The sequence below is a fragment of the Panthera tigris genome, chromosome D4 (genome assembly GCF_018350195.1).
Source record: "Panthera tigris isolate Pti1 chromosome D4, P.tigris_Pti1_mat1.1, whole genome shotgun sequence".
NCBI lineage: Eukaryota > Metazoa > Chordata > Mammalia > Carnivora > Felidae > Panthera > Panthera tigris.
This window is the reverse complement of record NC_056672.1, coordinates 87,983,808-88,053,331: the sequence shown is the minus strand read 5'-3', so window position 1 is coordinate 88,053,331 and position 69,524 is coordinate 87,983,808. Positions and strand designations below refer to the sequence as shown.

General features: G+C 55.4%; 2 protein-coding genes across 7 annotated transcripts in view; both read right to left on the bottom strand.

Moving 5' to 3' along the window:
• Positions 1 to 1,362, bottom strand: part of PRDM12 (PR/SET domain 12) — a 14,295-nt gene extending 12,933 nt beyond the window's left edge. The window contains exon 1 of the mRNA XM_042965017.1: positions 1,140 to 1,362. Within this exon, the coding sequence (XP_042820951.1) occupies positions 1,140 to 1,362 (223 nt within the window). The remainder of the gene's footprint in view (positions 1 to 1,139) is intronic.
• Positions 1,363 to 16,343: 14,981 nt separating this feature from the next.
• FUBP3 (far upstream element binding protein 3) lies at positions 16,344 to 67,233 on the bottom strand. 6 transcript variants are annotated; one of them, XM_042963476.1, is made up of 19 exons: positions 67,091 to 67,233; positions 54,719 to 54,824; positions 43,001 to 43,034; positions 40,618 to 40,667; positions 40,163 to 40,234; positions 38,844 to 38,901; positions 36,494 to 36,656; positions 35,230 to 35,328; positions 31,957 to 32,061; positions 30,793 to 30,895; positions 29,850 to 29,950; positions 27,634 to 27,775; positions 23,872 to 24,032; positions 23,010 to 23,083; positions 22,669 to 22,749; positions 22,418 to 22,494; positions 19,982 to 20,053; positions 18,615 to 18,742; positions 16,344 to 17,710 (listed from the first exon to the last, which is right to left on the bottom strand). In XM_042963476.1, exons 1-19 carry the CDS (start codon positions 67,172 to 67,174, stop codon positions 17,702 to 17,704), a joined length of 1,719 nt encoding a protein of 572 aa, XP_042819410.1. In that variant the 5' UTR covers positions 67,175 to 67,233; the 3' UTR covers positions 16,344 to 17,701. The 6 variants fall into 6 exon arrangements, with proteins under 6 accessions (XP_042819410.1, XP_042819412.1, XP_042819409.1 ...); XM_042963478.1 differs by lacking the exons at positions 16,344 to 17,710; positions 18,615 to 18,742; positions 19,982 to 20,053 and adding an exon at positions 20,267 to 20,888; XM_042963475.1 differs by lacking the exons at positions 16,344 to 17,710; positions 18,615 to 18,742; positions 19,982 to 20,053 and adding an exon at positions 21,095 to 21,902 and having other exon boundaries at positions 43,001 to 43,031.
• Between the last annotated feature and the right edge of the window lie 2,291 nt (positions 67,234 to 69,524).

The following is a 69,524-nucleotide window of genomic DNA, read 5'->3' as shown; positions in this document are numbered from 1 at the left end:
CGCCAGAAAGGGCGGCGCCCGGATCCAGGCGAGCCCTGAAGTCGCCCCTCTGGGCGGGAAAGAGCCGGGAGGCCCCCAGCCCCCCGCGGAGGGGTTCCCCCCCCCCCCCCCCCCGGCCGGGCCCGGCAGCCGGAGTGGGGGCGGCCAGGCGCACAGGGGCGGTTTCCATGTCTTACAAGGTTCCCCTCTAAGCTACCTGGGAAAATAGCCGGCGAGCGGGCCGGCTGAAAGGGGGGGTTAAACGGTGTCCAATGCGGCGCGGCCGGCAATTTGTCACGCTGTTAAAGTGATAGCATTCATTCGGCTCTATTCGAAAGAAATTGCTAATTCTAAATTCATTAGCCCGGGAAGAATGCTGTAGCAGTAAATTGTAGCTCAATGCGGAGGGGACTTGTTTAAAAGGGGCCGAGGAATTCCCCTTACAAAGAGGGGGGATTAGGTGGTTGACATAGCGTGAATGGAAGTGGAATTAGTCTGCACGGTAAATTAAGAGAGGAACAGAAATCGTCACGGGGGAAGAGAGAGGGCGACGCGCAGAGATGCCAGCGTCGGGGAAAGATATTGTTTGCAGGTTGATGAATGAGGAGTAAGACCTTGAGACATCTTAAAGAAAAGAAACTTTTCTCGCTCTCTCGCTCTCTCCCTCGCTCCCTCCGCGGCTTTCTCTCCCGGCCCGCCCGCCCCCCGCCCCCGCCCCAGCCCCCCCCCCCCCCTTTTAAAGTTCTCGGTTTAAGTGGGAACTTTCGCGGGTCAAGCCCAAGTTAACTAAATGAATTTTAAACCCCTTCTTTTTGAGTCAACTGCTATTACACGCCTAGTAAGGCTTTAAATGCCGGGAACCCGCCGGCTCAAAGGGGCGAGGGGCGGGCAGGGGTGGGGGGGGGTGGGGGGAGAGCCTGGGGGCGCCGGGCCCCGCAGCCTCGACGCGGCCGCTTCCCGCCCCGCCCCGCCCGGGCCTCGCCGCTCGCGCCCCGGTTCGGCTTCCGGGAAACTGAGGCCCACGGAGCACCTGCAGCGCCCAGGCTGGCGCGAGCGGCCGCGACGCCCCAGGTCCCGGCCGCGCCCCGCGCGTCGCCAGGCAGGGGAACCCGGGGCCGCCGGGAGGCGGGGACGCGGCCGGCCTCGACGGCGCGACTCACCGCCGGAGAAAGACTGCGCCAGGACCTCGGCGGTGAAGGCCGTCTTGGGGCTGGCGTGGTGGCTCTTGTCCTCGAAGAGCTGCTCGCCCAGCACGTTGCGCCAGCGGCCGTACAGGAAGCTGTGCAGGATGTCGGAGGTGATGACCTCGGCCAGCGCCAGCCCCGGCGCCTTCAGCCCGGTCTTGAGCACCAGGGCCTCCGCCGGGAGCACGGAGCCCATCATGGGCGGCCCGGGGCTCGCCGGCGCCGGGGACGGACGGCCGGGCGGACGCGGGGATGCGGCGGGTGAGAGGGGAGCGGAGGAGGAGAAGGAAGAGGAGCAGGGGGAGGACGAGGACGAGGAGGAGGAGGAGGGGGAGGAGGGGGAGGACGCAGGAGGGAGCGGGAGGCGAGGCGGGCTGCGAGGAAAGTGAACGAGGGGGAGCGAGGCGGAGAGGGAGAGGAATCAGCAGAGGTGGCAGAGGCTGCGCGGAGGGCCGGAGAGACGGGGGTGGAGGCGGAGGTGGGTGCGGGGGGTGCGGGGTGGGTGGGAGGCGGGTGGCTGCCGAGAAACGGCGGCGAGGGGCTCTCGGACGCGCGCTCGCCTCTCGCACACCCGGCCCGGACGGTCTTCCCCTTGGCAAAATCTCAGCGCCTTTATAGGAGCCGCAGTGACCCTCCTAATTGGTTATTAATGACCCCCTGACGTCGGACAGACTTGTTGTACCCGGCCGGGCGCGAGGAGCCCTCGCCGCGAGAGCTCAAGGGGCGGGGGCGCGCAGGCCGCTCCGAATTGTCCCTCTTCGCTCCTCCCGCCCCTCCCCGGCCCTTCCTCTCTCGCCGCCCCCCCCCTCCCCTCCTCTTCCTCCTCCTCTCCCCGTGGGAAGCGCGGGGCTGGGAGGGAGGCTCAGCCCGCGGCGAGGAGAGGAGGGGACGGAGCAGGGGAGGGGGCGCGGAGAGGCTCGCCCGGATTCCGGGGACCGGACTGGGCCGGAGGGGACGCCTGGCCTCGGGCCCCGCCGGCCCCGCGCTCACCCACTTGTCCCAGGCCGGCTCTGCGCTGCTCCTCCCGGCCCGGCCGGCCCGGCGCTCCCCTCCCCTCCGCTCCCCTCCCCTCCGCTCCCAGGCCCTCCCGGCCCGGCCCGGCCCGGCCCGGGCTCTCCGGAGCTCCGGGCCCCAGGCCGCAGGCCGCGCTGATCCCCCGCTGCAGACGGCGCTGCCGGAGCCCGGCGCTTCGCTTCAAACGGGCCGCTCCTCCCGCCCCGCTCGCCGCTCGCCGCTCGCCGCTCGCGGCCGAGTGTGAAACTCTTCCCCGCGCGGAACGGGCTGCGCGGCGGGGCTGCGGCCAACGCTGGGGCCGCCCTGCCCGAAACGGCGTCGTGGGCGACCGGTTCCCGCCTCTCGGGGGGCTAGCGGCGCGTGGTCCAGAATAGGCTTTTCTGATGAACACCGGGGGAGGGGGTGCTGACAGGGGTCCCCGGACAGTGAGTGGGAGCAGCCGGGCTCCAAAGCGAACGTTCTCCGAAACCGCTGGCAGCCCCAGGCCAGACTGCGGTGCGCGCGGGGCTTGAGGCTCCGGCCTCCCAGCTTCCCCGCTCGGCTGCCACCGAGGGAGGCTCGCAGCCTTCGGCACTCCTTCCTTCCGGCCTCCTAGTTCTCGTTCTTTCCCTTCTGGCCTCCCTCTTCTCTCCCTTCCTCCCGCCCCCATTCCACCAGGGTGCTTTCGGCGCTGAGGTTCCCAGGCACCCGCAGCGCCAGCACGGTGTCTCTCGGCCTCTTTCCGGAGACGAGGAGCTGCTGAGCCTCGGACGAGGCCACGGCTTCCTGCAGGCTCTGCCGACTTCTGGGGTTAGCCTCAAGCCCCGACCCCAGCCCTAGACGCGGGAGGGGCATCATAGGGACACCTCCTTCCCTCCCTGCAATTTCAGGTTCCGTTAAGGGAGCCGAGTTTCCTGGGGGCATGGTTTGGGCTCACGGATTAGCTGGAGGAAGGGGACTCTCCAGGCTTCCTCCGCAACACGGGGGACTTGCACGGAAGGTCGGAGGCCTGGCCTTCCCGTTCGGAGGTCACTGCCCTCCCCACCCCTTGGCAAAGAACTCCTTCCACCGTGGGGTCGTGGCCTTTGCTAGGCCATCCTCGCACCTGACCGCCGTGGACCCCCGGCCTCCGCCTGCCCAGTGCGGGCCAGTGGTCCCCGGCATCCCGGTGTCCGCATCGGCGCTTAGGCTAAAGAAGGCGGCAACCGCAGGCCTTCAGACCCAGGGCCCGGGTGCGCCTGGAGGCTGATGCCCAGAGGAGGCTGCTCCGGGCAGAAGGCGCGACCGTCGGGCCTGGCGCCAGCAGAGGGCAGCGCTGCAGAGGAGCAAGCGCAGCTCGCGGGTGAGGTCCCGGAACCTCGAGTCCCTTGCAGATGCCGCCGGAGGGCCACGCCGGCTCAGGCTTGAACCGGGGGTTCCGTGGGAGGGGGCCGACGGCGTCCGAGCCTGGGTGCCCTCACTCACGCCTGGACCTTAGCTTCTGGGAGGACGTGGTAGAGGGGGAAACGCGCCCGGGCGTAGGAGACCACGTCGGAGAGCGCCGCCGGGAGATGAAAGGAGGCTGAGGGCTTCTGTACGTCCTTGGGACGGCCTTTCTGTCTGGGCCTCAGTGTCCCTGTCTGCACAACGGGTTAAGCTGGGCTTTGCGAACCGAGGTTCCTTCCCACCTGGACCCATTCTGGGTCAGATCACTTTCCTCTGAAAGCCCGGAGGATTTTTGCCAATTTCCGGGCCACACCCCCCCCCCCCCCCCCGGGAGAAAAGCCCTCGCTCGGGTCTGTGCGTACCTCCAACCACGGGCGCAGCATTTGGGACCTGGACCCCAGCTCCGGGTCAGAAGGTGAAAGGACTGAGGGTTCGGACCGCGCCTAGGGAGCCCGATTCCTTTCCCCAGGACCCGAAAACCCGGGGAGCGGTGCTGGGGGCGGGGATGGCGCGGAAGCAGCGCCCGGGGCTGCCTTCCAGCTCGTGCGCCCGCCGGCCCCGCGCGCGCCTCCGCCGTGCGCTCTCAAATTTTGTGCTTCTGGTCCGACCCCGGACCCGCCTGAACCGCGCGCCCCAGGGAAAGGGCAGGGCCCATTGGAGTCGGGGCGCAAGGCCGCGCCCCGAAATGCGAGGGAAGAAAGACATTGCACGTTCCGGAGTTTCTCCGCGGATGAGCCGCGTGGTTTTTCGCGGGGCCCAGGCGAGGAGTGTGTCGGCGCCGCAGCCCCCTACCCTACCCTGGCCCGGCCCGAGCTCGCAGGCGCCGCCCTCCGCCCGCCTGCGGGCCGCTGTTCCGAGATCTCTTTAATATTCATGGGCGTTAATAGAGAGGCCCCCAGTATATCGGTCCATTGTGGGCGGCTCGTAGGGCTTGAATAGGCCCCGGCCCTCTTTCTTCGGCGCAGCTTCCCGAGGGGCCGGGCCAGGAGTGAATGGCCCCGCTTCCCGCCCCGCGCCTCCTCCCCCTCGCGGGGAGAACATCTTTATCCCCGCCGCCGCCGCCGCCGCCGCCGTCGCCGCCGTCGTCGCCCCGGCCCCCATTCACGCTCCCGGGCTCCGGGCGGAACGAATCAATCGGCCGCGGCTCTTCGGAGGTCATCCGCGTGGCCTGGGCTCCCCCTTCTCCCGGAGCCCACGGGAGTGGACAGAGGGATCGGCGGCAGGCCGACGGACCCACGGACTGAGGGACACTTGGGTGGGGGGGGGGGGAGCAAGGGCAGGGCAGCCCCGCGAGGGGTGGCCGGCCCGGCGCCGGTGAAGAGGGACCCAGGGTCCCGCGGCCGCCCGAGACCGGCTCGTATCTACCTGTTGCCCCGCACAGAGCGCGGAGCGTGGAGAGAACGGGGCCCACGGCCCAAGCCCCTCTCGAGGCACCGGCGCGCGCCCCTCGGGGCCCGGCGGCAGCATCCCCCAGAGACCCGGGACTCGGGGCGGGGGGGCGGCCCAGGGCTCCCCCCCGGCCCCGCGGCCCCGCGGCCCGGCCCGCAGGGCGCTTTCGTTCTCGCCTCTGCGCCCCTGCTCAGCCCGGGGGCGCCCCGGTCCAGACTGCGCGCTTCGGCGGGGCGTTCCGAGGGGAAGCCGGGTGCCCGGCTCCCGCGCCCTCACTCAGCCGCCCCGACTCGGGTGCAGGGGGGGCGCGAGTCGGCCAGGCGGGGCCGAGCGCCCGGGTCCCCGCCCCTCCCGCCCCGCGGGCCCTCCGAGGCGCAGAAAGGAGCCCATTGTCCGCCGGGAAATACATTTTTGGGGGCCGAGTGAAAGCCCGTCTTTCTTTTGAACTTTAGAAGAAAGTCTTCTGCCCTCGCCCCTCGGAGGGAGAGATTTGTCTCCCCTCCCGGGGGCCCCCGCGCGCCTCCTCCTCCCGAAACATCTGCCGGGGGAAAATCCACCCTGGAGGGCAGATCGCGCTCGCTCTAAGCCCCGCGAACTCATTAAAAAGATATTAGCGGCGGGGGCAGGTCCCGCGCAGGTATCGATCGGCCGGAATGAGCCCGAGGAAGAAAAGGCGAAGAATGCGGTCGCGCCGCGTCCCGACCCCCTACCCGGGTCCCCCGGCCCCCTGCGCCCCAGCCCCGCGGCGGCGGCGGCGGCGGCGGCGGCGGCGGGGCCCCCCGAGCGGCCCGCGCGGCCGGCTGCCTCGCGACGCGCCTCGCCCCCCTCCCCCCCTCCCGGGCTCCCCTGCCTCCCCGTGCCGGGCGCCCCCACCCCTCCGCGCCCGCACGCGGGGTCCCGGCTCCTCCCGCCGCTCCCCTCCACCGCGCTCCGCCCGCCCGCGCCGCCCTCCTTCTCCGGCGCGCTCTCCTCTTTGGCCAGCTCCGGCCCCCTCGCCGGCGTCTCACACCCTCTCGGCCTCCTCCTCCCATTTCTCGCCCGTGCCGAGTCTCAGTCTTTCGGGTCCCAGTCCCGCCGTGGCCCGGGGAAATTCCTTCCTCTCGTGGGGCCCGCGGGTCCCCCGGCCCCCGTTCCCGCGGGACGGTCCAGGGCTCCAGCGCCCCCGCCGACGCCTCCGAAGGCCCGACGGGCTGCGAGGTGGGGGTGGCGGCGCGGGCCCGTAGAAACGGTTTCGATGGACGTGACTCGGGCCTGGCCTGCCCGGGGCTGCCGGGCGGAGCGGCGGCCGCAGCGCCTTGAATAGGGACGGCGCCCCCGCCCCCCTCAATCTAATTAGCCTCCCGGGCCGGGGAGAGACAAAGGCGCGCCCCGGGGCGCCCACGTCGAGCGCGTCTGAGCGGAGTCGGCGGCGTCCCGGACGCCAGGTGACCGGCACGCGAGTCTCGCTGGGCGCCGAGGGCAGGGACCCCCCCCCCCCTCCCTTCCCTGCGCCTTCCAGAACCCTCCGCCCCCAAGGCCCGCGCCCGGGCTCCCAGCCCCGAGGATGCCAGCGCCCAAGTCCGAGTGACAATCCTGACAATCGGCGCAGCGGGACCCAGGGGAGCTACAACTCCAGGAGAGGCACGGCGGGCGGGTGTTGGACACAGGCTTATGGAGGGAGGCGGCGAGGGACGGAGACGGAGGGAGACTGAGGCCAAGAGAGGCCGAGATGGAAGGATCCAGATGAAGGTTAAAGTCTGCCACGTGGAGACACAGGGACAGGTAGAGATGAGAGGAGGTCGAGCAGGGATTCCCAAAGTGCCTGCGGCTTTTGAGAGCTAGAGAGATGGCCCAGAAGCAGGAAGAGGGAGGACTGGGGAGGCTAGGGACAGAGACGTGGGGCGGGGTGTGTGTGGGAGGATGGGGGGGGGGGGGCGGTGGGAAGCAGGCTGGCAGGATGGAGAGAGAAGGAGGCTGGCTGGGGAAGGTGGGTGTCTCCAGGCCCTCTGGCATGGCCCTTCAACTCTGATGGCTTTCCCCCTCCTGTGGGTCCTGGGACAGCCCGAAAGAACTACCCGGACCCCACACCATCTTCCTTTCCAGAGACCCTGCCCCCGGAGCAGAGGGGGTTGGGGCAGAGAATTATCCCCTTGGCTGCCATCCACACTGTATCTGGCCTCACGGAGATCCCGAAGGCTCTGGTCATTCTTTAGCCCAAGAAACATTTATTGAGTGGCCACCGTGTGCCTGGCTCTATGCAAAGCCTTGGAGCACCCACGTGACCAGGGCAGCCGCAGTCCTTGCTTTCTCAGACCAGCTTCCAAGGCTGGGTGGGGTGGGGGGCCACCGTGGTGGGGCTGGACGCGGTGGCGGCCTCTTTTAGGCCAGTCTGGTGGCCCCGATGCCTCTGTCCGCGTGGCTTGGATCTCATCTGTAAAGTGGGAACAATAACCCTGCCCGTGTCGTAAGGCCTGATGGGCCCAGTGAGTGAGCTCACGCGGAAGAGATGCCTGCGGCCGTCCTTCCTAACGACTGCTTCCAAAGACCACGCAACCTGTGGGTCCTCTGGGACCATCTGGATATGCCCCGAGGACCCGAGGATGTGAGTCCAATCCTGGCTCCAGCAGGTACTGGTCTGGAGCCCAGGCACCAATTCCCCCTCTCTGAACCTCAGTTTCTTCATCTGTGAAATGGGGATAATGATAGAACCTCCGGCGGGAGGGCTGTCCTGCCGAATAAAAGACATAATGCATGGAAAGGTCATAGGATCGAAAATGTGCTCCATATACAGAAAATATTAGCAACCTCATTACACTTAAAAGTAACACGTGGCCACGCTTGGAAATGTGGGAAATATGAAAGCGCTGGGTGGGTACCAACTACGGCCAAAGGGACACCGAAAAGCAAAACCAAAAGCATGTACTCGCACCGCTAAGACGCCCCCCCCCCCCCCCCCCCCGCTCACCGGCTCCAGCCTCTCCCCTCCTGTCTGTCCAGAGTCTGACTTGGGGCAATTAGAGACGATAGGCTCATCTGAAGACCAGTTAAATAAGTTGTAGCTACAACGAAGCGGAAATTTACTGCTTCAAATGCCCAGTAGGTCCCAAATTGTATTTATTCTGGAGGCTCCTGGACACTCCAGACTCTCAGATCGTCGTGTATTTATTTTAATTATGCGACTATCTTTGACGCACCCCCACCGTGTGGCAGGCTGGTCCCTGGAGACTTGAGTTGAAGGTAAATTAGTTCACCCAGCAATCTCCCGAGCACTTGCCCTGCGCTAGCCCGGTCTGAGCACAGAGAGGCCGTGGAGGACCCACCCACCTGGATCGATGCTCGGGATGCTGAGGTTTTCCTGAGCAAGCTGGCGGGTCCACAGATCCCAGGCACACGGTGAGCTGTTAGCCAGGGAACCCGAGTCTCATATCCTCGTCCTCCAGCTGGTGGGAATGTTCTCCTGCTCCTCACGACTCTCGTGAAGGGGGTGCTTAGAGCCACCGGCCCACCGTGCCCCATGCCGGCTCCATACGTCCTACCAGGAAGCGCGAAACTGTACCCTCACGTACCCAGATCGGCGGCTTTAAATGTGTGTCGAGCAGGGAAATGCTGTCTCCAGATGAACTCGTAAGAAGAAATCTGATTTAGAGAACAGATATAGGACTTCGAGTTTCAGCCCACCACGTCGAGAACTCAGACGTCACCCCACTGTAGTCCTTACAAATAAGAAAAAGCTGGGGGCGCCTGGGTGGCTCAGTCGGTGAAGCGTCCGACTTCGGCTCAGGTCATGATCTCTCGGTTTGTGAGTTCGAGCCCCGCATCGGGCTCTGTGCTGATGGCTCAGAACTTGGAGCCTGCTTTGGCTTCTGGGTCTCCTTCTCTCTCTGCCCCTCCTGTCTCTCACTGTCTCTCAAAAACAAGTAAGTGTTTAAAAAAAAAAAAAAAAAAAAGGAAAGGGAAATGCTGGACACACTGAAAACCAGCAATTTTCCCAGGACCCTTTGGAGAACTGAGGTTGAAAGGCAGCTGTTACCCAGCGATCTGGGGAGACGGGGAATCTGGCGAGTCACGGGCAGGATGTGTTCACCCGCAGCAGAGTTGCTGGGGCCACAAAGGTGCAGGAACACATCGTGGCGATTTTGACAGATCGCTGGACGCTGAGTGTGGATGCGGGGGGAGCCATGGTTTTTTACCTCCAGGAACCCCACCAGGTTCTCCAGGAGGAGATCTGAGCAGAGACCAGCTAGTGCCCCCGGCACGGGGAGGGGAGAGGCGTCCTGGTGAAATTCACCCAGAGCCTTATCCCAAACTGGGGAGGGGAAGTCTCCTCTCCCTCCGGCTCCCTCCAGACTTCCTGTCTCACCTAAGGGAAAACAAATGGACAATCAGACATCATCGGCAGGAGACAGAGCTTCCAAGAATTTGCGGGGAGTAGAGCAGCCGGAGAAGGGAGTGGGAGGCAGGCAAGGAAAAGCTCTTGGACTGGAGAAGCGGCCCTGAGAGCCAGGCTCACTAAGACACGGACCTACCACTGAGCAACTGTAGAGTGTCCCGGTCTCCTGGACCTCCCCTCCTCCACACCGGCAGGAGCTCCAGGATGTGCGTGGTGATCCCATCTGTGTGGGGGTGGTGATCCCAGCTAAACGAGTTGCAAGGTTCTATCTGAGGAGGAGTGTGCAGGGAAGCCCAAAGTCAAGACAGGAGGTGAGAGGAGACACTAAGAGAATTTGAAACCACAGACGCTGGCAACTCCAGCAAATATGACATAGTCTCACTCGTAGGCAGACTCACGTACTCCTTACTCTGCAAGCCTATTTACCTCGGTTCCTATTCTCTGCTACAGCGGGTTTGGCTCTCAACAGCAAAAAAATCACAAGGCATGCCAAAAGGCATAAACAAAACGAGAAGACAAAACAAACAACAGACACAATCTGGAGAAACAAAACAATGATCAGAACCAGACTCAGGTATGACCCCAGTTCCAGAATGATCGGACAAAGAACTGAAAATAACTATGATTAATATGTTGAGCACTCTAGTAGAAAAAGTGGGCAAAGGGGAGAACAGATACGCATGTAAGGAGAGAGATGGGAACTCTAAGAAAGAATCGAAAGGAAATGCTAGAAATTAAAAACACCAGAAGGGCGCCTGGGTGGCTCAGTCGGTTAAGCGTCTGACTTCGGTTCAGGTCATGATCTCACAGTTTGTGAGTTCGAGCCCTGCATGGGGCTCTCTGCTGTCCGCACAGCGCCTGCTTGGGATCCTCTGTCTCCCTCTCTCTGTTCCTCCTCCCCCCCGCTCTCTCTTGCACACGCATGCTCTCTCCCTCTCTCAAAAATACGTAAACATTAAAAAAAAAAAAAGCCACTGCAACAGAAATGAAAAATGCCTTTGGCGGGCTCATCAGTAAGCTGGCTGTGGCGGGGGAACGAATCAGGGAGCTTAAATATGTGTTGATAGAAACCTACCAAACGGAAGTGCAAAGAGCAAAGAAAAATGAAAGACACAACAAGATAGCCAAGAACCGTGGGACAATTAAAAGGTGTAACAGATGCGAAATCGCAGTCCCGGAAGGAGAAGAAAGAGCGATGGGGCAGAAGGAATATCTGATGTGATAATCCTGGCCACGGCGAGGTGGTCTGTCTGCTGGAGCCTTGCCTGGCATCTGAGTCTGGAACTCGGTAATGAACCTTGTGGTATGATTTTGCTGGAGCCCCGTATTCAAAGCGCAGTCCGGAGTTAGAACATCCCTCATCAGGAATGTGACCAGCGACGGCATAGCCAGATGGAAATGGGTCGTGAGCTAACAAGTAGCACAAGTCAACATGTTGTCGGTCTACAATGGGTTCAATTACGATTTAGATTATAGATCGGTTGTTCTCATGAATATACACGCAAAAATTCCAAAGAAAAATGTTAGCAATTCAATCCAATGATATACAAGAAACACTGATAACAGATTGTGACCAAGTGAGGTTTATTCTAGGAATGCAAGGCTGGTTTAATGTTGAACAATCACTGTAATTTGCTATATTAATATTAAAAAGGAGATGAATCATAGGATGATTTCTTTAGATGCAGAAAAAGCATTTGAAAAATCTGGCCCCCAGTCATGATAAAACAGAAACAGAAAGGAACTCCCTTATCTGATAAAAAGTGTGTATAACAAATGGAGAGCAAACATAATTAATGGCAAATTATTAAAAGTGTTCCCGCCGAGATTACGGATGAGACCAGCCAGGATGCCCTGTCCCTACTGCTTTTGCTGAACTATGTACTGGAGGCTTTGGACAGGGCAGTGAAACAATCGATTTTTTTTTTAAATTTTTTTTTAACATTTATTTATTTTTGAGACAGAGAGAGACACAGCATGAATGGGGGAGGGGCAGAGAGAGAGGGAGACACAGAATCGGAAGCAGGCTCCAGGCTCTGAGCCGTCAGCCCAGAGCCCGACGCGGGGCTCGAACCCGCGGACCGCGAGATCGTGACCTGAGCTGAAGTCGGACGCTCAACCGACTGAGCCACCCAGGCGCCCCAATCGATTTTTTTTAAATGGCACAAAGATTGGAAAGGAAAAATTAACACCGTTATTCGTGAATGACATGATTTAGAACAAAGAAAATCCAAACGAATCTACAAGCTATTAGACTTAATAAGGAATTCAAACAAAGTCATTGGAATCCAGGTCAATACATTTAAAAACGACTTTTCTAAAACCAGCGACAAAGAAATGAAAAGTGACATTTAAAAAGTACCAATTTCTAGGACCCTGATCACTTAGGGAGGTGGTTTTGTGGTAGAGTTTTTTTCTTACTGTCTAATTAATTACTAAGCAGTATCCTTTCAATTATGATAGTTGCCTGTCTACACGGATTAAAACACTGCAAAAAGAAAAAAAAAAAAAGTACCACTTATTTATTTGTTTATTTTTGAGAGAGAGTGTGAGCAGGGGAGGGACAGAGAGAGGGGGACAGAGGATTCCAAGCAGGCTCTGGTCTGACAGCAGAGAGCCCAACGTGGGGCGCGGAACTGTAAACCGTGAGATCACGACCTGAGCTGAAGTCACTCAACCGACCGAGCCGCCCAGGCGCCCCCCCCACCTTGTCATCCTTCTCCCATCTGACTCCCCCACAGTGAAATGAAGGTACACGGATTTCTGGAGTGTCGTGGGAACTCAACAGAGTGGCCACAGTGAGTACAGCTGGGACAGTTTGGGGCCCAGGTCCCTGCTTCCCAGGGGGTCCCGATTAGAGAATCTGAGGCAAGAGGGCCAGACACAAAGGATCAAACTCCTTCTCGGTGTGCTTGAAATAGGATTGCCTTGAACATCAGCTTTCAGGCCAGAATGGAGCCGTCTTGATCCACACCCCCGCGCGCTGGCCAGCCCACACGTCTGTGACACACGGCGATGTGTGTGTGTGTGTGTGTGTGTGTGTGTGTGTGTGTTTGGGTGGGTGGGTGGGGTCCCGGCTTCTCCCAGAGTTGCCTCACCTGCCCACGAAGGCCGCTCTTTCCTAACGGCCTGGCCGCCATGGCTTTGGGGGACCAACAAACTTGATCTGGGGGTCCTAGAATCCTGGGGGAGAGCGGGAGAGCCCAGAAGAAGCCAGAGAGGGGGTCAGTAGCGAGGCCGATGCCTTTTTCGGATCGCACAGTCAGCCCCTGGCACTCGCCGCGGAACGGGAAAAGCCACCGGAGCAGAGGTCCAGGACTCAGTCATTACCACGAGCTGCCATGTTTTGAGTGCTCATCACGAAGCAGATGTCAAGTGCTGTACATACTTGTCATCGAATCCTAACTCAGCCCCTGACCAGGTGGATAGTTCTCAACCCCACGCTGCAGTTGAGGGAGCTGGGGGCACGGAGTGCTGAATAATTCTGGCCACAGCGTTTCACCCACCGGTACGTAACCGTGTTTAATGCGTGTTTCCGTTCAAAGACACCTTATCTGGGGGCGCCCGGCTGGCTCTGTCGGTTAAGCGTCCGGCTCTGGATCTCGGCTCAGGTCACGATCTCACGGTCCGTGCGTCTGAGGCCCGCGTCGGGCTCTGTGCTGACCGTGCGGAACCTGCTTGGGATTCTCTCTCGTCTCCCTCTCTCTCTCTGTTCCTCCCCGGCTTGTGCGCTCTCTCAAAACGAAAATAAGCAAACTTCATAAAACAGTAAAGACCCTTATTTGGGGCGCCCGGCTGGCTCGGCCGGAGGAGCGCGTGACGCTTGAGCTTGGGGTCATGAGTTCAAGCCCCACGTTGGGGTGTAGAGATTAAATGAAATAAATAGGTATAAAAAAAATGAAGACCCCTTATTTCATATGTATTGTCGGTTCACTGACACCGACTGCCTGCTTGTACTTAGGGCTACTGGACGGCACCGTGCTCAGGGCCATTTTCAGCACAGGAAGCACAAACGTTGCAAAACCGTGGCACTGAATAGACCGCCAGACGGACACTTGCCTACAGCCCCAGAGCCGTGACGGGCAGGCAGCGCGTTGCCTCTGTTTCCCTCGGCGAGAGACCCGTGCGTCGCGCAACTCCGATTGTATTTTTTTGGCCGAGGACATCCACGGAAGCTGGAGATTATACACAACCGTTGGTGAGCAGGGGCATTCGTAAATGCGGAACGGAAGACAACGGGCGGCTGTGAGGGCCTCACAGGGCCTGGCCCACGGTCGGCGCTCAACGCTAACTTTCACGGCCACTCCCCCACCGTCTTGGCTGCCTTGCTTGGCGGTCCTGACGCTCCTGGGGGCTCTCGAATGCAGCCCTGGATGAGCACAGCATAGAACTTGGCACAGAACCGGCCCCTCCACTTGTCTGAACGAGGGCAGGTCATCTGGATGACCGCTCAAGTCACGCGGAGCCCTCGGCTGTGAAACGGGAAGAACCCCCCTGTCTACCCTCCAAGACGTGGAGACCTTCATCCGTCTCCTCTGGGAAGGGACCAGAACTCCCTTGCTAGATGCTGCTAGAAGTCCCTCGGGACAAAGGCCAGCAAGGAGCTGCGTTGTTACGGGGGTTCCTCGACTTCCCCTTCCACCCCACGCCAGGCACGGACCCAGGGCCAGCACCCCCTGCGGAACTGAGTGTCAAGCCACTTTCTGGCCATTAATCTCTAAGAGTCTGTTAGGACCATTTGCATTAGCCTGTCTAAAAAAAAAAAAAACCAAACAAACCCGGCTGGGTCCCCGGGGACCAGAAGTGGGGCTCGGAAAACTGTGCCACCGCAGCCGGCTGGGAGCTGAGGCTCCGTGGCGTCCAAACACCCTCGTGGGCCGGGTCCTGTCTCATGCCATCTGGGCCCCAGCCAACCCGACTGTGGGGGCCGCAGGGCACCACGGACGGTCACCCCTGAAAAGGGACACTGAAAAGACGGCACCCCCCCCCCCCCCGCCCACCCGCTGAGAGGGCAGGGACGTCGATGGAGCACGCTGCCGGGAGCACTCCCCACCCCCGGCCCAAACTCTTGGGTCGTTCGGTAACAGCCCAGCCCGGACCTTGAACACTGCCCTCGGGAGGCGGGCCGAGGCCAAGTCCGGGGGCGTGTGGTGGTGGGTGGGAGACGGGAGGGGGGGGGGGGCAAGGTTCTGGAGTCAGACTGGGCACCCGCCCCACCCCCGCCTCCCCAAACCCAGACCGTCCTTTCAGTGATGACCATGCAGCTTTCTTAATGGAACACAATCGCTGAACTTGGTACATTTCAAGCACTTTGGCCTTCCTTCCAGGACACCAGACAGCGGATGAGAACCATCTTCTGTGGGCGCCATGTTAATGAAGGGCCAAATTTCATATGCTTGCAAACTTTCCCCCCTGCCTCCTGCTGTACTATACCCCGCCTTCCCCCGCTTCAATAAAAGGTTGCATCAGAGACAGAGAGAGAGAGAGAGAGAGAGAGAGAGAGAGAGATTTCCATAATTTATAGTATGGGCATTTCACTGGGGACAAACGCTAATCTGTACTTACCGATACATTTAAGAAAATGCATCCTCCCGCAAGCCTGCACCATTTACGACTCTTGGCACGAACCGCAATGCTCAGTCTTCAATTAAGGGACACCTTAGGGTTCATTATCACACAATCGCTCCCTGTGAACCATGCCAAATGCTGTTTTGGCACAGAGCTTGGAAGATGAATTAGAAGGAAGTCTTCTCTGTAATGCCCTCTCCCCAATTCCCATTCCCATCATCAGCGTTTATGCCCTCCTCCTGCCCGCCCCTCCTTCTTTCCAAGTGGCTTTTACTATTCAATTTCTCAACGTCAAACTCGAGTCTCTAGAGGTGTAGTTAAAGATGCCACATCTTTTTGTCTTCCGGCTCTCAACAGGCCTCCGCACGGCTGCCGTCCACACCCCTTTTCGGCCTCGAGGAGCCACAGATGCTTTCCCCCCCACCCCTCCTCTTAGAGCTCGGGGTGAAGAGAAAAGGGACCCACACTGGAAACGCACGCACCCCCCACCACACCGAGGGTTCTACACGGGGTGCTAAACGCAGCACCGGGCGTCTACGCGAGGCAATGACTCACATGTAAAGCTAGCGGCCGTGGGAGGGCGTTTTCAAATATTAAAAGTCGGGAGCGGTGTCCAGAGCCCGTTGCTTTAACCGACCGGAAAGGAAAGGAGGGGAGGAGAAAGCGGAGTACAAGTCTCCTCTGTCTTCCTCAGTCCCCTCTAGAGCGGGGCCCGCACGGTCACGCCCTGTCCTGAAACGCAGGGCCCTCCGTGACTCGTGACTCGAACCTGTGGGTAAGGACCCTCCCGGCCCCCGCTTTTGTTTCCTTAACGGGAGCACGGAAAGAAGGCACGTTCGCTGGGGCTTTCCGGGTCTCCCAGCCCCCGGTATCCCTCGGCCGGGCAGCCTAGGACAGCGTGGAAGGCAGGCCAAGGGCACCGGGCCCAGAGCAGCCCTGACGTCCCCGGCCTGGCCGCCCCGCGTGCCCGGGAGGGGTGTGGGGAGGCGGGCGGGCGGAGGGAGGCTGTGTGCCGACTCGGTTTCGGGAAGCGTGCTGATCTGGCTGCAGAGCTGGTCACAACCTCCCTCCGATGAATCTTCCGGCTCCGCTTAGCCTGACAGCCGTGAGGAAACTCGCTATTGACGTCTCGGTGTCACAGCCACCTCCCCCCCCCCCCCCCCCCCCCGGCCAGATGGGACAGGTAAGAGGGGCTGGTGGTGATCGAGGCTCTCCCGTCAGACCGTCCGCTCCTGTGAAGCCTTTAAAATAAAATGAGCTGAACGAGCCGGGCCCCAGCTAAGTCGGGCCGATGTGCGCGCAGGACGAGCGGGCTACGAACTGCAAGAATCTTCGCTCGATTTTATGGCCGGGGGCAGGGGGCAGGGGGGCAGGGGGGCAGGGGGGCAGGGGGGCAGGGGGCAGAACGAGCGAGAGGAAAGCGAACAGACTAAAAATACTTCGCCCACAAGACGTCTTGTGGAAATTTTATTATATAGAGTGTAAAATGAATTGTCAGTCAAATAAAAAGAACACTTTTTTTTTTAAACAACATGCATAACATTTTCCAATTGCCTTTTTTTTAATAGTTAGACATTTCAAGCATTATAAGGAAAATAAGGAGAAATAAAACAGAGACTGTAACGTCGGTACATTTCAAACGGAATGTCCCTCAGATCAATGAAAAATGCAAGGAAAAACAGCTTCGATTCCGTTTTTCTTTCCTTTAAAAATACATGTTATCTGTACAAGATACACTACAGTAAACGTCGGAGATCATATTATCCCTTTTATTAAATCAAAATCATTTAATTCATATTGTGGTTAATACTAGATTTATTTATTCATCTAGTTAATTTGACAAATATTAAGAAAATATCTCAAAGAAAAAAGGAAGGAAACACCTTGGAATTAAAAAATAGTTACTACATTTTTATGCGGTTTAATGTTCCACAGTGTTTGTTAAAAGTTATATCGGATTTCTTTTTAATATTAAAAATAACAGTATTTATATTTCTGAGAGAAGAGAGAAAGGTTTTTCGTTTTGTTTTTAAAACCAGCTTGGAGGTCTTAGATACACAGCTGCAATTGTAATGGAGACACGAAAAAAACCGTATGCTAAACACAAGAACACGTTTTTATATTACCCCTTTAGCACTCTAGAAATTATACAAACCCTACAAAACGCCCCCTCCCAATCCCTGTTGGACAGCAATACAATTCTCTGTCTCAATTCAGAATTCACATAATTAATTACAATACATAATAGTTCAGTTTTTTTAAAAAATGCAGTAAAACCAGACAGCCAAGATACGAGAAATTAGAAGTCAAACATTTAATGAATTTACACATTTAAGAATATTTAAATACTGTTTAAAAATTTTTAAAAGAATTTGTTACATACCACCTAAGATTTCCAAGCCACTTTCTGTCGCAACAGAAAAAAAAAACCCAAAAAACTGTAAATAAAAAGACGCGCGACGAAACGAGACGAAACGAAACGAAAACACACCGTGTTGAAATGTCACTGCTCTGAGGCACATTCTGGTGCCTGAATTTGCAGGCACTGCTCCAAAAAGAATCCCAGAGCTTACACGTTTGAAATAACAAACAAGAACAATGAAACAGAAATTATCAGCAATTTTTAGTAACGAATTTTTCCCGATTTTTAGAAAAGTCCTGTTAATCTAAATATAGTGTTTCACAGAACAAAACAAAGTTCTTCATCAAAAGGTTTGCAAATCTATAAACCTCTGTTACAAACGGGTTTTCGCTCACAATGATTTCGGGGAGAAAAGCACTGCGGGCCGCCGTCCTACTGCTCCTGGGGAAGGAAGGGGACAGAAGTTGGTCTGTGAGGCCACCTCTCATGTCCTCGTCTCTGTTGGCAGGGGGTGACAGGTCACCCTCCCCCCTCTGGCCCCTCAACAGGCGTGGACACACACACACACACACACACACGAGCCAATGGTTCTGCGTCTCCCGGGGCCCCGCGTCATGGGACCTGGCCCAGACAAACCCTCTCCTGAACAGGAGGTCCTGGGCGGCTCTCCAAGTGAGGGACACCGCGGCGTGGGGCAGGGGAGCGGGCGCGAGAGAGCTGTCCTCGGCCACCCGTCAGCCCCGTCCCCTGTCTCCGCGGGGCCCCGGGCACAGAGGGCCAATTTTGGCGGTGAGATGACCGGCGAGCTTTGGGCCCGGGGCCTGTGGTGACCGACACGCCGTCCACAGGGACCTGGCTGGCGTCGGGTCACCTGAGAAATGCTCTGTGGGAGGATCTCGCCACGTTCCCCACGTTAATAAGAAACCGGTTTCCGGCCTCTGACCGGACGAGAGCCGAGCGGGTTTCCGCGCGGGATGAAGGCCGGGCACCCTGCCCTGTCCGGCCCGCAGACGCCGCGGACTCGCCCTCCTGCCGCCCGCCCCTCACCGCTGGCCGGGGCCAAGGGTGACAGTGAGGCCACGCCGCCCTCTTCAAGGACCGTGACGCCAAGCCTGCCCCGGGTCCTCCGTCTGGGCGCCCTCCCCGACAGCTGGGGAAGCCGAGTGCCACTCGGCACCGGGCGTGAGGCGCCTTCCTCCCAGGGGCCGCCCAGCCAACCCCTCCCCCGCTTGGCCCAAACCCGCTCTCTCCGGGGCGAGGAGGGGGCCGGCGTGGCCGTGGCCGGGCACACACCCGGGCTCCGGGGAAAGGGGCCGGGGGCCGGGCCGGCTGGCCGGCGACGCACCTGGCTGTGGGCCTGAGCCTGTCCTAACGTCTGCCCGTAGAAAGCGACCTGCTGTCTGTAGTATTCGGCCCAGGCCATCGTGTAGTCCGGCGGGGAGCTGGCCGGAGGGGCAGCGCTGGCGGCGTGACCTGACCGACAGAGGAGAGAACAGGGGTGACCGGGGGCGGGCACGTGGCGGGGGGAGGTCGGGGACACTGCCAGCTTGGAGGGGTCCCTTCCCAAAGGCTCGGGGGAGGCCGGAACAAGCGCTGGACGTCGGCGGGGCCGGGGCGGTCGGGCGCGGCCCGCGTGCCTGTTGCAAGAAGGTGCCATTAGCCTCGTGCTCCTGGCCCTGCTCCGCCCCTACGGGACCCTCCTGTCTGTCTTCTCTCCAGAATCACCTTCTCTGCATGTCTGCCTGCCCCGTCGGCTGCCAGTGCCAGAAAGAGAGACAGAGAGAGAGGGAGACAGAGAGGGAGAGAGGCGGGAAGAGGGAAAGGAGTGGAAGTACCTGGCTTGGGTGTGGGGTGCGCCTGTGCGGAGGGGCCGATCCCACCAGGGCTGGAAACACAGGCCCACGTATGTCTGGGAGTCTAGACTCGGGAGGTCTGGGGAAGACGGGGCATCTGGCCTTTCAGCAGGTGCCTGGGGTGCCGATAACCTCCCCGACCCCCCATCGAAGTCCCTGGAAGGGCTATCCACCTGGTGATGATCCCAAACACCAGGGCGAACGTCTCCTCAGCGGCCTCTGACCTGAGCTGCTCCAACCAGCAGGTAATACCCTTCGAAGTCAAGGCCTGTGAGCCGTCTTCCCCGACAGCCACTGTGGCTCGGCAGTTTCACAATACATACAGAGGATGTCGCACGAGTTCTCAATGAGTTATTTGGGGGCTTTTCTGGTTGCTGTTCCCAAATCTCTTCCTTCTCTCGTTAAAAAGATGGGTTTTGCTTCTGGCACAGCTAAGAAAATGCGCTTCCTCGAGGCGGGAGGCCAGCACCTCAACACCCCCTCCAATTTTAGAGTCCCGCCCTGAGTTTTGTTCCTCCTCTTCCCCACCCGGAAACGACCAGAAAAAGCCGGTCACGGAAGAGGACGCCTGGCTGCTCTGAGTCCTGGCCAAGTGGTTCTAAAGGGGGTGGCCGAGGCAGGGACAGCCGGCCCTGAGCCGTCCTCAGGCCCTGTGGCATCCAGAAGGGGTTGGGGGGCGGGGGGGACGTCTCCTCTGACAGACACACAGGGACCCGGGGAGACAAAGGCAGGACTGAGATCAAGTCACACAGGGAAAGCGTTGAAGAACAAAGGTGACGGGGAGGCACGGCCGACGAAGCCTAAGGCGTGGGGCCTCTGGGCCCAGGGGTCTGCTTGCTCGGAAGGCCGTCTCACTCACTCTGTTTTTTGTAATAGTCTTCCCAGGCCTTGCTGTAGTCGGGCTGGCTGTTCTGCGGCTGGCTCTGCTGGCCTGTGCGGAGAACACAAAGGGTCAGGCCCCCGGCGCCGGGCCCTGCTCTGCGCTCGCTCCAGGCCCCGCGGCCCGGGAAGGCGGCAGCAGGCTGGCCGCAGGGACAGGCTGACGGGCAGACGGGTGTGGCTACGGTCCCCGTAAGGGTGGGGCCGGGCGGGACGGCTGTCTCCCACCCCCCCCCCCCCCCCCACGACCAGCGGGACCGGCCTGGACCCTTCGGGTGGAGATCCGAGCTGCAGGGAGCCCCGGGGCCGGGGCGACTGTGTCTGAGGCTCCCCGAATCGGCCTTCAAACGGGACAGAAGAACCAAGTGGTGCTGCCCGCACCCTTCCCCTGGCCCTTCTGTTCAAGAACTGGCGGCTTTCACCCTGGACGAACAGAGTGCGGGGAAAACGGCCCAGAGACTGCCGTGGGGAGGACGGGAAGACGAGGGCCACACGGCAGAGGGGCCGAGGGCCACCCCGTGCGCCTGATCCCAGTCTAGCTTCGCGCCTTTCGGGGACAGGAGCGGAGCGGGAGAGGGGGCGCGGGGGGTCGCGTCCAGGGCACTCCCCGGGGTGTGTGCTCGGTGTGCTGCCGGCTGCGAGGGCCGGGCTGCGGAACAGGGTGGCAGTGGCCAGCCCCGGGCGTGGAGGGACGAGAAGCCTGGAGCGGGGCGACAAGTCGGGGCCTTCCTTTCTGCCGAGGTCAGGGCTGGCTTTCGAGTCACCTGCTCAGACCCCCGCAGTGTCCTGTTTTCTGTCACGATTGCAGTTGGCGGCCGGCAGGCAGCACGTGCCATGGCGCCCACGTTCACGGCAAAGTGTCTTCCCCTCGAGTTAATTTACTGCATCTGAGGAGGGGTGGGGGCGGGGCCGGGGCAGTCTGTGTGTGGGGCTCGGGAAGAAGTGAGGTGGGGGGAACGGAGGGGAGAAGACCACCCCCATCCTCCCGGTGGGGCAGGAAGGGACTCCGGACGAGGCTGGGATTGGAACGAGGCAGTTTCGGAGGCCGGCGGGGGGGCGGGGGGGGGGGGGTGGGGTGGGGGGGCACCAAGGGCTCCTCCGTCAGACCCAGAGGGCTGGCAACGGCAAAGGCTGGGAACGGCGGCGGGAAGCCAGGCCCCGACGGTGCTTTCTTGGACTCGTCCCGCGTGCCTCTGCCAAGCCCTCCTGGCCAACCTGGGCCGAGGCGGGCGGCCGGGCTGGGCCTCCGCGGAACCGCGGCCCCAGGGTCAGCTCCCCTCCGGAGGGACGCCGTGGCCCCTGTCACTTGCCCCGAGTCTAGGACTTTCTCAGAGTCTCGGTCCTCGACACTGGGGCAAACGTGAACCCGACCCGGGTCACCTCTTGTCCTGAGGGCCCTAAAGCTGACCGGCACAGAAGGAAAGAAAATGGGAAGAGGCTCTGGGACAAAGCGGGCACCGTGAAACCCGGGCCCGGCGGACACCAGGCAGGGCGCACGGGGCGCACGAGTCGGCGGGACAATTCTCTACGGGATCCCGCGCGTTTGAGACACTTCACAAATACTGCGGAAGAAAAGGAACAACAGAGGGCAAGCGTGCCTTCTCAGACCTCCGGGGTACAGTGGGAATGCAGTCTAAGCCCTTCGTGCCACAGACGACCAGACGGGGGCCCAGAGAAGGGGACCATGAGGAGGGCCGCCCCGAGTCGGCTCCCACGCGGGCTTGTCCAGCCGCGCCCGGGGGGGCGGGAGGGGAGCCCAGAACGCGGGCTCGGACCCTCGGGGGCAGAGCCGCAAGGACCTCGTGCACACACACCGCAGGACGCTTTCCAAACACAGGCGGCCGCTTCAGAGGGCCCCACATCTGAAGGTGAGCTTTTTGTCTCGTTCTTGTTTTCGAAGGCTGTACCAGCAATAAAACCCGAGAGCGACTCGTGAGGCCACGTGGGGGCCCTCCTCTTACAATCAGCTGTCGGGAGAGGCATCACCCGGCACAGCTCATCCTCCGGCAAGTCCAGGAGGTAGAAAGAACAGCCTTTCTAAGACCACGCTGGAGACAAGGAGGGGAGACGGTCACCGTGGGGAGCCACCGTGGGGAGTGGGCGGGGAGCCCCGAAAGCGGGCACAGCCTGGGGGAGAAAGGAGGGCAGGGCCAGGCCCAACCCCCAGGCCTTCCTGCCCCGGTGGTGGGAGCAGAGCGGACAGGAGTGCGGCCCCGAGAAGGACAGAGCAGAAGAGAAAGGCAGCCCTGAGAGGTGGACGGGAGGGAGCCAGCCGCTCAGCCGGGCAGCCGCTGAGACCCACACACACCCGTCTTCCGCAGGGCCTGCCGGCGGCTCCCCAGCCCGCGTGTCAGACACACCAGCCCCTCAGCCTCCGCGCGGCGCGCACGGTCCCGCCTCCTCCCGAGTCACTTACTTGGGACCTGCTGGGTGGGCTGTTGCCACGCCTGGTAGGTGCTGCCCCATCCCTGGGTCAGGAAGGCCGGAGGACCGCTGGGAAGACGAGAGGGTCATTCGTCCCAGAGCAGGTCACACCCCCTCCTCCTGGCCTGGGGCCCCCTCCCGCCACGCCGGCCTCGCCCTCGCCCTTCGCTGCTCCCCCGCCCCCTACTGGCAGTGGCCGGGGCCCCGGTGCCACCCATCCCGACGGAGCGAGAAGTCACCCACCTCACAGGGGTGCTGGGGGGGTTTCCGTTCACCTTAGCGGCGATGCTGGGGAAGCAGGCCGAGCTCCTCGGAGGAAAAGCACTGCAAGAAAGTGAAGAATAAATGAACACAGTGCCTGAGGGCCTGGGCCGGGAGGCCCTCCGCCTCCAGGAAGGCCTCCGGGAAGGCTCTCACCCCGGGACCACTCAGCGGGCTATGAACAGGCTAGACACAGAGGGGCCAGCGGACAGGGCCAAAGGGATGGGACCTGCCCACACCCAGAACCTCAGGCTAGTGGCTGGCCCTCCCTGGAAGCAGCTGGAAAGAGAGCCTCTTGAGGCAGAGACCGACGTAAGACTCACTGTTGATGAGGCGCCGTGGGCGGCTGGCTGAACGGGCTCTGTCCGAAGGCTCCGGGTGCTCCCAGACTGGTCCCCTGTCATGGGCACAGAGGGAGCTCTCACTGCCTGTGGGCCGCACCTCCGCCCTCTGCCCAGGCCCACCCCGAGGCAAACTACCGCTTTCGGGGAGACGGAGCCGAGGGAGGTCAAGACACCCTATGACGCTCACTAGCCTTGCTTCCCCACAGTGGACTTTTTCTGCAGAAACGGCTTCTGCCCCGTGGAGTGACCGATACCACACGCAGCCAACGCTGGCACCACCACAACGGCCCTAGCGTGTCACCCTGGGGGTCGGGACCAACCTGCTTGACTCTCCCGTCAATTTAGGCTGGCCCATGGCTCTTTCTGCCATTCTACGTCCCCTTTGAGGTGAGCAGTGGCCAATCTGTCCTCCATCAACACTCCCTTTCTTTATCTGCTTTGAGGCGCCTGAAACTAAAGCCAGAGTCAATGAACGCTGCCTGCAGGGCCGGCCGCCAGGGCCAGGCCCGCGGGAGTCGGGGCAGCGCCGGGGGGAAGGCTGCTGCCCGGGCTGCTCATCTAAGCCTGTGGGGCGCACGGCTCTGGGCCTGAGCTGCTGAGCTGTGGGGGCCTTGGGGAGACCTGCCAGAGGGCTTCCTTCCTCGCCTGGCACCCCCCCGCCCCCCGCCCCGGGCCCCGACCTTCCCCGCCCCCCGTGGCAAAGCGGGAGGGGTGGCCCTCACGGCACGCGAGGGCCGGAAGGCACAGGAAGTACGAGCTTCTGGGGGAGGACAGGTACCCGGGACGTCCCAAAAGGAAACCCGGCTCTCGTCACGCCAGGTAGGGAGAACCGTGTACGTACACCGACTTTCTCATCTATGAGATGTCTGGCCACCTCGATCTGCTGAGGGACGCCCCTGATGGTGAATACTCGCAGGCTGGGGTCGGTGCTGGGGGGGGGGTTCCGCTGGAGCTCCACATGCGCTCCCGACTGCTGATTTATGCTTTTGATGTTCTCACCTCCTGCGGGCAGGTGGACACAAGACACAAGGATAAGAGGCAGTGGGGGCAGAGCCGGACATTCTGGAGGATTCCGCCGTGGAGAGGAGGGAAGGGCGGGGCCCGCGCCCCAGCCGTCGCCGGGGAGAGAAGCGCCCTCGGTTTACTCCGAACCGGTTCTGACGAACACCAGGGCCCTCTCGTCTGCAAAACCGGACCCGTGAGCGAAGCTGGTCCTTCCCTCCGAGCCAGGCTGAAGCAGACACCGCGGGGCGCCCGGGGCCCCTGGATGCACACGAGGGAGCTCGGCCCTCCCAGACCCAGGGAAGGCACCCCATCCTGCTCGTACAATGGGGGCCCCCTCAGCCCCGGCGTGGGCCGCCTCGCTGCAGTTCTCCCCCCGCCACAGGGCAAACAGACGGCCTCCGGCTCCAACAATGCCTGGAGCCCACTCGGGCGTCCAACGTCCCATCTTGTCACTTCTCGGGTCCCTGCCTCCTCCGTGGGCGGGGGCGGGGGGGGGGAGGTCTAGACAGAGAGGCAGCCGAGATGGGGGTCACAGGGGCCTGGGTGGAGCGGGGTAATGAAAATTTAGTTGGACTCTTTGAAAAACCCGTGAGAGTTCCAGTCTCTTAATGAGATTTGCGTAACAAAGGCTCCAGCAGTGTCACAATGGTGTGATTCTTCTTTAGAAATTTCACAGAACTTACAGATCAGTCCTGCTCCATTGGGGGGGTGGGGGGGGGCGCGCAGAGTATGAGGAAAATTGGGAGCAGAGTTTTGCGAATATTAGAGAAAGACAGTCTGTGGAAAATCTGGTGCAGGAGACCAGAGAGCCCCAAGTGATCAAAAGCAAAGACTGAAGGCCAGTCTGTGTCGCTCCACCCAGCCCGGAGTCACAACCAACCTCAGGTGACATCTGTCATTTCATGGCGACACGTCCACCACCCTTCCTGCGCTGCAACCGGCCCCCTAGCCCGCTGCTGGGGCGCCTAGCGAGCGAGTAGACAAGGAGGGGTTCCCAAGAGCAGGCCCAGCCTGTGTCTTATCTCGTCCTCGACGGGACGCTGTGGGGCCAGGAAGCAAAGACGGAGCCGGGGTCCCACCAGGCTTCCTGAAGGCGGGCACCACAGGAAGGAGACCAGGAGGCCGACGGCCTTCGGAGAGAGAGCCTGGTGCGGATCGGCTGGTGCCGTGTGTCAGTTTAGTTGAGGGTGGGCTTCGGTTTAAAAGCAAATGCAAAAGCACTCAGCAGACCAGCGGGTCGGGATGTGCACGTGAAGCTCTGCTACAGCTCCAGAAAAGCGTCCCTGCGTTTTCCCCCTCGAGCAAAGGGCACTGACCAACGTGGAAGTCACAGCAAGCCTGCCCACAGCGGCTCCCCCGGCCCCCGGGGTAGAAGCGAGCCCCTCCCAGCCCTGGAACTGCCGCCCTCCACTCCCAGGTCGTGAATTTATTTTCTGTGCACCATGACATGTGAACAGCTTTGCCAGTCCTGGGCAAAGTGTTTCTGGGGCGCAACAAAGAGCAAAAAGAACGAGGCCCTAAGTCCCCCCCGGACGCCGCGGGGTTCTCGGGTTCTGGAGTTAAGAGCACAAAGTATGCGTGTGTCTGAGGCCGAGCCCAGACCGGCTGTCCTCCGCCGGGCCCCGGAGCAGTGGCCCCGCAGGCCCCGATCCCGGAGGCCCGGGCAGCACGCTCGGAAGGTGAAGAGGCACCACAAAACCGCACGGGGCCGGAAGGAGTTAATTTAAGTTCACCTTCCTTCAAAATGAGGTCACCAGCTTGGCACATGGTGGCTGTCTACAGACGCATTCGGCAGCCTGTCCATTCTTCCACCTGATGGGGGGCAGAAGCGACCCACCAGCGGCCCCCCGGCTGGACGTGAAATCGTAAAGCAATTAATCAAACCTGCTAAAAGGCCCGGCTGACAAGAGCAGGGCTGGCCACACTATCTGTCACCACTGCTGTATTTATCATGGAAATCCAGCAGGGGCCCCGGGAGGCGCAGCGTCTGTCCAAGGGCTGGAGCCGGGGGGTGGGGGGGGGGGTGGGGGGGAAGCTGGGCCTGGCTGCCTGTGGCTCCCTCTCCTGCCTCCCTCACTCACCCTCACCGCGCGCCTCTCCGAAGAAGGCGCGCCCCTCACACCCAGCCCCCGTGTGCGGTGTGCGTGGCGGGGAGAGAGACCCTGCTCACCGAACCCTGGGTTATCGAGGCTGCTGTCGGAGCCCCGGGACACAGGATCGGTCACCGCCTTGCACTGTCGTCACCTTCCTGCGGGAGTCGCCCAGCGGGACTCTGGCGGGGACACACGACGAGGGGCCGTTTGCCCGCAGCCAGGTTTCACGGACTCCGGGGAGCGGTCACAGTAAAGGCAGCGAGATTGTGCCCGTCTACAGGAGACGCACGGTCAAACCTCGCTGACAAAACGGTTCTCAAAAGGCACAGAAACCTAGATCTGATTCTCAACCTACGGGCACCTACTGGTTTTCATCTCGCAGCAGCCAGGCCGATGGTCCGGGGAGCGGCTCTGACTTAACACAGCATCTGGGCAGCTGACAATATCCACTAAACGCTCATCAGCACGTATCCCCTGCCGGGAAATTAAAACGAACCCACGCCGTTCCTGCCACCTCCGAAAGGTAAACAATCTAAGAGACGACGGGAGAAACATTTGGCAAGAGCACACATACAAGCGCGTACGCACTGTTCACGGGCAGGGCTAAGCGCAGACTCCAGAAGGTGACCGAGAGGCTCAGGAGGGCGCGTGCAGGCGCACGAGCGCGCTAAGGCAGCCTCAGCTCCCCGTTGAAGACGTTCTCGGATCACGCGCCGTGAATCATTAGCACGTCTCCGACGGGTCAGGGAGGGCCGGGGGTCGCGGACACTGGAGAAGCCCTGGGGCGGAGCCTGTCTCTGCTTCCCCCACAGGTTGTCAAACGCGCACGTGCTGCCCCCGGCGAGGCTCCCCCGAGGGCCCACGGACGGTACCCTCACGGAGACACCTTCACCGCCGCAGCGATGTCTGCCTGCTCTTCCCTCGCTCGCAGGGCAGGGTGGAGAGGGGCCACACCAGCCGCCAACAAGGGTTTCTCGCTAACACTCTCTACAAAGCCCAGAAACCACGATCCCGTCAGTTTTCTCTTCCCCTCCGCAGGGTGTCTGCTACTCACGGGAGACGGGCCGAAAACGTAAAACACCATCCTCCCGCGTGTCCACAGAGCCCAAGTGCCCACGCCCGCTAAGGACCGGAAGTGACACGCTTGTCGGACGGCAATCTTCACTTGAGCAACGACCTTAACCGTTCCTCTAAGTTCCTCGGAGGGAAGCGAATCGCGATCGGCAAACGCCGAGAGGCCCCTCGCGTGCGGGGCGCCTCGCCCACAACCGGCGCCTGCTCTGCTGCCGGTGGGTCTTCCCCGCCGTCTGTCCACACACAGGAGCCAACGACTAGCTCTGCCCGTGTTCGTGAGAAGACACGACCCGGTCGGGTGCCCGCGGAAGGCAGCGGATGCCCCAGACCCGGCACGTTCGGTCGAGTGCGGCACACAGACCCGCCCGCGCGCTCTGGAGGGACCGTACGGGACCCGTCTGCTGTCGGAGATCCCGGTGCCTCCTCCTTACCTTTGCCGATGACGAGGCCGCACTTATCCGCCGGCACGGTGTACGTTATCTCCTGGACGCCCCCGGGGGCACCCACGCTCCAGTCGCCACGGCCACGGCCTCGTCCTCTGGCCACCGCGAGGCCTCCGAAGCCATCTCTTTCCTGGGAGGGAAGCAAAGCTCGAGTGACGATTTCTGCCACTGCCACCGGGACCACTTTTCATCTCCGGGGAGGAGGCGAAGTGACGGGATGGAATCAACGCCACGCATTACAACCTGAGCACCTTTCCACGTTTCAGATTCTGAAGTGCTCTCTTAAAGCCGGAATTAACACCAATCACAGGCGCGTTCAGGGAGGACGTGTGCAGCCTAACGGCGGCTACATAAAATGCCCTGAACCATCCAACTACAACAGGCATTCAGACATAAACTCCGGTGTCTGAGGCCCAGCGCCCCTCTGCTGGGCAGTCTTTGGGACTAGGCCCTACAGTCCAGGTATCAGGGGCCAGTTTTCTCCTTCACGCCGAGGCCGAGGGAACAAGCCACGCGGCTGGGCCCATGGTTTGGGGGCGGAGCAGCCTCTGACTCCTTCTCACGCCGCACCCTCAGCAGAGAGCACATCCCTCAGCCAACACCCTACGCCAACACCCAGCAGAAGGTTCCTTTCCCTCGGGGGCAGCCAATCTCATCGGAGGTCCTGGTCCTCTGAGTCACTCTGGAGCTGCAGCATTTAAAATCTTCTCTATCTGGTTTGGTTTTTAACGTTTATTTTTGAGAGACAGAGAGGGAGAGAGAGAGTGAGCAAGCGGGGGAGGGGGAGAGAGGGAGACACAGAACCCTAAGCGGGCTCCAGGCTCTGAGCCGTCAGCACAGAGCCCGGCACGGGGCTCGAGCCCACGAACCATGAGGTCACGACCTAAGCTGAAGTCGGGTGCTTAACCGACTGAGCCAGCCAGGCACCCCCTCGTCTTCTTTATCCGTTGAGGGCAAACCTGGTCCAGCTGAGAGCTCCCTCACGGAAGGGAGAAGCTGAACAGATGCTGGACACAGCGGACAAACGTTCGGCAAGACCTGCCTCTGCTGACAAAGAGTAAACTGAGCATTCACCCAGAATCTAAACCAGCAGAAAGCGGAGATGACTGGAGTGCCTTTTTCCCTGCGCTCGGCTATTATGAGTCACAAACAGTGAGTAAATGTGGCGATTTTAGGGACGGACGTTAAATGCGTGCCCGCTCGCACACACACGCGCGTGCACGCACACACAGAGCCAACTCCCCGGCAGGTATCAGATTCTCGGAGGTGCCGCTTGCGCCTCCACAGCTCCGGGTCCGTAGACGATTCTCTGCTAAAAAGGATGCTGGGCTCACAGAGGGATTCTCTTCTGAGTTCATCTGATCCTAAGAATCGCCCGTAACTCCAGAGGAAGCCCAAGCCCCTCTCCGGGGTGTGCTGACTCGGGGAGTCTGGGGAGGGGGCTATAAACCCGTAACTTCAGCACGGACGCTTGACGGCTTGGGGGACCCCGTGGGCGGCGCGGCCCGACGCGCACCCCTCGGTCTGCGGGGGAGAGGACGCGGCCCAGGGAGATGCGGGGACGGGTCCCAGCTCGCGCGGCGCACAGCAGAGCTGGGGCTGTGGTGTCCGATCCCGTGCTTCTCTCTTCGGCTCTAGGTGTTTTGAAATTTCCCTCAGGGGACACGCCGACCCAGCTCGGCCACAGCGACTCCCAGGGCACTTCACAACCGGGGTGCGGGTGGAGATGTTAACGGCGTCACACACGCCTGCTCACGTCCCCGAGACAGAGACGTGCGCGGAATCCAGGGCCTCAAGGCAGCCCGAAGACCTGGGGGGTCCTGAAGTGCTTTCTGAAGCGAAGATTGGAGCTCGCCGAATAGTCCTGTGCCCAGTGCACCCGATGGCTGGAAACCTGGCGACCTGCACTGTACTTCTCGAGATAGTTCCCACAGCCAGGAACTTACCGAATGAACAAAAGCTAGATCCTGGGACAATAAAGTCAGGAGAGCGAGAAGCTAGCACCAAAAAAACGGGAAGGCAGGAAAAGGGCAGATGCACAGAGGCCGCCGGCTGTGCCCCCAGAGGCAGGCAACCGACAAGAGACCTGGGTTCCAGAATGTGACCGAGGGGGCGCGACTGCTCTGTGGTGCTGTCCCGAGACCCTGGGTGGCACTATCAGCTTTTGCAGGGGACATATTCCAACTCCAGAGAGCCGGACTCACCTGGGCTGTAAGAATAAGCTCGTTGATGACGTGTGCTGCGTGCTGACACCGATCTGGGGGCCCCATGACTTGGGCGGCTCTCTCCGGACTAACACCATCGTCTGCCGAACAAAGGGAGAGACAGGGTTAGAAAAAGCCCAGATGTAACTTGGAAACAAAGGATGACTTGCAATCGCTGTTCCTACCAGATGCGCAGAGAAACGTACGTGTCTACCTCTTTTTACACCGTCTATGCCAACACTCACTTCTCATGCAATTCCAGCCATTTGATTATTATTTTTAATCTTTTTATTTATTTGTGAGAGAGAGTGGGGGTGGGGCAGAGAGAGGGAGGGAGATGAGAGAACCTGAAGCAGGCTCTGTGCTGTCAGTGCAAAGCCCAATACGGGGCTCGAACCCACAAACCGTGAGATCATGACCAGAGCCGAAGTTGGACACTCAACGGACTGAGCCACCCAGGCGCCCCAAGCTATAGCCATTTTAAAAAGATATCATTACAGAAACAAAAAGCAACTAACGTGAAAGAAAGCAGAGTTGAGGTATGGCAACGTTTCCAAAAATCAGCACACTGCAATGTTTTCCCATCTTCAGGGAAATTAAGACAATGTAAATAATTTTGCTCCTGAAGGCAAATCTGTAACATTTAAGGAACTGTCTGTCCTTCGTTTTAAGATATTAGTCCTTTTTCAAATGGTTTTACCTTTAGATGATGAAGTCAAAATAACAGATTTTTTTTTTTTTTTGAAGTCTTTACTTGACCAAATGGAAAGGTGGAAACGCCATGAGGGCCCAGAGAAAGCTGGACTGGTATTTTGGTACCAGAATAGAGGAGGGGGGCGCAGAGAGAACACACACAGGAGCTTAAGTACAGAGTCCTTGTCTCGTTAAGCGCGTTTATAATGCTTCGCGGCACTAAGGGTTTTTGAGAGTCATCAAAACCAACCTGGTTTGAACTGAATCCTCACCCCGGCATCGTTCTGAATCTTTTTGATCATCTCCCCATTTCTTCCTATTACAATCCCAACAGCAAACCTCGGCACAGACACCTGAGAGCACAGGGAAACAGAACCTGATCAGCTCTGTCTGCAAATCGGTTGTTTCTTAAAGGGTACATTAAAAAAGGAAAAAAGAAAAAGAAAAGAAAGAACAGACAACTTGATTTTGACTGTAGTGCCTTCCTGGAAATGATATAACGCAGCAAGTTTCTCCCTCTTAGGAAAAGGAAAAATACCATGGTTGACGATGGCATTCCTACCTCTTAAGTATATTCGATCGAAATAGTTACAAAAATGAAGCAAAGCAAGATAAACCTTATCAAAAAAAAAGGTTAAAAATGGCAACCTTATCTTCCCAATTCTCTGAAATAAGCACAAATGTACCGTGCACAATGATTATACTAACGGTCCGTGAAACGTTTTCCTGCCCTTCATTCTTTTGTCCGGTGAAATATACAGAACACAGTCTTTATCATCGTAACCATTCGTAAGTATACAGTTCAGTGGCATTAAACACTTGCAACGTTACGCACCCATCACCGGTCTCTATATCCCCCAAACCTTTTCATCGCTGTCCCCCAGAACACCGTATTCTATTGAATGGAGACTCCTTCCGTCAGCCCTGGTCACCTCTCCTCTCCATTCTGTCTCTATGCACTCGCCCACTCTAGGCACCTCGCGGAAGCGGAATCACACGGTATTCATCCTTTTGTATCTGGCTTATCCTGCTAAGCATGACGTTTGCAAGGTCCACCCACGGGGCTGTGGATCTCAAGATTTCATTCGAAAGGAAAGCTTTTCATCCCGTTCTTCCAAGCCAGGCTTCCAAGTCTGATACATCACGACGCAGAGCACTGAGAAAATCTGGGCTCTGGTCCTCATCTGGGCAGCAGGAAAACCTCACAACCCAGAGGAATGGCCCATTTCCCTGCAATGCAGGACGGCTGCTATGCCCCCCACCGCCTGGCTCCTCCCCCTACGGCTGGGTCCTTCCTCACACCAGCCCCGGCTGCCAAGACGAGATCAAAGCGTGGCCTACGATCCGAAAGCTGGGCCCAAAGCTAGGCCCGTTTGCCCAGGAACTAACTAACCAGCCGGCCGGTCAACCATACCTCTATGCTGCCTCCTCCCACGCGGGCGTTGAAGTCACCGCGGACGCCTCGGAAGTCAGCTTGGTCCTTCTCCCGGATGATCTCCAACACCATTTCTCTTGCTTGCTGCGTGAACACAGAGCAGAGGCATTACGGAAAACAAAACCCTAAGGAAAGACACGACACCAGGGGAAATTTCAAGATCAGACCCTGTTAAGTTGGGCTGAAAGACTCGGAAGGCGCTTGGCCGTGGGACAGCTCCCTTCTTGCATTACAACACGAGACCGGGGAAGGCTAGTGAGGGTCACACCGATCAGATCGTAGGTGATGTGTTCCTTACGTTGCCCAAGATACCCACACGGACCAGGGCCCACCCTCTTTTAAGCCACAGTCGGATCAGCACATTTGCACTGGGTCAGAGCTGAAGACGGCCCTGAGGCATTTTGGCACACTGTCTCTTTTGGAGAGCTCTGTGTGCAGGTTCCACGGAAAAGAAGACATTACAAGGCACCCCATCACAGAGAAGCAGCAGGGACATAAAGGGAAAAGGCCAGCCCAGGGAGCCCGGAAAGACCTTCTAGTACCCAGAGATCAAATACCCCAAATACCCCAAATACAGGCGAGACTGCCTCCCAGGCCTGGCAATCCTGGAGGCACGTCCTTCCTCTCCCCACAAACGCACTGAAGCCCAGCCGGCCGGCCCACACCAGTCCCAGCCCCACAGGAATCTGCACTAAGCACCAGCCGTGCAGAACAGCTCAAGGTCATGTGGGAGCCCACACCGCACCCTGGTTCTGGAAAACCCAAACCAAACCAAAAAGTCCCAAAATAGCGATTAAAGTCTTCTGACATTTGGAGAAATCGGGAGTATGGACAGGCTGTAAGAGGATGTTAGGAGACTGCTGTTCTTTTCTTAGGCCTGGTTTTGCGGAAGTTAGTTCTCAGGAGAGACATGTTCAGGATCTACGGGTGGACAGTCTTGACGCCTGCCACTAACTCACAACTGGCAAGGAAGACGTAAGTGAATAAATAACACACGCACAGACACAAGTGTGGTAAAATGACAGGCAGGATGGGGCTACACAGGTGCTCACTCTTCTCTCTTTTCAACGTGTCTGTAAGCTTGAAGTTTCTCATGATAAAAAGTTGGGGAGGATATGGGGCGCCTGGGTGGCTCAGTCGGTTAAGTGTCCGACTTCGACTCAGGTCATGATCTCGCGGTTTGTGAGTTCGAGCCCCACGTCGGGCTCCATACTGACAGCTCGGAGCCTGGAGCCTGCTTCGGATTGATTCTGTGTCCCCCTCTCTCTCCGCCCCACCCCTGCTTGTGCTCTGTCTTCTGTGCTCTGTCTCTTTCAAAAATGAGCAAACATTAAAAAAAAATAAAACTTTTTTTAAAATTGGGGAGGGGTACCTGGGTGGCTCAGGCAGTTGAGCATATACGACTTCAGCTCGGGTCATGATCTCGAGGCTCATGGGTTCGAGCCCCGCGTCGGGCTCTGTGCTGACCGCTCAGAGCCTGGAGCCTGCTTCAGATTTTGTGTCTCCCTCTCTCTCTGCCCCTCCCCCACTCACACTCCATCTCTCAAAAATAAATAAGAACATTAAAAAAAATTTTTTTTTAAGTTGGGGACAGAAAACAAATGAACAATAATTTATACTAAATATAGCAAACAGACAATTTTCAAATAAAAAAATAGTAAAAACCTGTTGTAGTTATTTTCCTGCAGATTTCTGAAGCGTTAACAAAATAAGCTCTTTGCTCTGGTATTCTTTACATAAAAGAACCAGAAGTTCCAACAGAGAAGGCAAGCCCACCAGCAAGCAACTGAAGAGGTGAAAAGCCCTGGGAGGAAAGGCCCCTGGGGGACCTGGGCCCACCTGAAGGGTGTAAAGGGCTGTGTCCCTGACCGGAGCCTACGGAAAGAGACCGTTTTAATCACTGGCCCTCAATCCTGTTTTAAAACCATTATTTTACAGGGGCTCCTGAGTGGCTCGGTCGGTTAAGCAACCGACCTCCGCTCAGGTCACGATCCATGGTTTGTGGGTTCAAGCCCCGCATCAGGCTCTCTGCTGTCAGCACAGACCCCGCTTCAGATCCTCTGTCTCCCTCTCTCTCTGCCCCTCCCCTGCTCGCGCACACACTCAGGCTCTCTCAACAATAAATAGGTGAAGGGGATTAAGAGGCACGAACTTGCAGTTATGAAATAAATAAGTCACGGAGTTGAGGAGTACAGCATAGGGGGTCCAGTCGATAATGCTGTAACAACCCTGTATGGTGACGGTTATGGACGGTAAGCACACTCATACCGTAACGTCTACAATTTCACAATATGTCGAGTCGCCATGTTGCACCCCTGAAACTGACGTGGTATCGTAGGTCAACTACAATAAATACGTAAATAAACACGCACACACGTACATATAATGCTGGGGGGGGGGGGGAGAGTGTCGGGGGGGAGATATTTTGCCAGAGACTGGTGACGTCCACTGGATCAAAGCCCCAAGACTCCGACAGAGCAACAGCGGTTGCTGACAGACCAGCTCGCCAGGTGCGTCACCAAGGAGCTCCTCTAAGTGCGGCAAAGGCGAGGCACGCTGCAGCGGGCAGGAAAAGAACCTTCGCATCACACGGGAACAGACACGTCCCCACGCCCGCAGCCCACTCGCGTCCCTGCCGACAGCAAGAGGGACGGTGGAGCCGCCCCTTCAGCTCAGGTCATGGCGGTTTCCAGCTAAGCCCCTCCCTGCTTTCGGAAATGGGCTGCCCTCTGTGGCTAGGAGCTCAGGGCACGGGACACTTGCTACGAGGACACACACGTGCCCGCGGGGTGCTCACCTCTTGCCTGAGCTGGAGGCCTTGCAAAACGGGCCGAGAGAGAACGAGCGAGGAAGAGCCAAACAGAGCCCGCACCCGAGGGGACCCACAGGCCACCACGTGGAAAACTGCATCCGATCGGTGCAACAAAACCATCTTCGTTTATGGGTAAGTGTCCGTGACCACAGCCACCATCCTCATGGGGCCCCTGGGCTCTCAAAATATGGCCAGCGTAAATGAGGAGGTCAATCACTGAATCCGAGTTCATCTAAATGGCCGCCTGTGGCCGGTGGCTCTGGCGTAGGCAGTACAACCCCCGAGCCCTTCCACCATCACACCTGGTTTGGGACGACGGCTGACCTTAAATAAGGGACCATCCAGTTTTCGAACCTCCCGAATGATGTAAAAGCCCTACACGTCCTACCAGGTGACACCCCCACACCCGGGGCCTGCCCGATTCACGGTGTCTTTCCTACCTGTACTTTGAACGGGTCCCCGGTGATGCGGAGAGGCTTGTCTGCTCCCGTAGGCAACGGGCCGTCCTGGATCATGACCATTTTCACACCGGTCCGCTCCTGTGGGGGCAGCACGCGGTATGGCCCTCACCACCAACGAAGGAGAATGCAGTGCCGCACGAGAAGCAGGGCTGGGCCACGTCCCACCCACCACGAGGCGCTGTCCCCCGAGGATGCCGGCATACAGGCCATGCCAGAGAGCCTCCAAGTGCGAGACGGAAAACCGGTTCCCCCAACCCTCCTCCTTTCCTGGTCCCCAGAAGATCCCAGTTTAGTGAGCAGTTTTTATGTAGTGCCCAGCGCGGACGTCCTCTCGCTGGGGCTGGTGCGCAGCTCTGAGAAGCGGGTGCGACCGTTTCTCTCGTTCACTGCTGGGCGGGCTCTGACAGCAAGTCGTCGGGGCTTCCAGAGCGGGAGGGAGGGAGCAGCAGGCGGGTTCCGGCTTCCAGGGCTCTGGAGCCCACGCACAAGCGTGCCACCTGTCCGGGGCCCGGGCCACGAGAGGGCACCCACGGCGGACCAGGACCCCTGACCTGCCACTTCGAAAGCCCAAGAATTCAGAAATAAAAGTCTGCTCCTAACTCATTTGGCAGCAAAGCCAGCCTGAGGTCACGGAAGCCTATTTCTAGACCCTTCCCTCACTGAGCGTGACCGTCATTGTGTTTGGCTATGGAAACAGGCATCGGATTACAGGGTGCGGTCCCGGAACTTGCCGGGGCTGTTCAATTCCGAAACACGTTTGGCTCCCCAGGTCTCTGATGGGGGGTTCTGGAACAGAAGCAGCTAACATCCACAGAGCATCTGCTCAGTAGCAGGCTCTGGGCTGGGGTCTTAAACATAAAATCAGGAATATTATTTCAGCTTCTTGACAACAGTGAGGCAGGCACTTCCCCGCCTTTACGGACGAGGACTCCCGAGTCCTCGAGATACACAGAAACGTATTTAAGATCACACAGGTAACGAGGGGGCGTACGGCTGGCTAAGAGCCCCAGCTCTGGACACGGTCTTTTCATCTGAGATGTGGTCATCTGGTGGTAAAATCCTAGCAGAGCGTCACTGCCCCAAGGCCGTGGTAGGTTCGGGGGGCGGGGCAGGGGGCGGGGGAGCCGCAGGACTCGGCATCACAGCGGGCCTCAGGCCTGGCCAGGGTAAACGTTCAGAAAAGCATCTGTCCGGCGAGGCTGGAAGGTCTGTTTAAGCACCGCTGTGCTAAGGGCTCACCTACCTGCAGCTGCTTTATTGTTTCCCCTCCTTTGCCGATGACCAGACCCACTTTAGACGCGGGGATAAGAATTTCCTGGATGGTGCTATTGCCGTCTATGTCGTTATGAAAGCCAGGTCCATTCCGACAGCGATCCACAATCTGCCCCAGGAGCCGTTTGGCTTGTCTTTGGGCGGGAAGAGAATCACAAGAGAAGGAGCATTAAATGAATGCGCTAGGCACCCACGAAGGGGAAACGGCACCGGGGGGAAGAACACGAGGGAGTCAAGGCAGCCCTCCATCCAGCTCCAGCTCCTGCCCCCACAACCCGGGAGGTCTCTGCCATCCGCCACGCTACTGGGCTGGAATTTAAAAGCGACCCACACTGCACGCCAGTGTTCCAACACAGCCCCTTCCAGCCTGCCCTCCGCTCGTGCTGCTGTCTGGCATTCACTTCACACACGTGTCTCGTCTCCTATCACAAATGTCAGCCGCTATGGGGGCAGAGACCACCTTTGCTCCCTCTGGTCCCCAGTCCGGCATGACGCTCCCCCCAGAGTAGACACTCGGGAGGACACTGGTTAAATATGGGCAGGAGAGAGCAGCGAGAGACGAGACGGGAGGAAAGAAAGCAAGGGTTAGTAATCACCACCCGAATTCCCAGACTCCAAAGGTCTTCCCCCTAACCAACCTGCTCTACGACTTTTTTTTTTTTAATCTTTTTTTATTCTTGAGAGAGAGAGACAGAGTGTGAGTGGGGGAGGGGCAGAGACAGAGGGAGATGCAGAATGGGAAGCAGGCTCCAGGATCCGAGCCGTCGGCACAGAGCCCGACGCGGTGCCCGAACCCATGAACCGTGAGATCGTGACCCGAGCCGAAGTCGGACGCTCAACCGACTGAGCCCCCCAGGCGCCCCATCTACGACTTTTGAGCAAAGACCATGAACCGCCAGTCTGGTGTCGAGGGGTGGGAGAGGGAGGAGGCAGGACGCCGGTGCGGCTGCGGAGTCACAAACGCCTGCTCTGAGCTTTTCCGGCTGGATTTTCAGGACCCTGCTTTTCCCTGCGATGCTGCCTGGTGCCGGTTTATCTGGAGGCGGGGGAGGGAAACCGCAGTGTTCAAACGGTACCACCCAGCCCACCGAGGCCACCTGACGGGGCAACTGCCTTTTCTGCACCAGAATCTCCCCTGGCTGCCTTTCGTTTTGTTTTCACTGTTTATTCTTTAAACCACCACGTACAACCTATTTTTTGGTTCCTCCAATAGGGAAGAATTCAGCTACTACACAGGCTGGCTGTACTGTCCTGAAGTTACAATCCTGTTACCCCGAAGGCCTGGGGAGAAGAGACGCAGAACGGTTAGAAGAGTAAGGTGGGAAACAGATGTTGCCTCTGGGAGTCCTGAGCCTCTGTGTGCAGAATCGGCCTGCGGGTCTTCTCAGCTTAGCGGCTTTTTAGTATTTTGCTAGTGTGCTAAATTAACCTGTGTTGGAAGAAAAATGCCGTGACTCCAGCAAAACCATCCCGCGTGCCCTAGAATGCACACCTGCCGGCAATCTTTATTCTGGTTCACTGCTTGCAATGCGACGGCAGAACAAGAGAATTTAAACTCATCTGGACTCCCGGAGAAATGGAGACGATGAAACAGCCCTGTCTTTTGAGCCAGACATAATCTCGGCACCCCTGTCCCCAGGTGCAACGCTACTCAGTGGATGGAAAGAGGGAAGCGAGCAGACTGGAAGTTAGTACCTCCCTGTCCCCTAGGAGGCTGTCGGATCGACGAGGCCTGCATCTGATACGAGGCTCGGAGCTCGGGTGGCCCAGGGGCGGCAAGCAACGTCAGGTGGTTGCAAGGGCCCCGAAAGCCAAGATGCCCTCTGATCGGCGCATACAGCCCCCCGAGTGGAGCCACGGCCACCGAGAGTCAATTCGTTTGGTTCGCAAGTGTCAGAAGGGCAGGGGGACCGGCCCAGGCAAAAGACCTGGTGCCGGCATGTCCCCCTGGTTCCCGAAGTGACGGGCTCACGAATGCAGACCTGCTCGGGCAAAGGAGACAGCGCCAAGGAAGAAGGAGGTCGACTAGAGCATTCGGGTGGGGTGAGCGCACGCTCTTAAGGAACCTGGTGTAGGAAGGAGATGTTAGGACAGCCGCCAGAAACTGTGGAATTGGACCGAAACGCGCTACCGCGTGCGTTCAACAGGAAACTCCCCTGGCGTGGCAGCCTCCCGGACCCTTCTCCGCAGGAGCGCCTGCTGTCGTGGCCGGGCCGCGGCACAGATCCACCGTGCTCAGTGACAGTTTGGCCCTTCCGTTTCTCCCCACGTGGGGAAGGAAGAAGAAGAGTACAAGGAAAAAGTAAATAAAACAAACTTACTCAATACTTTCTGGGGTTCCGGTAAGTACACAGGGCCTCTCTGGAATCCCAGAACTCTCTATAAGAAGAACCAAGAAGAGGAGGTGTGTTGGTGGGCGCCAGGCCGCTGTGCGCCTTTGCCCCACGTACAGACTGCCTCTCTGGGCTGGCTCCTACGCCGGCCCCACAGAAGCCCGGGCCCCAGAAAAAGACGGTCTGCTTCCGCCCGCGGGCAGAACGGTAAGCTGGGAGTGCCACCCTAGGTTCTCAAAGTCGAAACAAGTTCTGCAGGGGAAGTGGGAGGACATGGCAGAGGTGGCCGAGTGGGCCCTAATGACCAGTCCTGCTTCACTTCGGACCCGTCTCCGTGCCAAGGAGGGCCTGAGCCCCGTAACCCGCTCTTCCTCAGTTTCTCCGCTCGCAGAGCGGCTTCAGGTCGCCTGTTCCCAAGCGGCCTGGTGGCTCCCTAGCGAGGGATTTAACGGTCTGCACCTCCGGATGATCTCACCGCGACTGCAAGGCTACCCTGAGACGTTGGGGGCATCTCTGTGGAACTAGTTCCGGGCCATGTGACCACACAGGAAAAGCTTGCTTTCCAACACCACACAATGCTTTACTTTATTCCTAAAAAAAAGCTGCCTCTCAAAATTCTCACTCAAAAAAAAAAAAAAAAAAAAAAAAAAAAAAAAAAAAAAAAAAGGACAACTAACACCAATTGCTGCCCTCAGGACACTGTAATGTGTATCTTTTCAGTGGATAACACCTTCTCTAGCGCACTGTCCTCCTCCAAAGCCCCTCCTCCACTATGGAAAGAGAACAAATGCAAATTCATCGTTAGACCTATTAATAAAAACGCTTCTTCCGCAATCTGTCTCTCTCCATGTCGCATGGTCGAAACGGACCCAGCTGGGGAGGGTCCTGGACTGCGTTTAACACATGCTCATTTAGCCAGAACCCCCAGCTGGCCAGGGCGGTCCCACTGCAGGGGAGCTGGTGGGCAGACCCCAGGAGTGATCCCAGAGCCCCAGCACTCTTCCGGGCCCCGCCGTCTGGCATAACATCCTGGTGCAGAAAACAGAGATCCTAGGGCAGCAGGCGTCTGGCAGGGGCCACGAGGAGCCACGGAACTGCGGAGGGCCTCGTGTCTGGGCCTGCTTTTGCCCTGGTTTTTCTGGTTCTCATCTGGGAGTCCGGCTCCAAAAGTACAAGGAAAACAGCAATCCCACATACTTACCCAGGCCCCCAAACTCCTAAGTAACGAGCAAAGGTAATGAATCTGGGCAACTTGGCAAAACACTGATTTCTACCAAACTGAGATCTACGAAAAAAAGAAGCCTTACCTGAAGCAATCTGAATTTTGCAACCAGATTCTGCTTGAATCCGTGAAATCTGCTCACCTCCCCTGCCGATAACTGAAACAGATTGAACAAGGTCAGAACGTGCCCCCCCATTCCATCTTTAGCCATGCATGAATGACTTAATTAACTCAGCAAACATTTACACTTGGCTCGCAGCACTACAAATCAGGGTGGCCTTGGTGAGCCCATGGAAAGAAATCACAGGTGAAACACAGCAGACAAATGCAGGGTGCTCCAGCTGAACTGTAGAGAGGGGTGCGGTGGGGAGGAGGGCAGGGGTGGGGGGTGGCAAGGGAGGGACCCACGAATCTCTCTCAGCCTGGAGAGAGACCCACAGCACTTCGGGGCTCTGGGGGACACATGGTGCAAAGCATTCTACCACCGTGACAGTCACACTGCAAGGTTAATCAGGGCAAGTAGATAATGCGGATACTTACTAAATCCAACCATTTTATCAGGCACTTTGAATTCTTCTGTTATTACTGCCCTAAAAACAAAGAACATTTTGGAAAAACATATAGAATAAAGAAACTCACAGCCATTTTAGCTTTTCCCCAAATCTCCCGTATGGGCAACGCTGGAAGACAGAGACTTAAAATGAACCGTGCCGACTGGGCCGCCAAGGCCACAGCCCTCGAGAAAAGAGCGTCGTCTGATGGACCCTCTCCGGTCAGTCACTTCTCGAAAAGACCCAAGCCGCCCCTTTCCTTGTGTCAGAGGAAGAAACCTCTGATTTTTCACGGAACCGTCAACTCTCCTAACAACTGCCTTTTCTTCTCCGTACTGCCTAACACTTAAACATTCCTTGGGGCTTGCGGAGTGAGTTTAGCTTTCTCTTCTGGTCTCCTTTCTAGATCCAGATATTCAACATCTCTTCAACATTCCCCGTTTCCCAATCTTTTTCTTGTTTTCTGGCCTCCCTCTAACTTATCTGATGTTTAGGGTGGGATACGCCCAATGGAACCAGCATCCAGCAGAGGCCTAATCAGTGCTGACCAGGATGGAATAATCAGGTGCGTCCTTTACGTGTTGGGTTGTTTTTCACTTTTTTTTTTTTTTTTTAAAACAACTACTGTGCTGGTTCTTTCAAACAAACCTTCCGATTTGCCATACAGTGTATTGCGGACAATATCCAATTTGCCCGACGCCCCAGAAAGCAATCAAATCTAAACATTTACCTTAGGAGGATGCTAAGTGCAAGTAGTTTAAAAAGAAAAAAGGGTAATAAGCATTTTTAAACGTCTCTCGCACAGCTGGATTTTTACCCATCACGGAAAGGATCGAATAAGATGCACGTTTTTAGGGCAAGTGTGGCACTTGGAAGGAACTCAATAGCGTAAGTAGCACTTGCCAGCGTGTCAGTCTGAGGAGAGCTAACAGCCTTCGCCTCCCAGAGCTCACCTCCCCCGGTTTATACGTGTGCAGGGATCCTCTCTGGCTCTTGGGGTACTTACTGGAGCTCAGCCCGAAATCAGGCAATTCCAGCTTCCTAAATCAGTAAACCGCGGACAAAAACGCCAAGCCTCGGCGGGCCCAACGCATCCGGAAAGAGGCGCGGGGTCCCCGTGGGAAGGGTTTCCTGGCTGGGGTGGAGGGTGACGGTGCTCCCATACGTGCAGCCACGAGACTGCGGCTCGCGTGCATGGCACCTGCTGTCTATTCCCAACAGGGGTTACTGGGGAATTTACTGACGGGGTTCAACGCTATCGTAACACAAATTGCCGCAAAACTCAGGCAGGTCCTCCGCCCTCAGGACGGCGAGAGCAGACCCTCTTTGAGGAAGAAGTGTGTGAAGAGGGGCTGGCTGCTCAGGGCTCCCTGGAGACAAAGCTCCATCTGACTTGCCCGAAGCTTGTCTAATGCACAAGGTACGGACAGCTTGGAAAGTAAAATTCTGACTAATCAAGGCTTTATAGGAGAGTGACGTTTGGTACGAACGACGTCGTTTAAATTATTTTAGTTCATTAAAAAACAAAGCAAACCAGGAACACAGCAACACCCAGGCTAAATCTTCTGGTTGACTGGTGCCTGAGGATTTCTAGAAAGCCCCCAACATTTGTGCAGCACACAAGAGGACAGAGCTGTATCGCTGCTGGCGAAAATGAAGGCTAATGTGTTACAGTAACTGCTGCACAGCACAGAATTTCACCCGTGAGGAAAGAGACACTGTCCCAGGCTTTCCTAACACTGCACCTTACAGAGACTGGTCTGTTTAAAGCCCAGGGGGCTTTGTATCTCGCTAAATCCCCAGTCTGTAAGGGAAGGCTATGAAGGTAAACTGAGGCAGGGGATCACATGGGCACCTCTCCAAGGTTCTCTGGCAAGTCCCTGCTGCAAGGGCACGGGGTGGGCCCTGGGCTTCTGCCCTCCCAGGCCTGGTGAATCACAAGCTTTATCCTGCGAAAGCCCAGTGACTCACACTTCTTCGGGACGCGTTTGCTCAGATGAAGACGTTAAGGGTTCTCAAAACACGGGGAAAGCCGTCCAATCAGGATGGAAAATTTCACAGTCTCTCCTTTTAAATTAGAAGTAGGTGGACAGAGAAAAAAAGCAGCTCCCACATCCTAGAGGTCTATTAAGTTTACATACAATAGTGGCTGATTTTTAATACTCCCTGTTCATTTATCCCTCGAGCTTCCAGTGTCTGGGAAAGGACTATTAAAAAAAAAAAACAAAAAAAAAACCTTGAGCCTTAAAGAAATCTAGCTCCTGGTTTTTCACACTCTCAACCTCTGACTTGCTAACGCTCTAGTACAGATGGTGGGATCAATAAACAATTAGAAATGATCAATAAATAATAAAACATAACCCACTGCTTACCTTTGATGTACCAAGGCCCCTAACTGGTTACCTACTGTGGCCAAGAGAAAGAGAAAAGAAAAATCAAAGCATTAGCACGGATAAACTAACTGCATCCTTACACAAGTCCTTCCCATTTCGGGGGCGGGGGGCGGGGGGGGGGCGGGAAAAAAAGGCAGGCAGAAAGAAAGCAAACAGTAATTTAGGCTCAGTGGCTGCAATGAACACGTTACATGATACGAAACAGGAGGGGACGTCTTGATCAACACGGTCTCTAACCCAGTGTCCAGCTGAACGCAGGATAAGAAATTGATCTGTGTGTCCACATGCTGAGAGGCCTGGGAGAAAATCCCGCTCGCCTAAATCCCTCTCCCTTCCCACCTCCCTCCTGCTCGGGATCCAAACTCAATGTAAAGATAGTGCGGGTTCCCTCTTTCTCTTTTTCAAACAAATGAGAAGATTTACCCTCCGAGCCCGGGAGCATTGTTAAGGACGGCTCCACGGCAGCTGTGGTCACTGAGACCGTGCACATATGTTCCCGCCGGCCACGGGGCGTCCCCCCCCCCACCCCCCAATTCTCCCCGCCCTCCCGAAAACATACACATCTCAGGGAGAGGAGCTGGCGTTTCCCCCCCTTGGGCCTCTTCGTTAACCCACCGCCACAGTCCACACGTCGCGGACGCGAAGACCGGGCAAGTGTCTGTCCGGCCCGTTTCACAGAGACAGCGGTACCAAACGGCCCTTACTATGAAAACCCACTCTGCAATCACAGTCCCACAAAACCACTTTAGCCACGCTTTCCGTTCCAGCTTCCCCTCTTTTAGCTACTGACGAGCGGCTCCCTCGCCAGCCATCAGCAAAAAGGAATCCGTGGTGTCTCTCTTTTGGAAAACGCGGCCCGGGAAACACGGTCAGCAGACACGGAAAGAGTACGAATCCTAAACATATTCCAAGGAACCGAACGGACCTTACGATGTGCTGGCGAGACATTCAAAAATAGGTCTCTGGGGAGAGTGGTGTGGGGGACAGACAGGAGGGAAGTGGGGAAGGGTCCGTCACATCAGCTTCAGAACAAAGAGGGAACTAGTCTGACATCTCGAGTCCATGGCTCCCAATTGCTTTTTTTTTCTGCGTGAACTTAACCCTGTCCTTCTGACTGGACAGGAGCTGGTCGTAAGAAGACAGAGGAAAAGAAACCAGGTCGTGATATGTACTTTTTAAATGTTTGTTTATGCGGGAGCACAAGCGGGGGAGGGGCAGAGAGGGAGGGGGACAGAAGATCTGGAGCAGGCTCTGGGCTCTTAGCTGTCAGCACAGAGCCCGACGCGGGGTTCGAACTCACAAACCGTGAGATCATGCCCTGAGCTGAAGTCGGACGCTCAACCCGACTGGGCCCCCCAGGTGCCCCCTCAGGTCATAGTTTAGAAGAAGAAGAAAAAGCATAAAGAAACAATGTTAGCAAAAAGTAAACGACGAGGCTACCGAGTCAATATCGTATCTCTTCCGGATCGATGGCAAGATAATGGTTTGCAGCCAAAATATTGACACGATAAACCATTAATCTGCTTACCTCAGGGATAAGAGAATTGTTTTTCATTGAATCTTAAAATTCTCGTTTTGCATTTCCAGTTTGAATACGACAAATGCTCTCTCTCACTTGGGATGGGCAGTGCTCACGATTCCCAGCAACATGGAGACTGGACAGTTACAACCTTGGGCAAGGAACCCCCATCACGCACTCAGCCCCTGGGTGTCGCGAGAGAGGAACGTCCGTCATGGAAGGCAGTGGGTCTGAAAAAAACAGGCTGAAGAAGAATAAAGAAGAACGCCCACAAAAGAGTGCCCATGAGTTTGGCTACCTGTCCCTCCTCAAGGGTCCAGCTCGGCCTCTCTGCTTACTGTCAGAATTCCTCTCAGGGGCAAAGAATAACATACACTGAAGACAGGGACACTGAAGACTAAGATGGCTTGAAACGCCAAGAACGCAGAGAGATGCTTAGTCCCCAAACAGGACAACACAGCTGGACCCTGGCTCCTGGCCCGCTGTGCTGTTTGGTAAGAGATGTTCAAAAGGCGGATGATCTTCAGAGATTTGGGCCCGAAAAGCCACAGAAACAGGGTAAAGGGCAACGCTACCGTAAAGAACTTCATGAGGTTCACGAGAACGTTCAGGAGGCTCTTGGTCAAAAGCCATTTAAAATTTTGTGCCTGTCACAAATAAAGGAAATTCCTCTTGTCGGTAAGGTTATGTGTCACAGGTGTTGCACACGTGCACACACACACACACACACACACACACACACACACACACACTACGGCCATATGCCTTGCTGACAAAGGGGAGGAGGCATTTGCAAAGATTGAAACCAGAAGCACACACACCATCATCCCAGAGACATGGATGAGAGCCACACCGAAGAGTGAGATCAGGGGTGTCTGGGTGGCTCGGTCGGTTGAGCGTCCGACTTCGGCTCAGGTCACGATCAGGTCTCGTGGTTCTTGAGTTCGAGCCCCGCATCGGGTTCTGTGCTGACAGCTAAGAGCCCGGAGCCTGCTTCAAATTCTGTCTCTCTCTCTTTCTCTCTGCCCCTCCCTCCGCCACTCAGGCACACACGCACGCGCTCTCTCTCTCTCTCAAAAATAAACATTGAAAAAAATTTTAAAGAAAAAAAATGAAATCAATTTCCAATCTGGACTCGACTCGAGTTGGACTCTGAGGAAGGACACACAGCCCCCTTCCTCCATGCAAATACCGCAGTCTTAGGCTGAAACACACGATTTAAAGTTTCGGTTCCTGCAGAAACATTCCCATTTGAAGCCTCAAAATGAAAACCAGCAGTTAGATCAGGGACGCTAGGCACTCACACAGCAGCCTGGTAACATCTGACTCCAGGAACGGGGCGGGGGGGGGGGGGGGCGGGCTTCTCTTGGTCTTCATGATGAAAGTGGGGGGAGTCAAATAAAGGAGGCTTGCGGGAACACCGATCAAGTTCAATTCAATAGTAACTACAGTCATTTTACTGTAAAAAAGGCAAAATACTGCATACCATCAGTTCTATTTCCTGTTAATGGTGCGTGCTGGCCAACAACGCTTCACCTCTCCTCCAAAGTTCAGCTCAGTCCCGTTCCGGCATGTGTGCACGCGCACACACACACACACACACACACACACACTCATGCACACACAGTGTGGCTCTCATCTACTCTGGCACCCCGCATAATGGGAAGCCATCTGGGCTAGGGGAAAATGAGCTCCCCCATAGAAAAGATCCACGCCACGATATAAGAAATTCTTTCTAAAGAGTAGTAATACTCTGCCAATTTCAATAATGATCTTTGAAGAAAAATAAGGCACCGGACACATTCCCGCCCCGCCCCCCTGCCGCGAGGAGAAAACCGGCTTCCTTTCTCTTCTCCGAAAGAAACGCTACCGACCCTCACTGCGGGACATGCCCGACTTTTCAATATGCATGCATTTCAACAGCCGACCCCCATTCCCGAGGAACAGCAGCACCCACGTCCTCCTCGCAGGTGCGCAGAGCAGCAGACCAGAGGCGGGGGAGCGGGTCGGCCAGGACAGAAAACATCAGCACCTTTCATATAACTGACCAAACAAACAAATAAACCAAACGTTCCTCTGCGGACTTGGGAAACGATGCTGCACCCGTGCCTGGGTTCCCTGCGACTCTGACCGGTGCCCTTCCGGGCCTCGGCTCCCGTCTGTGACGCCTGCGGCCAGCTGCAGGGATTTCTCCCATTTCCAAAGCGTTTTGAAAACGCTCTTCTCCCGAGGGCAGCACAAAGGCTTCCCGTGTTCTAAGGAGGCAACTCTCCCCAGCCAGGGCCACAAAACACAGACAGGCTGAGGTCAGCTGAAAGTCCCTAGGCAAGTAATCCCTCAGGACGTTTTGCAAATTGTCATTTGTAAAAGGTGAGAGCGAACCCAAGCTCCTCTCAGTAAGGGCGCCCTCACTTGCAAGCTAATATGCTTTGGGGAGCGGGCTCTTGTAGGTGCCTCACCCGCTGAGCCCACTCAGGCCCACAAGAGCCCAGGGGGGCAGACGCTTTCTCAGTAGGCCCCGTCTACTGCCAGAAGGTGAAGGGCCCAGGTCAGGGTCCGTGCTCCCGAAGCTGTGCTCCAGGTCAGGCCTCTCTGGCCCAGGCACTGGGCCAGTCCCAGGGTAACACGGTGCACCAGGCCACCTTGGCCCTCAAGAAGCAGAGTCTTAGGAGGGCAGGAGAAAGCTCTGGGTGAGCAGTAACCTGACCTCGTCTCCAAGCCTGTGGGGGTGCCGGGAACGCCACCCGCACCCCTCCACAGTCCAAGCACCTACCCACTGCCTGACCCAAGGAAAAACAAGTCTGTGATACATGTTTGTAGCACTAGGCCTTATTTTCGTTTAAACCGGTGGCCATGAACTCAATATTGGGGATCACGAGCAGCTTTGTTAGAAACGAAGATAAAAAAACAGCGTATGATATACAGTAAGGGTACGTATCCCATAAAGCCTTTTATTTCAGCTACACGGGTTTTAACGTGCGTGTGCTAACCGGTTCGGATGGAAATAGCGTGAGCAGTGTTTTACAAGTTCAAAAATAACTTGTTATAATCCTTAGGATAACCTCATGAGGTGGGTATCGTCTCCATCTCACAGGTGAGGAAACAGAGGCTCGGAGAGGCTGGGCAACCTGCCCAAACTCACACAGTTAACAAACGGCAGAACTGGGATTCACACCCTACTCTCCCACTTTGGAACTCCCCTTTGCAGGCGTGCCCCATCGTGGCACAGGAGACAGAGATTCAGGTTCAAGTCCTCCTTCTGGCACTTCTAGGGCATCTGCCCCGGGGCAAACCGCTTCCCCAGACATCGGTATCCTTATCTATACGAAAGGGAATTCAGGCTTCAGGGTTCCTTCCAGGAGCGATCTTTTCTTGTTCTATACAGGGGGCTCCCCACCCCGCCATCTCCAAACCCTGGCCATCACTCATCTATTCTCCATCCCAGAAGCGTTACATAAACGGGACCACACGGTATGCAACCTTTTGGGATCGGCTTCCTTCATCCAGCTGAATTACCTGGAGATTCATCCAGGCTGCCGAGTGTATGAAGAGTTTATTCCTTTCACTGCTGAGGAGCGTTCCGTGGTACGGATGTGCCATTTTGTTAACCATTCACCTGCTGAAGGAAATCTGAGCTGTTACGAATAAAGCCGCGACAGGTTTTTGTCTCTGGAGGACAAACTGGTGTAGCTGTGTGCTGAATGACAATGTGCGTGCTTAGTTCTGCACGTTTTCTCAAGAGGCTGGGCCATCAGACGTGCTTTTAAAAGCTCCTTGGGTGGTTCTTGCACCCGGCCAGGGTAGAGGGCCAGTCTGGGTCACCCGTTTCCTAGAAGGATTTTGAACAGCTAAAAATCCCCTTTCAACTTGACGTCTAAAATCTTGTGTATGAGCTTCGGTCGTCGACGCCACAGATTCATTCATTCCTGTGGATGATGTTGATCTACTGTGTCGTATCCAGTCGGCTAAGCCAACTGTCGAACCAGCCAGACCATACTTTGCCAGGAAAGAAAACAACTCTCACTTCCTCTTTCCAACTCACACATACATGTTTTTATGCACCCATATGACTACCACTCACTTCTCGATTCCAATCCTAAAACGGGTGGATGAATGGAGGGGAGGAGGGGACCGCCTGAGCCTCTGCCGGAAGTTGCTACCTGAATAGAACCAAAATCAGATGCTTCCCCGTCAGTATGTCTTAGGATTCTCGTGCTTTGTCGCCCTGGGAATCCCCGTCCAGAAATCTGGACTCCTGCCTCTTGAGGCACCCGGGGACGGTGACGTGCCTCCGTAAACCGAGGGGAAATGTGACCGGGGACACGGAAAGGAGAAGGGCACGGGGTGTCCGGCGCAGACACAATTCTCAGAGGGGTGCGTTTTAGGGAAGAGGGTGCACACGAGGGGAGGAGCTGGGAAGGACTCCCTGAGGGCCACCCCCGCCCACCTCACCCGGGGGAGTCTTCACTCCCCCTGCTGGAAGACCAACCACCACTGGACACTCTTGATCCCCACCCCGCCCCCCAGGCCTCAGGCACTACGGGGGAGCGTGGGCTTTGGGGACAGTGCGAGCGGGCGTGTCTGAGATTCAGTTTCTCTCTTTCCAAAGCAGACACCCCGGTCCCCGCAGGCTCCTGCCAGAGGCGGTGCGGGCCGTGCACAGTGACCCACACGCCCATGCCCCCCGGCAGCAGGAACCCTGGGCCTCCCCGCGCCCCAGCACTGACTGCCGCCTCTCATCCCTCTTCCTGCTCGCCAAGTCTGGGTTTGAACAGATCTTTCCTCCTCAGTCTTGTTTCTTCCTCCTCTTTGTCCTGGGCCACACGTGCAAACACAAAACTCAGCCAGGGCCACAGAGATGCTCCGTCTCAAGTCTTCCTGTAAGTGGTTCATGTGAGAGCACACCCAAAAATTCTGCCTTCGCACCCCAAGAACACCAGCATGATAACGTGAGAAAGTATGGCACTGGGGACGCCCGGATGGCTCAGCCCGTTAAGCGTCTGACTCTTCATTTCGGCTCAGGTCATGATCTCATGGGTCATGAGTTCGAACCCCACGTCGGGCTCTGTACTGACAGTGTGCAGCCTGCTGGGGATTCTCTCTCTCCCTCTCTCTCTCTCTCTCTCTCTGCCCCTCCCCCTCACAAGCTCGCTCTCTCTCTCTCTCTCTCTCTCTAAATACATAAATAAGCTTAACAAAAAAGAAAAAGTACAGTACTATCTAGGATTGTACATAAACCTCAAAGACACCGAGGGCCCGAGGGCCAGCTGCACAGCCATGCTCCTGGACATCCAGAGCTACTTTTAAGCTCTGATGGCAGAGCTGAGTAGGTGGGACAGAGCCCATATGGCTTGAAAGTCTAAAGCAATTTACCGGATGGTCCTTTTGGGGGAAAAGAAAAAAAATGTTTAACTTTGAAAGAATAAACATCTTACGGACTGTGGGATCATGAGCTGATCGAGAGCCGGATGCTGAACCGACTGAGCTACGCAGGCACCCCCTCCCCGAATGGTCCTTTAAGAAAAGTTACGCCAACCCCCGATCCTGAGTAAATCTGCACCTCTCAAATCTCTTAGCTAATACTACTCTCTTCGATGTGGAGCTTGCTTTCCGTAAAATGTTCTAAGTGCTCACCTTGGACCTGAAAAGGAAGAAGTGAAGCATCACGTGTTTTATCCACCAACTATCCACCTACTACACTTATCCACCAACTACATAAGGGAGGTGAGGAAGAAAGAGTCCATGATCGTAGCCTGCAGAGGTCGGCAGGAGAAGCGCCTGGTGTCTGCAGACGTGTGCCCTGGGGAGGGGACACCGGTTTAGGACTTCAGAGCAGTGTGACGGGTGTGTGGAAAGGGGGAAGCAGGGAGAGGGGAGGGAGGGGAACAGGGGCCCAGAGAAGATAAAGAAGCTAGGGAGCACCTGGCGAGGCACTGAAGGGAGTCAAAACGGGTCCCTGGGAGGATGTCCCATCGCTTCCGAGACCCAGAGACCCAAGGACTGACCGGGACTTGGATAAGGTAAAGATTCTTCACTAAGGTAAAGCGCTGGGAGGGGGGATGGGTTTCAGGAAGAGCGAAGACAAGAGACAGGACCTGCGGCGAGGATGGGCGAGGATGGGCGAGGATGGGCGAGGATGGGAAGCTGTAGAAGGGCAGGCAGGGGAGGGCGGGACCCCCTGGGTAGCGGAAGCGAGGAGTGGAACTGGTCAGACTGGCTCCAGCCAAGTGGGGGGGGGGGGGGCCCCCCCGCGCAGGTAGCAGGGAGAAGGCACTGGATAGAAAAGCTGTCACACAGAGAGCAGCAGGAAGAGTCCCGAGCTGGCAGGGTGCACCTGCCAGAAACTAGGAGGTGTGGGTGCTGACTGAAGATGTGCAGAGGTACGATGACCTGAGCCTGACCTGAGCCTGACCTGAGCCGAGCGGAGGGCAGGCTCTGGAAGCCAGGCTCCGACCCCTCTCGAGTGGGCTCACGCAGCGGTGGCCCGACAAGCTCAAACCGCCCTGGACACAACTGCCCCGGTCCCTTCCTACAACAAGACCAAGTCTCGTCCCTTAGTTGACTCGTTTTCGGGCTCCTATGCATACACCTGTTTGCAAATCTCAAGGCCCTGCCTAAACCTTCTGCCGAGGCTCTCCGAGAGGCTCTCCGCCTGACTTCCGGGTTGAAGCACTTTTAAACACGCCCAAGTAACACCTCCAAAAGCCTCTAGGGGACTGAGCTTTAACCCCCCAAAGGTTAAAGAACCCGGCCTCCCGGGAAAGGTAGAGGGTTCATGTTGCCAAAGAAGTGACCTGGTGAACTTCTGTCCAAAAAAAAAAAAAAAAAAAAAAAAAATCAAGCCAAACCAAACATACAAAAAACTGCAAGCAAGCCCTTTGGAAATCTTTGTTGCTCAGAAAAAAAAAAAAAAGTGTGGCAATTCCTGCTCGGTGTTCGTCTCTGCTCTCCTACACTCTCGTCGCACAGATGGCACAACCATGACCCTTCGAGAAAGCTGTCCGGTCACCACGAACATCACCTTCCCTGACGGGTCCTGTTCGTTCACCGAACTTATTTATCCAAGAGAAGAGAACTGGCCTAGTGACCTTGCCACCCTCGTCAGAAGACGATCTCGGCGTGCTCTGAATGAACCTGCCCCCAACTCCCAGAGTTCTCTCTAACCCCAACAGCAAATGCCACAGGTGGAGAGCTGAGCTGGAGGAAAACAATTGGCCTAATTCTGTTGTTTGGAAGGTGCTCAGCAGAAGAGGATTAACTATCAAGCCGTCCTGCCCAATGTAAAAAGCCTGGGGGAAGTTTCTGGTTCTTCACACACAGCGTGTTACGTAAGATGGGACAGCTGGCCCGATACGGGAAGGTTCGTCCCTACTGTAACCAGGCTTCGTGTTCAGAAAGAAGAAGAAGAGAAACCGTGTTCGTTTTCTGATTCCAAGGACTCAATCCCGCAAAGGCAGACACGGAAAAACTTATCGTCCTCAAAACAAGAAGTGACCTTACACAGCGGCAGCATCCAAGTGAGATTCTGGACTCACCAGCTACACCTGCCTGTTCTTCACCAACAAACTCAGCAGCTTTTACAAATTTCTTTGAAATGGGTGTCCAGCGGGTTAACAGGAGAAGAAAGTCTGCCAGGGGACAGTGGTTTCATTTGCAAATACCTCGGCGCTCTTTATGCAAAGGACACAGTGACTGCCTACTCTGTGCACACAGTTTGCACTTCCCCACCACGTGGCGGGTGCAGGCAAGGCAGAGCGCGGTGAAGGGTATTGATCGTGATTTCTGGAAACAGTGGGCCAGGGAGACTGGACTGTCCATTACTGGGGCGTGTGCTCAGAGCCAGACAACTCAGTTTTAGTTTTGTATTGACGTCCTGTAAGAAGTGAAGCACGATTGCCCTGAGAAGGGAAAATGGTTACTTCGCATTAGAGCTTTTCACGAAGGCAAAACTGCAGAAAATGCAATCAGTCATATTTGGTCTAAGAAATCACTGGCACCAGCCAAACAAGATCACAGGGGACCGTTTTGGAGCAGCCATTTAAAATGGTCACCGGGCGCCTGGGTGGCTCAGTCGGTTGAGCGTCCGACTTCGGCTCAGGTCACGATCTCGCAGTTCATGGGTTCGAGACCCGCGTCTGGCTCTGTGCTGTCAGTTCAGAGCCTGCAGCCTGCTTCGGAGTCTGTGTCTCCCTCTCCCTGCCCCTCCCCCGCTCACACTCTCTCTCTCTCTCTCTCTCTCTCTCAAAAATAAAAATAAAAAAATTTTTTTTTAAATGGTCACCTAGGGGGCGCCCGGGTGGCTCAGTCGGTTGAGCGTCCGACTTCGGCTCAGGTCACGATCTCGCGGTTCGTGGGTTCGAGCCCCGCGTCGGGCTCTGTCCCAACAGCTCAGAGCCTGGAGCCTGTTTCGGATTCTGTGTCTCCCTCTCTCTCTGCCCCTCCCCCGTTCATGCTCTGTCTCTCTGTCCCAAAAATAAATAAACGTTAAAAAAAAAAATTAAAAAAAAAATTAATAAATAAATGGTCACCTAGTTCCAATGGGTAGACCTTGCCTGGGTGTATATTCATAAACAGTATCTTGGGGTGCCTCGGTGGCTTAGTCAGTCAAGTGTCTCTCCTGATTTTGGCACAGGTCATGATCTCACAGTTTGTGGGTTCAAGCCCCACATTGGGCTCTGCACTGGCAGTGTGGGGGCCTGCTTGCAATTCTTGCTGTCTCCCTCTCTCCCTGCGTCTCCCCCACTCGCATGCTCTTTCTCTCTCAAAATTAAGTAAACTTTAAAAAACAAAAACACGGGGCGCCTGCGTGGCTTAGTCGGCTGAGTGTCCGACTTCAGCTCAGGTCATGATCTCACGGCTCGGGAGTTCGAACCCCACAATGAGCTCTGTGCTGACGGTGCAGAGCCTGCTTGGGATCCTCTCTCTCCCTCTCTCTGTTCCTCCCCCACTCGTGCTCTCCTTCTCAAAATAAACTTAAAAAAAAAAAAAAAAAACACAAAGAAGTTTAAGCAGAAAGGAACTTTTACACCAAAATGAGCCACAGCCCCCTTATAAAGTTCCCAGCGTGAACCTATGCAATTATTCCAAAAAGGTTACCAACGTAACCTTTAGATGTTTAACACCTAAAAACGATGGCTGATGGGCACCGAGGAGGGCACCTGTTGGGATGAGCACTGGGTGTTGTATGGAAACCAATAGGACAATAAATTACATTTAATAAAAATAAATAGATAAATAAATAACAACAATGGCAATCTCCCCTTTTGGAAGACACTGGAGAAATCAGTCACACCAAATTACTTTTTCTACATACATCAAAACACGCTTCTTTTTTGGAAAAGGAAATTGCTCTGTATATACTATTGAACACCTTGATTTTTTTCCACCTAATACGACAACGTAGAAATAAGTGCATACACACGGTTGGGTAGGCAGGCAGACCGACAGAAGGCCAGAGAAGACGCTGGCTGACCCACTGCGTGCATATTCGTGTACAACCTAGTAAACTTCGGACTCCCTCTTCCAGTCCTACTTTGCAGGACGCCCAACGTGATCAAGGAGGTCCAAGTTCTCGGAACGAACCCATCTGATAGATACTCTTCACGGAGGTGCCGGGAGGGGGGGGGGGGCAGGCACTTCCACGTTGGTCTCAAACTCTTTGGAGGGGGGCTGAAGTGGGGTCCAGAACCAAACCACCAAATAACACAGGAATGAATGAGAGATGGGTGCTTCTAGAGAGAGCCTGTCAAACATGGGACCGGTGAGAAAGGGAGCCGACCGAAGCAAGGTCACCCCCTCCCCCGCCCCCACCTTCTCTTTCCCTAAGGTCAGGATGTAGCCACACGCTTCCTGAGAGTCGGGCATCGAATCTTAGCTTCTCTTTGGAGAAGAGTGGGAGCTTCAACCCCCACGCGCGTGTCTGAAGCACGAAGGGCCACGTCAAACAAAACTCTCGGATCAGTCGAGTGATTTCCGAACCGACGCGCAAAGGCCTCGTCTTTACCTCCGAGCCCAGCTGTAAACACTCTTGCATCGTCAGGGCGAGTAAGAGCTCAGGTGCGGGAGAGTCGCGGAGAAACATCCACCCCGGTCGGTCGTGGAAATGGCCGACACGCGGCTCCAGCTAAGCGGCAGGTTCGCTACCACCTGAAAGGCAAAGACGTTTCCCCGCAACTTACCTCCGTCATCCAAGGGCCGTTTCTGGACTCCGTATCCATACACTGAGGGGTCCACTAGAGGTGTGGAATTATTCAAGTGAGGAATTGAATCAATTTTAGCAGCGATCTACAGAGAGAATCAGATTTAAAGACTCAGTAACAAATCCGGGCTCCGTTTGAGGGAGAAAGACGAGAGAGCTCTCTTCAAAGGCCTGTGTTACCCCGCTTCTCCCCCTGACCTAGATTAGCACGAGGCAGCGTCGCCGAGGACACTTTTCATTGCTAACCGAGTCTTCTTTCGGCCTCAATAACAACGTGTCTTTAGCAGTAAAATACTTTTGAACATCAGTCTTCTACAAATCAGTATTTCTAAGCCATCCCTTGAAATACAGGTACACTGCATTCGAAGAAAACAGGCAGGCCACCGCCATGAAGAACTCTGTTCCAAAGGTTTTATTTATCGCAGGATTCCCTTAAGAAACCAATTCCCCGGTACTATTTAAAAGGCTGTGTCTGCTCAAACATGACCGCGCGTTAGGAAAACATCCATCCCATAACTTGAACGCCTGTTAAGTGATGATGTCATCTCTGCAGACATAGAACAGCAAGCCCCTCCCCACTGGGCGTGTCCGAGTAGGGGGGAGGGCGGAACACGGCTGTCTGTCCCAACTACCTCAGAAGGATTCCTACGCTGGACCAAGCGAGAGACCTCGGAGAGCGATTTCGATTTTTAATATTATCAGTTAAAAGAAAAATGATCATACAGCTATTGAAGTGTTTCTCCCCAGAAACAAACGCTGCGCAGAAAGTTCTGCCTACTTTGTTCTCGTTGGAAAGTTCAACGGGATCTCCCTGATCAATCAGCTCTTTATCATGTCATCAAAGGAATATTGGCAGCCACTGCTCTCGATGTTAGTCCCTGAGTTAAGCTCAAGAAGTAGGGGTGGACCAAGGGGCAGACGGAAGGGCTGTCCCACAGAGCGGGTCTTCGGTGGGAGCTCTGGGCTTGTCCCCATGTGCCCAGCTTCTGCGACCGACATGAATGACTTGAAACAAACAAAAAACCAAAGGCAAGCGTGACACTGAAACCCCAAGGCAGGGCTCGGATGTCAGGGATCCAGGGGTCAGGTCTCTCCCTCTGGCTTCCTAGCCCTGTGGTGTTGGGCAAGCCCCTCTCCCCTCTGCAGGGGATCCTTTGGATGTACCACCACCAGCTGCACCCTTTGGGGCAAGCTACCAACACACTCTCAGCACAAAGGAGCTTTGTATGCTAGAAAGCACTTCACAGCACGGCTGTTAAAATAAGGCAACTTGTCCAACAAATGCCGAGTGCCTACTATGTGCGGGGCTCTGTTCCGGGCACTGGGTTCCTGTGGTCAACGAGAATAACCAGGCCCCTACTCTGTGTCAGCAGTCAGTGGGGAGTGACAAGGTCTGTGAGCTGACCAGGAATCGATCATTTCAGCTGGTGATAAGCATTATACTAATAAGAAAAGATAGTGAATTGTGCTAATGAGAAGATAAGTGCTTAGGAGAGCTGCTTGAAACACGGTGATCGGGGAAGGCTGCTCTGATCTCTTTAGATCACGGGATCTAAGGCCTATCTGATGAGCAGTTGGCTATACAAAAATCTGAGGAAGAGCATTCCAGGCAGAGAAAACAGCCTGTACAAAGGCCCTGAGGCAGGAGCCAGCCTGCCTGGCAGGTATGAGTGTAGAAGAGAGAGAGGTCAAGGTCACTAGAGAAGAAAGAACTGGACGTGTTCCAAGACACAGGCAAGGGCCGGTTCGCCAGGGCTTGGATTTTACAGGAAGGGTGACAGAAAGCAACCGCAAGGCTGAATAGGAGAAGTAGCACGCTGATTTACGTTTTCAAAAGATCCCCTTGACAAGGAAGACAGCGTCTAAGGAGACAGGAGTGAGATCATTCAGGAGATATGCTAGGTCAGGGGTCAGCAAAGCATGGCTGGTGAACCACCTGCTTTTGTAAAGAAAGTTTTACTGGAATACAGCCGCGTGCATTCCGCGTTGAGGAACTGAGCGGAGACCGTGTGGCGTACGATGCCCGTATAGATCATTTACTGTTTGGACCTTTAAAGGGAAAAGTCTGCCGGCCCCTGTCTAGGCTAGAGATGATGGCACCCTGGATGAGCGCTTGCTTAAAAACAGTATTATAAATAACTGATTACAATACTAAGACCTGCTGCTAGAAACCCAACCTCCTATATCCAAGAGGCCATTTGCTATCAAACGAAACACTGTACAAACCTTGCCTCTACCACGGACTCGCAATCTTGCTTTCCGTATTTGTTTTGGATAAGCTTGTGGAGGTTGGCTACTTAAGATCCAAATGTTACTTTGAACGACCCAGCTGGCAAAACAGGTGGATTAAAAGGCGAGGACACTGCAGTGGCTGGTGCCCCAAGGAGACTCTTGCATGTGCCATGATAAACCGAGTGGCAAATGACTGACGTGGGGGTTTTGGGGATTACTGGCCCGGTTGCTTTCACAGATGGCCCCAAGTGCTCCCGGTAGACAGTGAAGATGACCCCAAAACACAAAGAAAGGGGGACAAGGGCTCATGATTCTCAGTGGAGTCCCCCAACAGCATGCATGTCAAATCACTCCCAAACACAGAACCCCAAAACATAAACTCGACACATTAGGCACGTTCCCTGCTCCTTTGGGAGGACACTCTCAGCTTCCAGATCTTTTCCCTCCCTTCCAAAGTAGCTAGAGTGTGTTCCTGAGTCTTTGGCCTTCCTTATAATTTCTACGGTTAGGTTTCACATGTTGCCGGAATGTCATTTTTTCCCAAAGCCGATACGCTAAAAATGTTACAATAGTTTCCTGTTCCTGAATTTGATTAAAGGCTGAGGCTCTCAGATGTGTTCTTAAGTCATGTTTACTTCAGTTATCTATAATTTGGGAAATTTCCACTAAGAGAAAAGCAGTACAGAATACTGGTTAAGAGGGGTAGCCCTGAAGTCAATGGGCTGCACTTGAACTCTTGGTTAAACAATGTTAAACAGGAGTTTGACAATACAAGATACAATTATATCACTGACAATACGTTGTAGATATAACAACATTCTATAAAGAGACAAGGAACTCTTTCCTTCATACAAATGCAACCTTGTTTCAAGAAATGATTTTACATGTCCACTAAAATAAGGAGTTAAAACTTAGTGTTTACTTATGTGCCGGGTACTTTGCAAAGACCATTTTAAATTCGCTACCTCACTTGTTCCTCTCCCCGATTCTCTAGGAGGCTGGTAGGATTTCCATTTTAAAACAAGGAAAAGTGAGGCTCAGAGAAGCTGAATGCTCTGCCCAAAGTCACACGTCTCATAAGCGGAGGCACCGTATTTAAGCCTGGCCTGCCCAGCTCTAGTCTGTGCTATCGACCACAGTGCTGGGCACCCCCTTTCGTCCGCCTAAGACTTTCTTAAGTATTTCTCACTTCCCAAGGACCTGAGACCTAATGATTTCCAGGGCACGGAACTGAAGCAATTCCTCACGTCGTAACGGACCGTTGGCGGGTAGCTGCTTAAGGGAGGTGAGGTACATTCTCAGCTCTTATTGGTGCTGGCCAGAATATAAGAGAGTCACTGAAGCCAGGATATTCCAACAAAACCAAGGCCAGTCCGGAGCTTCTCAGAGAGCCTGACCTTGAGGGGACTTTGCTACTGACTGTTTTTGCCACTCGACCCCCTTCTCCCCTCTTTTGGAGGGAGGCAAGGAGGAAAATCGGTTATCTTGCTACACGTGCTATTTGAGGCACCGTTATAGATGAGACACTAATCAACGTCACACCTGTGACCCCGACTCTGAATAGTTAGCGGCAACGAGGAGAGGGGGAGCGCTGAACTAGGAGGCAGTCAAGAGTCCTGGTTTTCCAGCCAGCTCTTCCAGGGTACGACCCCCAACGGCCTTGCTCCTTGGGGGTACTCACCTGTAAAATGCACGGACAGACTAAACCAGCGTTTTCCTAAGAGAAAGAGGTACACAGGCATGTTTGGGAGACGCACGGATAAATGTTTTTAAACTTCTGTATATATATATTTCTTAGTTACCTTCCATGCATGGCAAAGTTTTTCACTTCTGCCAGTGATTAAGTTTCCTTTTAGAAATATTTTAAGTAAGTCTGAATTTTAAAAAGATTTAAAAATACTAAGTAAACACCGAGGGGGTCAGCGTTATGGCGAAAATCATGAAGGCGATATGCAAATCATTAAACTTAGGAATCAGCCATTAATCATCCCCAGGGCACACGTCTGCGACTAAAATTCTCTGACAAGGCCCATAATCCAAGTAGCTCGCCTTGTAAACCCAAACGGGAAGCCGTGACTATCTCCACTTCACAAGGAAAACATTATACCGACCAGGAACAGACAAAGCCACCTGAAGACCCAGTCATCCACACACCGTGTCCGTGCTACAGCCGCTGCTGATGGTCACGGACCCAGCAAGCACAGGCTGCAAGCTCCCGCCACCTGCCAGGGAGCAGGAACCCAACTTGCCTCCCGGGAACCCCTGCTCCACGGTCCCGAGTGACCCCGCTCAGACCCTGAGAAGACGTGGGCTGGACCGAAAGCCGCTGCTTCCCACAGCAAGAAGAAACGGCGTGTCACCCAGGCAGCGGAGCCCAACGGCTAAGACCAGGTCCCAGATGGCAGGTTCTGGAGTCAGGGTGTGCAGGGTCAAGTCCCAGTGGCACTTCCCACGACCCAAGAGGGTCCCAAGGAGAGCAGCAGGTGTCTCAGACTTATCGCCTGCTAAGTGCCTGATGGTGCCCCCATTCCGTCTTCATGGGGACCTTACACGGTAGCTACTCTTCTCCTTATCGTGGGATCGGGAGCGTCTACCCGTGACTGTATCCACCGGGATAATGAAATAACAATGTAAAGCACCCAGGACAACGCCAGGCCCGTGGTAAGAAATAAGAAGTGTTTACTTTTGTATTTTATTCAAGAATAATAATAATAATATAGAGAAGGACACGGATCGTAAGTTTACAGCTCGTTGAACGTCCACTTCCTAAAATGCCTGTGGACTAGGGTCAAGATCAAGACACAGAACATTTCCGGCACCCCTGAGGTCTGCCTCATTACCTCCTTCCGTCACTACCCACCCCCACCTCCCAAGGGGGACCTCCTAACGTCTAATATTAGCTATAAAAAAAAATTATCACAACCATCAAAGACCTCCATTTTCCAGACGAAGAAACTTAAGACTTAAAGAAGTTACATTGTGTGTCCAGTCACTAAGCTGGCGAGTGGCAGAACCAGAACCTGAACTCACACGGTCTGAATCCGAAGTCTTAACGGGCACTTCAGGTCCAGCAGCAGCCCCTTACCCACGGGGGGATACATCCCAAGACTCTGGAGGCCTGAAACCACAGGCAGCACCCAACCCCACGTATATCGTTTTTCCCTTTACATACGTGCCTGTGATAATAAGGTCGACCTTACAAGTTACGTAAGGTAAGAGATGAACGATAACTAAAAGGAAAATAGAACTGTATAATATACTGTAAAAAAAAAAAGTTATGTGAACATGGTGTATCTCGTACTGGACCCGCTCTACTTGTGGTGACACGAGGTGGGTGACAGAGGCGTTGTGGAGCAGCGTTAGGCTACTACTGACCTGACAACGTGTCAGGAGGACCGTTTGCTTCTGGACTGTGATGGACCAAGGGTGACTGAAACTCTGGAAAGCAAAACCGCAGATGGGGGGGGGGGGGGGGGGCTACTGTACTACCCCCTGGGGTTTTGCGACCATCAAATGAGAGAACGTATATGGAAGTCCTTGCCTGGCATCCAGCGCGACAGGGGCTCCATGAATGCTGGCCATTGTTGTCATGAGACGGGGCCCCAGCTGATCCTGCCCTATTTACTAGCATTAACCAAAACAAGGAATTCTATAGGCCAAATAAGGTACAGCACTTCGTGGTGGCTTTCCTGACAACCTCATGCCGCCCACATTGGGGCAGAATGGAATACTCCCCTCTCTGTGTCTGCAAAGCACTTTATAAACTACCTTTGAATAATGTAACTCACTGACAAAGTTATTGGTTCTATGGTCTCCCCACTATAGGGAGCTCTTGGAACAGACTTGTCTCAAGCTTCTTAGTACCGCCAGGACAAAGGTTTTTTAACTGAGAACTTCAGGGCTTGGCTTTAGAGAATTCACGAACCTCCTGAAATTACACACAAAACTATTTAAACATTGCTGTGGTGAGGTTCAAAGTTTTCAAGAGTCTTAAAAAGGCCCCTGCTCCCAGAAGTTAAAGCACAACTCCCCTGATGCATAGCAAAGTGCTCGCCACATGGACGGTACCCCTCCAAGGCTTGCTAAATTTAAAGCAGATCTGGAGAAGCCCACTGGTAGCCACGATGCGAAGACGACCAGGCGAAGCTCTAAGCTGAAATAACGCTCCAGCTGGACCCTCCAGCGCAGGCCCTAAAGAGGGTAGGTCCGTTCCCCTTCTACCCTACGTCCCAGTGAATTCCACCAGCATCCTTCGATGCTTTGTTCAGATTCTGAAGTCTCAGAGATGGAAAATTAGCCAGCTACCTCTGTGAAGGAACCAAGCCCTTAGAATGCAGAAAATGGGGGTCCAAGAACGACGGCATTAACTCTTTGTGTGCCTTTGAGAAAACTGCTTCGTTTTCCTTTGGCTCGTTATTGTCAAATACACGAGGAGAATGAGAACCCTCGTCCCGGCTTGCTCACTTCACTTGCTCACGGGCAGGACTGAGCCCACAAGAAGACGAAACCAGCCGCAAGCTGTCGTATCTTTGTGCTGGCCCAGCATCCAGGCAAGAGGCCCATGGAGTCAGCAGATCCTCCAATAATGGCAGGCAATTCGAATCACATCACTACTTCTATTAACACTACTCCGTCTTGCAAGTGATTTGCTATCATCTGGTGTGAGGATGAAAGTATAGTCAATGTCTCCAAGAGAAGTACCAACTATTCTTTCCCAAGTGTCTGTATAAGAAAACTCCAAATGCGACACAGTTTCAAGAGAGGTGATTCTTAACAGAATAAAAGGGTTGCACAGGAAAGCTGGGGAGAAGGGGAGTCTGAATAGGTGCCCAATACAACATAATACAAAGCAAAAGAACCCAAAGATATGATCAATTTTTGTTCAACTCCAGCTAGATGTCAGCTCTCTGAACGTTTGCAGGCTTGAAGCAACTATTGAGATTATGTAGCTTAACGTTTCCTGAAACGTGATCTGTAGAATATGACTTGGTTTTATGAAAAGAAAGTATGAAATTACATTAACTTCAGGATATTTACAACGCACACCCCGAACTCTTGTAGGACTTAATACACACAAGCGTATTAAAGGTTTGGAGAAATCTGGCATTAAAAAGTCAATTCACCTTTACTTAACCCTGTATTCCCCAAATGTTATCTGTCCACGACCCCTTTCCCATGGAAGATCTACGAACAGCCTGTAGATCAAATGTTGGGAATGGCTGGCCCAGCATGAGGTCATATAGCTACTTGCGGGAGACCCAGGTCTCCTAACTCTCCATACACAATTCTTTCCATTAGAAATTTCAAATAAAGGGGGCGGCTGGGTGGCTCAGTCAGTTAGGTGTCCGGCTTTGGCTCAGGTCATGATCTCGCGGCTTGTGAGTTCGAGCCCCACGTCGGGCTCTGTGCTGACAGCTCGAGCCTGGAGCCTGCTTCGGATTCTGTGCCTCCCTCTCTCTGCCCAACCCACTCTCATTCTGTTTCTCTCTCAAAAATAAACAAACAAACAAACAAAAATCTCAAATAAAGGTGTGCCTGGGTGGCTCAGTCGGTTAAGCTCAGTTAAGTCCGACTTCGGCTCAGGTCATGATCTCACGGTTCGTGGGTTCGAGCCCTGCGTCGGGCTCTGTGCTGACAGCTCGGAGCCTGGAGCCTGGAGCCTGCTTCGGATTCTGTGTCTCCCTCTCTCTCTGCACCTCCCCTGCTCATGCTCTGTCTCTCTCTCAAAAACAAATAACAAAGACATTTAAGGAAAAAAAAAGTCTTTCCTTTAAAAGAAACAAAGCAATTTCAAATAAAAACCAGAGATGGACTCACAATTTGGAAAGGGATGAGGAGAAAACAACTTGTTGACTAGGCATCCCAATGGCAACCCAGAGAGCCAATGCCCCGTGTGAAAGGGCAGCTGCTACTCGGCTCCTGCTGGGTACTGCCATTCCAGAATGTGGGAGCAGCGTGGCCAGATTTTTTCCAGAAAAGCTAGAAATCTCCAGTTTTACTGGACGTCATTCTAGTTTCTAAGTGTTGGCATTGTGTAGGTGAAACAAAGCGTGCCTGCAGGCCCCCTGTGAGCCTTCTCCAGCCCGTGGGCCACCGGCTTGGGAACTCTGGTCTAGGCAAATTTGTATCTACAGAACAAATGGGACTCTGGAAGAAACCAAAGTTTGATGATACATTTGGGCTATCAGATTTTAAGAGAAAGGTAAAGAAGTGTCCGCTGAAAACGAGAAAAACCTTAGAAACATACAGTGGAACGCAGTGTGCATTTACTATTTACCTTACAATAGCAAACGGGAAGTTCAGGGCTTCCGTGAAAGCAGTGACCCAAGTAGATGGTCACATCACCAAAACCCTTGAACAAGGTCTCACTCTTTACAGGGTACTCTACTGGGTCCCACCAAAGATACAGCAACAGGGTTTGAGGGAGCAAAAATGAACGCACCTTCAGTCGTCAGTCCCTGGTGACTGAGGGACCTGAGCTACGCAAACTGGGCGTGTGTGAGAGTCTCGGCGGAGTCCGGCTTAAATCGATGGAGACGCCACACACTTGCCGTGAGTCAGAAACATCACACATTAAGGAAGCAGAGGCAGTCTCTCTCTGGGAGTGACCAGGGGCCAATGAGCAAAGGCTCTGTCTTTTAATGGCGGATGCACAGTCTCGTAAAGGCAACGTAGCGCCAGATCTTCTGCTGAGGCTCAAAGTGTGAGACAGCAGCACGGCATGGCATCTTCCGGAGGACCGAGGAAATTCTGAGGCCCCAACCCAGTGAACCTTTCCCCCCAAAAAGTACTGTAAAGAACAGGCGCCAGGCCTACGGAACTGTCCAAAAGGCTGCTTTCTTACTGGTTCTGCATCGGCTCAGTCCCGATCGTTAGGGCGCAGAACCGTCATGGTGCTCAACCCCGACAGGCTCCGGTCACACTGTATTCAGGCGAACGGGACAGCCGCGGAGTTATGCAACACACAGCACTGACTGCGTCTAGGTCGACACAGGAGCTTAAAGTCCCGAAAAGCACCAGCCGTCAGGCAAGAGAACTTCTAGTCGGGTGATGACCGACAGACAGCTGGCCCAACCTGGGGAAGGCGGCTGGGAACCTGCGACACACTGTGGCGGTCACACTGTCCTGTGAACAAGCAAACGTGTGCGCCAGATGGCGGAGGCTACCGGATCCCCAGGAGCAGGGGGCTTTGGGGAAGTATTTTCGCTCTTAGAAAAAACCAACCAAACAGAAGGGATTCGTATCTAGTTATCCATCATCTCCACGAAGACGTCTGGGAGCCCAGTCAGGGTGAAAACGCAGTGTGGCTGCAGGGCAGGATGGCCGAGCCTGGTCTGGCTCTGGGTCCACCTCCCACCCTTACGAGGACCCTACTCTCTCTAAACGAGTTTTAGATCTTTAGTCTTAGATCTTCATCAACGGGACCGAGTCAGACCGCGCTTGGACACGTGGATACTCCCCTTCAGAACGGTCGTACGCTATTAACTCACTGCTGGGGAAAATTTTAAATTTTACACAACTTCAGAGACTCCCTTTTGATCGAGGAATACCGTGTTCACAGTGAACTAACAGTAAGAAGGGGCTGGTTCCCTCTGTTGGAAAGAGTCCAGAGGATACGCAGGAGGCTTCAAGATGCCAGGCAGGAAGCTTAGTGGGTTTAGGTACTGGACTCCACAAACCAGACTTAATAGAAACAGGAGGTTCAAATCCCAGCAGGGTCAATTTGGACTTTATTGTGGTTTTCTAGATAAAGTGAGCACAAGACAGCTTACTCCTCCCTGACAAACTAGCGAGGGCTTTATAGACCGTTGCCGGTGTTTATGAGGGCATGTCAGGGGGCGAGGGGGTGGAGGGAAGCTGCACAATCATTTAAATAAATAAGTACACTGTCTTTTATTTCCAGTTACTGGAGAGAAAAAAAGCACATCTCTGCAACATGCCGTGTATACAATGAAGTAGAACCATCATCAACCGGATGCCCAAATAACAGGAGACCCTTTGAGGTAAGCTCTTCTATAAAGCACACAACAGGACGCCTGGGTGGCTCAGTCGGTGGAGCGGCTGACTTCGGCTCAGGTCACGAACTCGTGGTTCGCGAGTTCAAGCCCCACGTCGGGCTCTGTGCTGACAGCTCAGAGCCTGGAGCCTGCTTCCGATTCTGTGCCTCCCTCTCTCTCTGCCCCTCCCCTGCTCACGCTCAGTCTCTCTTTCTCTCTCTCTCTCTCAAAAATAAATAAAAACATTTTTAAAAAATAATAAAAAATAAATAAAGCACACAACAGTTTCAATTTCTCACATTCCATTCTTGCTCAATGCGAATCTGGAAATAAACCTAAAATTACCCACAAACCTGTTTTTTTTTCTTTAGATTTTTAAAGGCCATCAAATCCTTGGAGATAGTATCGACCTCCAGCTGTTAATACTCAGAAGTAATACACTTACAGCACTGTCTCCATTGGGCTTATTACTGCTCCAGTCAATGGCGCATTTCAGAGCTGGGAACATTTCCAATGAAGTTCTCTTTGCTAGTAGGAAACACCACTGCTTCAACAATCCACATTAGGTCAGCATTTAACAGAGGGTCTCCCTCCCTCTTGAGCAGGTTGTCCAAGAATACGAGTTCAACCACTGGCTCAAGAGGAGCAGAAAGTCTTCTCAATGGTTCAAAATTCATTTTATGTTCAACTACAGGCCTTCTGTAAACTGAGGATCTGAGCTCTTTAGGGTAGTGACTATAATTCTTCCTGGATACAGAGGGCCACCAGGTCGAGTGTCACATAGCAGCCACAAAGCGAAAGCCATTACATTATTAGTAGCCAGTGAGAAACAAAGTTCAGGACCCTGTACTGTAGAGGAGAGCAGTGCAACACGCCGGCAAGCAGAGTGGTGGGAGGGGAGCTGGATGGCATCCATTACAGCCACCGGTTGGCTCTGAAGTCTAAGTAGGGTGGATACTCACTACTGTACTGGTTGATGCCTAGGCAGTAAGTAACAAGCCATCAGACACAATTTTAGGTGGAACCACAGGTTTGGAAAGTGCTGGGATCCAATATGTCTATAGGAGCATCGGTATTAAAATGAAAAGTCAGTATCGGGGACACAGGTAGGGTTCCCGCCCCTGGAATACCGGAAAGAGATGTAAAGACCATATCTTCAAGCGACCAAGTGGAGACCTTCTTCTAATACAATGAGTCCTGTGGCTTTCTGTTAGGAATCAAGCAGTAATTAGTTACAGCCCAACTTTTACACTGTCAGTTAGTTATGCCTACAATTAAATAGGAAGAGACGATGACTGTAACACACTCAGCAGAAACGGTTTAGGTGTCAGAGCTAACCTGTAAGATTTACACACGATACAAGGACACGTTTTGCTCTAAGCACCCTGCCGGAAGCCAGAGTATTCCTGGCAGGTCCCATATTCGCTCTCCAGGGAAGCCCGCAATCTCTTAAAACCCAGCTTAGTTAACTCTGGCAAAATGCACGACATTGTCAGATGGTAAAGTTTCACCGTTGGGATGAGTCCATCTCACATTCTCCCCGAGAGAGAGAGGAAAACTACTGCCCGTAAGGGATTACTTCTACGTCTTGGGGACCACCCACACCTATGTAACATCCTCCTCTCTCCCCTCTCCCAGAGCAACTTCAAAAGTAAAGTACCCTCGAATTCCTTCCACTCCAGTCTTGGAATACAGGAAGTCCGAAGACGATGTTTTCCAAGTTTTAAGAAGCTACAGGGCCCGAGACGGCCGCTCTGTGTCTATACCCGGGTCCTCACCGGGAGCTCCCCAGCCCCCTTCCCCTCGCGAACCCCAGAAGCCCACGCTGGATGCCCTGCAGGCCCAGCCCGGGCGCGGGGGCGCGATGGGGCCAAGCGACCCCGGCAAACCGTTTCCCAGCGGCTGCACCTAGGAGAGCCGCCCGACAGGCTGGGCCCGGGCGTCGCGGTGGCGCTTCCTCCCTCCGCTTCCCCGGCTGCCGGCGCCCCAAGAAAAGGCCGAGCTCGGCTGAGGCGTCAGCCCAGGCTGCCTCCCGCCCCCAGGCCCGACCCCCTCCTCCCAATCGGGCCCGGCCCGGCCCCGCCTCGGGCTCTCGTGCTCCCTCCAGCCGGCCCCGCCCGTACCTGCCGGACCCGGTGCAGGGCGTCCACGAAGCCCTCGGCTTTCATCCCCACCGGAGCGCTCTGCCCCTGCACCAGCTCCGCCATTACCGCCCCCGCCGCCGCCGCCGCTCAGCTCCCCCGTCCGGCCTCCAGCTCCGCTTGGGGACCCGTAGCCGGAAAGGGAAAGTCGCCCCACTTCCGGCGGAAGGGAAGCCGGGACGCTGGAAGCGAGAGGAGCCGTGTCTGTGGGGGGGCGGGGCCAGGGCACGTGATCCCAGCCCGGCCGGAAGTGGGGGCGGGGCCGCGGGCGCGGGGGCGTGTCCAGCGCCGGGGGCGGCAGCGGTCTGGCCTCGAGGAACGGGGAGCTGTTCCCAGACCGGATTTGGGCCAGGCCCGTCGCTGATGTCGTGACAGGCCCTTGAGGCTCGGGTGGGGCCCGAGGTGTCCGGCTCTCGGCTGTTTGGAAACCCAGAGAGGAATGACGTGGTTTTCCCAAGACAGCCCCCGAGCAGCCCTGGTTCACTAAAAGCCTGACCCTGGCCGTCCCTCCCAGGAATGGCCATTGGTTTGGAATACTGGGACTGAGCTCTTGGAAATGGCACCATTGAGGGCCCAGAGGGAGGCTGGAGGGCGAGGGGGCAGCGCCGCAAAATGTCTGTTCCCCAACATTTGCAAAGAGCACCCGGCCGGGGTCCAGGTGGCAGGAGGACGAGGCTGGGCTAAACCACACCTGGCATTACCTGGCGACACAGCTCAGGAAGGACGCTCCCGCTGGAAAGCCAGCATGCTGTCCTCTTACACATTCCTGCGCTAACTCTGGGGCTCTGGGGAAGGAAGAGATAGGGACAGGACCATCATTGTTTCCATGCCTGCTGACTCAAAACCGTCTTGCCAGAGGGCTTCTTGGAATGCTTAAGTAACTTTCTCCTAATGGTGCTCGCTAGGTGTCGATAACTTCAAAGCAAGGGAAAGAATCTTCGTGCTGGAACACACGTGCGCCTTTGAGATGGCGCTTACAAATGAGCAAACAAACCCGCCAGAAGGGAAACAAGGCTTAGGGGCTTTGACACACATCTTGCTGGTGGCAGGCCCAAGCAGGGGCTCCCATCTTTTGATTAACACGGTTGCCTTTAGGATTAATATTTCCCAAGGCCTGTGGTGCCAAGGAGTTGGATTTTAATGGAGAGTCATGTCAAGCATTTTACGTGGCCTCTTGAAGTTACAAGGAAGAGGGGCACCAGAAAGGAAATTGAGAAGTAAAATACGGTGTGGTTTTCCTTTGATGATCCTTTGCTAAGAGAGCTTTGGGTTTTAGAAAGAAGTGTGTGGAGTAACTGGCCAATCGAAGAGAAGTTCTTCATTTGTTAGTGACTTTGCGACCAGACTGTGAGTCCCTTTAGGGCAGAGACGGGGTCTCTTAGTTTTCCCTGTATCCCTAGAATTTGACACACGGTGGTTTTCTGCCAAGAGAAGTTATTTTGAATCGAATAATGCCAAATTGGAATAAGTCCTAGATTATGGCGAAATAAAAGAATTTGGCAAACTTGTCACAGTGAAGGTTATCACTTTCAGGCAAAGTGTTTCAACCCGTGTGGAAAAGCACAGAGTTGGCCATGGTTGCTGTTACTGGTGAAGGGTTATCATGAGGCAGAACCAACGCATGACCGGACATATCTATCCTGGACATACCGGACCAACACATGCTAACATATCTATTTGTGGCCCATCCTGGGTGTGTTGAGTGTTTTAATTTTGCCAAGTTTGTAAAACTCAAGGTGAAGGTGGCATCAACCTTCAGGAATGGGGATGGTTCTACCGACCCAATATCACAATGCTTGTGTTTTGAATATTTTTAAAAAATCTGAGGTGAGTATGTTAATCCGAATTCCAGCCGGCTCTCCCTAGGAGTATAAACAGCGAAAACAGGGCTATTGGCCCAAACCTAAGGCGTATTCCAAAGACTACAGAGTGTCTAAGTAGGAAGACAAAATTCGGATTCTTCCTCTTTTACTGGTCCAGTAACTTTGGGCAACTGACTTATTTCTGAGGGCGCAGAAGGGGAAGACGACCCAGACCCGGTCAAGTCCAATGGTGTATGTCCTACTAGCACACTGGATTTCATCATCTTAAAATTCATCATAATTTATTTTATTTTATCTTAATTTTTTAATGTTTATTTGAGAGACAGGGAGAGAGAGAAACCGGGCATGACCAGGGGAGGGGCAGAGAGAGAGGGAGACAGAATCTGAAACAGGCTCCAGGCTCTGAGCTGTCAGCACAGCCCAATGCAGGGCTCAAACCCACCAACCATGAGATCATGACCTGAGCCAAAGTCAGACACTTAACTGACTGAGCCACACAGGTACCCCTATCACAATCGATTTTAAATCACTGTGTAATTATTTGTTTATTATTTGTTTCTTCCACTATAACAAAATGAACAGTTTAGCTAGTT

Bases quoted from the DNA above. Each gene is read 5' to 3' on its own strand.
- FUBP3 (XM_042963474.1), bottom strand. From the start codon at position 67,174: ATGGCGGAGCTGGTGCAGGGGCAGAGCGCTCCGGTGGGGATGAAAGCC. The intron at 38,902-40,162 runs GTAAGGCTTCTT...TTCTTCTTATAG, and splicing joins CAAAATTCAGATTGCTTCAG to AGAGTTCTGGGATTCCAGAG. The intron at 27,776-29,849 runs GTGAGTCCGGCT...CTTCCCTCCCAG, and splicing joins AGCTTATTCTTACAGCCCAG to GAAAGAGATGGCTTCGGAGG.